Source organism: Podarcis bocagei, assembly GCF_964188305.1.
Source record: "Podarcis bocagei genome assembly, chromosome: 2".
NCBI lineage: Eukaryota > Metazoa > Chordata > Lepidosauria > Squamata > Lacertidae > Podarcis > Podarcis bocagei.
In genome coordinates, this window is record NC_138126.1 from 97,415,025 (window position 1) to 97,477,420 (window position 62,396).

Sequence of the window (62,396 nt, forward strand, 5' to 3'; positions counted from 1 at the left end):
AAAAGGATTAGAGAAATTCATGGGGGATAATGCTATCAGGGGCTGCTAACCCTGATGGCTATATTTCACCTTCACTGGCAGAGGCAGAATGCTTCTGAATACCAGTTGCTGGAAACTGTGGAAGGGGAAGAGTGCTGTTGTGCACAAGTCCTGCTTGCAGGCTTTTCTTGGCATCTGGTTGGTCAATATAAGAACAGGAAGCTGGACTTGGAGGCCGGCTGGCCTAATCCAGAAGGCTCTTTTTATGTTTGCATAAATTCTGAAATTAAAAAATGAGATTGATGCCCTCAGCAGAGGATGGTGTCTTGCCACAAGTGTCAACAGCCTGGTTGCCTTTTGTAAATGGAATGGTGGGGGCGCCATTTTGTCCTTTGCCTCAGGCAGCAAAATGTATTGGGTTGGCTCTGTATACTATGTTGCAATAGCCCAGAACTATGAAATGTTCACAGATGGCATTGGTGTGACATGTGAAGCATGATTCAAAAGATTATATTGTGTTAGACTGATATATGATAATTATCATAGCCACCACATTCGTGGCAAGTTGTGACAGCCTGGCATATATAGATGGCAGAAGGGAGGAAATCTCAAGCCTGGATCTCCCCCTCTGAAAATCCAGGATTTTTGCCAGAGTTATTAGGAGCATAGTGGGCCCCCTTCTGCCCTAGTAGTTCAGCAACTTCTCTGTGTGGCTTGCAAGAGGCCAGCCGTGGGGCAGCTAATTTCCGCTCTTTTCTAACCCTCCTTCTCCTCCTCTTCCAGCTGTGACTTTGTTGCTGGGCTCCTGTCTGGCAAGAATTTGGCTCTTCACCTTTTATCCTCCGGAGTGTTTCTTTAAGAAGGACGAAATATGTGGTGCTTTAATCACTCCCCTCCCTCCTCATGCTTCTCTGGAGTAACAGCCTGGTTTCTTCTCAGGAGATATAATGCTTTGGCCAGAAATGAAAAAACTCCGGCCAGTAGCACAACAGTAGCTCCTGCTTCCCTGTTCCAGTCCTGTCCTCACCCTTTCCCTAGTCAAACACTCTGATGCTTATGGTCAGATAGTAACCAGAAAGTCCCTCCCCAAGGGGCTTAAGAACAAGCAGAGAAAAGAAAAGAATGCAATGTCACAAAAGGAAATGAAGCAGGCATTCCTTGCCTCACAATCTGTGTTCAGGTAAACCTCACCTAGTTGGACACCAGCTAGACAAAAGCACGATACCCAGGAATAAAGAGGTGTGGGTGTAAAACAGGGCCCACACCTCTTAGTTATGTATGTGGAATATATGTGGCTATTCTTATTTTGGCCAGGAAAACACCATTAGGCCATTAGGTTGGTTTGTACATAACCTAGGGTGAATAGTAGGGCTGAGGGCCCATGTTCCTTCCTCTTTCCCCTTATGCAGGGGTGCCATGTCCTAGGGGCCAAACTCTTCCCCCCCCAATATTTTTGTGGGGCGGGGTGGGTCCCCCAATGGCAGCAGCAGCAGCAAGGGGAGCTGTCAGCCATTGAAGCCATACTGGCGCTGCGTTTGGCTCTGCCCCGACACCTCCTGACATTGTATGTGGAGCCACACATGTAAAATTTACCTTTGTGCAGTAAGCTAGTTTCTACACACACCCACACCCACACACACACCTCTTTATCTTCCATCCATGCAAGTGAAAGGCATCATCAGAGATTGGGGACACATTCCAAGGGCACGTTCCAGCCAGGCAAAAACACTCAAGGAGAGTGCAAAGAAGAGATGGAGAGGATTGCTACCTGAGAGAGAGTGTATGAGGTGAAGGGAATCCCATGAGTCAAATCAAGAGGACTGGGGGGTTGCATCTGGCCCCCAGGCCTGCTGTGCATGTTTACACAGAAGGTAGTCCCACTGTGTGCAGTTGGGCTTACTCCCAGGTAAGTGGGCATAGAATCATAGAATTGCAGAGTTGGAAGGGACCACGAGGGCCATCTAGTTCAACCCCCTGCAATGCAGGAATCTTTTTGCCCAACATAGGGTTTGAACCCACGACCCTGAGATTAAGAGTCTCATGCTCTACCAATTGAGCTATTCCAGCCTCCAGCATCTTGTGTGGTGTTAAATAACAGTTAAAAACACAATGGCAAAAAGTGGTGCCAAGTGGAGCTCTCCCTTTCTCATACCTGCATTGGTGGGGGACAATGTTTGACCGGATTGCAGCCAGGGAGGGAAGGGATAACCCCCATTCCTTGTGCCCCTCCACATCTATAACAGAATAAAGAAAAACTAGATGTAGCTGTAAACTACACATTTAATGCAATGTGAGCCTTGGCTCTCATCACTCCACCTCATGATAGGGCCAGTGCTATTCCAGCTGATACCTTTCCTTGCAATTGCTTTCTCACATTGTGTCCCTAAACCAGTTATGGGGAAAGCTGCCTTCTGAACAAACCCCAAAATACATGTACGACATAAAACGGAGTCTGGTTAACTGACACCTCTAGCAAAAAGTTTTTTAGTATAAGCTGGTACACTGCTGAGTGCACAGTATATGAAACAATTGTACAGTGAATAGGATTACTGGCTTATTTCACAGAGGCCTAATCTGGAATAACTTTCCGCTTGTAACATCTCCATCTGAAAGAGTCAATGAACTCCCTGCCAGGTAGTGTATTTCCCCATTCTCCAACACATTTTTGCGGTGTGTGTACTGCTGTTTGCTAAGTGGATTAGGAGTCAGGACATAGTATTTACTTTTATCTGAGTTGCATCAAAAATAGCTTGCCCCCTACCTGAAAGGAATGTCCCAATTAAATTACAAATGGCATATCCTAAGTGTAAGGACTGAAGTTTGATTGATTGGTTGGAACAAACAAAGCATTCAACCCTCACTATTCCCTCTTCAAAACTGGTACATAGGGGACACCTAGTGGAAAAGACATGTTGGTTGAGTACATTAAAAAACGAGCAAACCCCGGTTTTAGCATGTCACTAATTTCTTGTTGCATTTGTAATATCACTAAAGTGGCATTTGTTCCTTCTGTAAGAAGTAACCAAGGCTTACTGGTTGCAAAAGGCTATATGTTGTTACCCATTTGAATGCCTGGCGATTTGTGTCAAACCGCCCCCCCCCCTTATTCAGTGTTTAGAACCTCGATTACAAATAATGCACCCTTGTTTTTTCTCTCTAAGCATCCAAGCATCTTGGCATCTATGCCACAAGAAAACAACCACAGAAGGAGAATTGTCAAGAGGAAGCTTTTTGATGTGTACTGATTTGAACTCCTAAAACAAGAGATCGTGTCTAGGGACTTATTCCCATCTCCATGTGCAGGGATTACAGCGTTCAGTTCTTTTTAATAATAATTGGCTTCATGTGAGTCAGCTATACCTCTGCAGCAAGTTAGGACCCAAATGGTCCTTTAACTGCCATTTTTTATCTAGAGCAGAAGAAACAGCTCACATTGTACAACAGTAATGAATGTCCTTCTGATTTATTGTGGTGTTTTCCATCCAAGAAACGCAACACATGTAAAGGGTATGTGTTTGTAATGTGTACAACGCCCTGTGAGAATCAAACTAATGCAGCAACATCTTTTGCTTTAAAATTGTTTATTTCTATACAACTCCTTAGATTTGAGGACATTTTCACAGGTGACCCAAACAGATTGCCACTGACTGCCGTCTCTGGGCGGCATTAGCTGCCTCTTTTAACATGGAGGAAGCCTGAGAGAGTGATAGGTTCTCAGCGTTCCAACCCCAGCCCCCTTCCGCGCGCGCGCACTTGCGCACTACCGCACCAAGCTCTCAGAACTCCTTTCATCTCTCAAAAGTTCCGCGCGTTCCCCCCACCCCACCCGCACGCGCTCGCGGGGCGGGGCTCCGTTCGGTTCCTGTCAGGTGGCACCTTCGCCCGCCACTCTTAAGATGGCGGCCGCCCCATGCCGGGAGAGGGCGGGGAATGAAGCGGAAGTGCAAGCGGGTAGTGTTGACAGGGAGCTATAGCTATTGAAGCGGCCTTTGCCTGCGGAGTTGCTGAAGGGGGAGAAGCGCCTTGGTGTCAGGATGATTCCGACGGAGGAGGCGTCCGCCCGGAGGAGGGAAATAGAAGAGAAGCTGAAGCAGGTGGGCGGCACCTCACTGTGCATCCCCCCCCAGCATCGTCCTCTCAGCCTCGCCCTCGTTGGGCTGAGGCGTCGGGCCCTGCTCTGCCCCCCCTTTAAAGTCCCCCCCTCCAGCCTTCGGTTCCCCCTGCGTGGTTCACTGCCTTCCTCAGAGACCACAAGCCCAAACCCCTGCCCTTAACCTGGGACTCAGTTCCACTGAGCTCAGGGAGGCTTCTTTCCAAGTAAATACAGGACTGGGTTGTGAGTGATTCCCTAAAACCAAGTGAGGAGTAGGGGGGTGGGAGGGAAAGCCCACTACAAGGTAAGATTGCCACTTGTTTACTGTACCTCCCCTGTAAACTGCCTTTGTGACACCCTGAAATACAACTATTAAAGCTTTTCTTGGTGCTCTAAATGAAGGGAAAATCTTCCCCTGTTAATTGTTTTCTGTGCTTAACGGCACAAATAAGCCTGGCTGTTTTCTTTCTTTGTGTCCTTTACATGTCCCAATAACTGGGTGGCTTCCAATAAATAAAGTCAAGACAGAATCGCAACACTAAGGAACTGATGCAGCACAAAACCAGAAGAAAACGAGTGCAACCGAGTTTGCAGCAGCACCAAATTATTGCAGACATTTAAAGTCCAAGAATACTACAAAGATGTAAAAATCAGTAAACGGTGTTAAGGCTAAGAAGGTTGACAAGCCAATGTTTTCGTGTTGCATGAACGTGCTCCAAAATGTTTAGAGGTAGTCCCAAGATCCAGGAGTACAGCCTTCCCCAGCACCCTTTACAAGAGAGTGTTTCTCTAAAGCTCTGTGGTTCAGAGAGCGTTGTGCCAAATTGGAAATACTTTAAAATATCATGAAAAGGTATATTGGTTAAAGCTGCTTTTTAAAATTTTGTTTAAATTCATACCCAAATCTTTAAAAATTTCATTTACATTAAAACATATAAAAGCAACACCCTGGTACCATTTTCCAAGTCTGCTAAGCATCTAGAAAAGTAGTTCAAGAGCCAGAATAATTGGTTGTGTCTTTCCTCCTCTCTTGCAACGACAGGAAGAAGAAACATTGTCTTTCATTAGAGATAGTTTAGAAAAAAGTGACCAGCTCACAAAAAACATGGTAAGTTTGCATAACATGCATTTTATTTTAAAGTGGAGCATAAATATAATATAGTGCAATCCTATGTGTGTATGTACTGGGAAGTAAGTCCCACTGAATTCAATGGATCTTATTCCCTAGTAAGTGTGCCTTACAGTGCAGTCCTAATACATGTTAACTGAGAAATAAGCTGCATTGAGTTAAATGGAACTTAACTCCCCGGTAAGTGTGCATAAGATTGCAGTGTAAATCTCAGTTTATGTTGTGTTTCACTTGATGGAACTGCAAACTAAAATACAGCAATGCAGGTGGTTATTGTTGAAGGAAATGGACCCCACTGTGTACATGAAATATCTCTGGTTTTGTTTTTTAGGTTTCCATTCTCTCATCTTTTGAAAGCCGTCTGATGAAGCTGGAGAATTCAATAATCCCTGTACATAAGCAGACTGAGAATCTTCAGCGCCTGCAGGAGAACGTTGAGAAGACATTGTTCTGTTTGGATCACGTTATAAGTTATTACCATGTAGCAAAAGACACAGAGAAAATTATAAGGGAAGGGTGAGTTGTGTTTCAGGACCCTCAATATCTTTGTGAGGTCTGTTCTTTTTTTTCAATGTCAGTCTCTTCACCTTTCTTTTACCACCTTGAATAATCTAATTAATTTTAAGAATGGTGGTTGAATTACAGAAGGCAACTGGAGATAGGCATTTTAAGTTATAAGAAACATGGCATCCCCTTTTATTAAGAAAATAAACCTGACAGTAGTTATGAGCAGGCTTTCCCCAGTTGTCCCATTGGTTTTAGAATAATATCTCTGAGGAGGTACATCAGAGACACCCCTTTCAGGTTTCAGGGGATGAAAATTCAAGGCACAACTGTTAAATATCACCTTTCTGGTCCAATATAAATTGTGATCATTTTTAAAGCACTCTGCTGTTTTATGCATGCATTTATTATTGTAGATTTCATCACAGAACCATAGAGTTGGAAGGGACCCTAAGGGGCATCTATCCCAAACCCTTGCATTGCAGGAATCTCAGCTAAAGCATCCGTGGCAGATAACCATCCAACCTCTGCTTAAAAACCTCCAGTGAGGGAGAGTCCACCACCTTCCAAGGGTGTCCGTTCCACTGTAGAGCATTAAACATCAGATGAATTGTTTTATATTATTTAGTGTTGGTTTAAAGCACATAGAGCAGAGCATAAAGAGGGTTAAACTATATAAATAAGATCATTTTGTTAGAGCAGAGTGAAGTGACAGCCTGGTTTTCCCCCCACCGAGGACTTCAGATAGATGCAGTTATTTACCCTTTGCCTAAAAATATCCCTACCACTTGTCTAGGCCAATGTCTCAAAGAAAACTCTTCAACTGAAGCTGGTGACCTGGCACCTAATGACAAATCATAGGTCAAAAGGTTGTTTATTTGGGCTGTAATGTATGCCAGCTATCCTTGTAACTTACATACTTTAATTCCATCAGTGATGGCAGACTTTCCTGTTGGGAAGAAAAATTACAGGATATTATTATTATTATTATTATTATTATTATTATTATTATTATTCTCTGGGAGAAAATGGTAAGCCAGCTTCATAGGGATTTTATGGTAAGCAGTTGCCTCTTCATGTAACTTTGTTGTTGAACCAGATGTATTTTTAATTGCAGCCCTACAGGAAGATTGGAGGAGTATTTGGCCTGCATGGCTAAAATTCAGAAGGCTGTGGAGTATTTCCAAGACAACAATCCTGACAGCCCAGAGCTTAATAGAGTGGTATGTAAAGCAGTTGCACACGGGACTACTGACTACAGATTCATCTCTCTTCAGAGCTCTCCTTGCTTTCTCCGTTTAGGTTTTGCTCCATTTGGAAGCAAATATCAACACATCATAATCTCTCTGAAGATAGTTATCCAGAATGACATATGAGCACACCTACATTTTGTTTTTGAGATTTCCTCAGAGAAGCAGACTCTGCAGAAGCCCCAAACTGTCTGTGTTTAAAAAAGAAACATGCACAAAAATGTTTTGATACAGAAATTTACAAAATAGAAAATGGTGCTCACTTACATGTAATATTTCCCTTCTCCTTTACAGAGCGATTTATGTCAAATATTAAAAATGGATTTTGAGCAGATGATTTTAAAGTGGGGGGAAATACTGTATAGTACTGCTGGGAATCAGAAGTGGGGAATTCAAGCTTTGTGGCCATTGTGAAAACAGGATACTGGGCTAAGATGGGCCATTGGCCTGATCCAGCAAACTTTTTTTGAAAAAGTTCTTATGCCAAATCTCCAGCTTAGGAGGTGAAAGAGCTATCTGGTAGTCCTGCAGGTGTGTCTTCTGAAAGGAAAACAGACATATTTGGATGCAAATGCACTGTGCGGAAGCCGACCAGTGCTGTTTTACCACCTTAAAACCAATAGTTCTTACAGCTAATCTTTTTCATATATGTTATTCCAACCAGAAATTGTTGTTCGAGAAGGGGAAGGAGTCTCTGGAGTCTGAATTTCGTAGCCTTATGGCACGACACTCTAAACCAGTTCCACCAATCCTTATCCTGGATCTCATCACTTTGGATGATGAAATGGAATTGCAGGAAGATGTGACATTAGAACACCTCCCTGAGAGTGTTCTGCAGGACATTGTCCGTATTTCTGGTTGGCTGGTGGAGTATGGGAGGAACCAAGGTAAGTCGTGAAGTGATTAGTTGTCTTTCTTTTTCTTTCTTTCTTTTAAGCTTCAGGCAGTCAGCTAAGACCTCCTTATTTTGCTAAGCTTTCAGTGTGGGTTAAAGGTTGGTCTTGCTGTTTTTATGCTGAATTAATTTTCTTCTCTTCTTGAGTTTATTGTATGTAATTGATCTGAATAGTTTGGACAGCCTTACTGCATTTCGTGCATTTTAAGACATCAGCAGTGGTTGAGGTTACATTCGTCTATAATATTTGAATTAGTTGTGGTCACCTCATTTATGATACATGAACATATTCTGATATTTGTTTCCCCAACTCATCCTGTTAGCTTTGCATATTCCATGCAACTCCCAGGATTCTGCGGGGGAAACCATGACTGTCAGAGTGGTATAAATGTTCTTCAAATGTATGGTGTGGTTTGTTTGAGCCCCAGTTCAGGCATAATGCAAAGCCCAAGGATCATGGCTCCTGCCCATGAGCGAAGTGGAAGTAAACCATGAACCTTGGCTTACCAGGACATGCAAATCAATACCACTGTGTGGCACAAATCTTCAAAGCCCTTATTTTAAAGTGACTAAATTTGCATGTATTATAAAACTTGTCAACCTAATACTAAGATCAATTATGGCTTATGCAGCAAAGGTGCATTTTTAAAAAACCAGTTTGTGTGTAGTAGGCAAAGATGCACAGCTGGACACCCCTGCCCTGGGTCTCATCTCTTGTTTTTCATCTGTAGTTATAATTCTACTGTGTGCACTTGTGCACTGAGCCTGGAATAGGCTCATTTATTTTTTTCCCCCACTTCACTAGTCCACAACCTTCAAAATCCCCTGGGTGTCTGTTTTTTGTCTGCCTTCTGAGCAGAGGATGGTTATTTTTGTGATGATATTGCCAGTAGATGCAGGCTAATATGGAATAGAAAATGAAAACATATCCTTTGCCCTGCATAAAACTCCAGGTGGAACATTTTGTGTGCCAGCTTTTAAAAACAATGCTAAGCATTAAAAAGTGTTCTGGAATTCATTATGCTTCATCTATTCTACACAATCTTGTTGTAATCCTTATAATGACCCTGTTTGATATATTATTATTAACATTATTAACATTATTATTATTATCATCATCATCACTATATTGAGAATGAAAGAATGAGAAAGGGTAGTAGTCTATTGCCTACGCAAATTCAGAAAGGTCAGTTTACTTCTAAGGTGTTCCTGCTTCTATAAAAATTAACTGTCAGCTACTATCCTGAAATTCCTACTGTGAAACTCTAATTGCTCTTTGTGATTATTACAGTAATGTATTATTATAGTACTATGCGTATAGGATGTATACTCTGACTATTAGTTACTACAACCCTAATCTATGAAGCTCTCTTGTAGCCTGAACTAAGCCCTGTGGGCATCAGTTGTATGACATGGTTTTTCTTGTGGTGCAGGATTTAACTGGCTGTTTGAGGAGGAGCATCTGTCTGCAGGAGCCCAGAGAGGAAGCCTAAAGAGGGAGCACAGAACGGGGTCTTACACCAGCATAGCCTCTAGGGAGAGCACTGTAGGGCGAGAATTAGAACACAACCGTAGTAAGTGTAGGAAGCTTAGATTTAGAAAGCATCTGGGAGTGATGTGGAATACAAAACTACTTTCATGTGCACTGAAAAGAATTCTATAGCTTTTTTACAAAGTAACTATGGTCTAAACCACTGAGCCTAGGGCTTGCCAATCAGAAGGTTGGCGGTTCGAATCCCTGCGACGGGATGAGCTCCAGTTGCTCGGTCCCTGCTCCTGCCCACCTAGCAGTTTGAAAGCGCGTCAAAGCGGGAAGGTAAATGGCGTTTCCATGTGCTGCTCTGGTTTGCCAGAAGCGGCTTAGTCATTCTGGCCACATGACCCGGAAGCTGTACGCCGGCTCCCTCAACCAGTAAAGCGAGATGAGCGCCACAACCCCAGAGTCGCCTGCGACTGGACCTAACGGTCAGGGGTCCCTTTATCTTTACCTTTTAACTAGTAGAAGTGGTCTGATTGTACTATAGTAGTAATATGTTGTTGTTTTTTAACATATTGGTGTTAAAATATTTTTATCAACAACTAATGCAATTTTCAAACAAGTTTGCTTTGTTTTTCTTTTTTCAGCAGGATTTTTTTACTAACTTAGTATCTACTGGCTTAGCCACACATTCATATGAATAAACCTTAAGATGCACCAGACATGCATTTTGATGTACTGGTGTACTGAAGTTTATTTCAATTAATACTAAATAAGCAAGTTTTATCTGAACACGGAATATAAAATTTATAATTCAAATTTATGGATTATATTGTTTGAAGATTGGCGTTCGTTTTTCCATTAAGCAAGCAATGCTATCAAATTTTAAAGGAAATTATTTTTGATTCCCTCCCATCACGATAGCTTTGATAATATCAAATGTGGTTTGGAACAAAAAAACTAACTGCTGATGTACACTACTAAGTGCATGTATATTTCTTCCTAGACTTCATGAATGTTTACTATCAGATCCGTTCCAGCCAGTTGGATCGTTCCATCAAAGGACTGAAGGAGCATTTCCGGAAAAATAGCTCTTCCTCGGGGGTCCCATATTCCCCTGCCATTCAGAACAAGAGGAAGGACACACCAACTAAAAAGCCCATCAAAAGACCAGGTTAGTCCGAAGTGTTACATGCCAGTTCCTTGGATTTGTTCTGGAAGCTCCAGGCTTAATAGTCTTGCTTTTTAATCAGTCTGTTCATCTCTTTGTCTTGTGATGTTTGGTTTTTCATTAGGTATTTTCTAGATGTTTCCATTTTGGTTGGATGCCTACGTAAATTTCCAGGTTGCTTAAATAAAAGCTGCATTGTGTTCTTTTCTTTCTTTTTTTAATGAAATGTTTATAAGGAAAGTGATGTATGGAGGACCCAACATTCCCTGGGCCACTTCCAAGACTTTGAGATGCCCATCATATTTCACTGGCCCCAGTAGACATGCTTGCAGATACAGCAAGCATTTTAACACACTCTATGAATCTAGACGGAAGGTTTTTGTACTGTGTTCCTTGAACCATCAGTCTCAGCAAGAGGGCCCAGGTGTCATTGGGGGCAGATGGGCTCTGCTACTGTCATTAGTATGAAAAAGCTAGAGTCTGTTACAATTCCTCCATCGTCACAGGCTGTGCTAGCTGAAGAAAATTGCTTTTTTTGCCAAATATTCATGCACATATTTCTCAAGTGTAGATGCTAGAGTGATTTCCTTCATGGAACTCCCCACTGCCCACTGTTGGTGATGTGGAACCTCAATAAAATTGCAAAATAAAAACCCCTTTGCTGAACTTTCACCCACAGCAAGTACTGTGTGGAGCAAAGGGCTTAATTTTTAAGGGTTCCTTGATTATAGCAGTTGCTGTAAGTATTTAAAAGATTCTCACACCAAGAGTTATTTGAAATCTCCTGAGTGCTGGCTCTTTGTTAAGATTTTCTTGCTATTTGACTGCTCTAGGCTGTTGGTCTTTACATCATGGGCATAGCCAAGGTGGGGTGGCAAGGGGGCAGCTGCCCACCTAGATCAAATAAAACAATAGAAATACTTAATTAACTGACCAGTCACGTTGGTTCTGCCCCCCCCCAACAAAGTCCTGCCCCCCCCAACAAAAATCCTGACTACGCCCATGCTTTACATACAAGTGTAGAGTGTAGCTGTTTTATTGATTAAAAATGATAACTATCTGAAAGAGAAAACAATGTTTAAGGAGGTAGGTATTTATACCAGCTTCATCTTCTGTTTATCCAGATCAGTTCAAAGCATTGCGTAGTGTGTCTGGGGAAAAAGATAATAATTTTACTGGATAAAACTAAGAATTATAAATGTTCTCCCAATCTATAGAAATAATAGACAAGTAGGAGATTTGTAGAACAGTCAGAGATTGAGTTATGAAGCATTACAATAGCATGTTATAATTGTTCTATGTCTTTGTTTTTGTTTTTATAATCCTTATGTGAATGACAGTCCTCATCCCAGGTAAAGTGTGTGTTCTGTGTGTCTCTTTTGCAGCTTGACAGACCTTAACTAAACATCTATGTGCTAAGATGCCATTGCAGACCTATTACTAGTGCTAGCAAAGTCTGTGCTTGGGTTTTTTCAAGGGGATATTTGCCTATGGAGGGGCATAGTTACAATGCCCTGGAGTTCTTCCTGAAAGCTGACTGTGCTAAGAGAGAAGCTGAGGAGGTTTGGGGTCAGATTTTTAAATTAAAGCCAGGTCCACTGTCCATGTGTACATATACATTGACTAGACTATCAGACATTTTACCTCTCAGTAAGATGTAAGCAAATGTTAATTTACTGAGAGCAATATATCACTTACTGCCAATGATGTTTTTGTTTTTCCAACCCTGAGACTAAAACTGCTGTTTTGTCTGAGACATACCACTTTATCTGGTATGTAAGGCAGTAGATGCAGTGAAGTCATTCTTGTCTGACTGCCTTTGATATTTTCAAACCAGTGGATTGGTACAGTTGTGTGAAGTGTAGGGACAATTCAGTGGACCACACGAGACTAATTAACATCCTTAAATAATTTTGTCATGTGTGCTAACCATTTGCCTACAGCACCTATAATGCCAAACTGAATGAAACACGTATTTGTGACATTCTGGATGTGCTCTGTCTGCTAGCTTTCTCAGTTGGTGATCAACTAGAAACCTGGAAAATGATCAATCCCAACTAACTGTGTGTGTTTGAAACAGACCTGCAGAGAAGCAAATCTTAAAACATAATGACAGATAATTGTGCTATATAATTATTTGACAGATACTGAATCACTCAGTTTTATTCCCCAAAACTATTCAGCTTTCAAGGGCAGCTCTTCACGTGACATTCTAATGTCTCTGTCAAAATTGTCGCTCTTGGTTTCTTTTGTCGGAATGTAATCATCCCTTATTTTGTCTCTTATCTGTCTTGAATGATGGGCAAAGAAGCAACTGTTCCATTTTCTGTGCTGCTGCTTGAAAAAATCATGTTCACTCCACCACCCCCAGCCAATGTTTAGCTTCTAGTTAGTGTTCCATGGCTCTAATGGAAGGGTATCTCTGTACTACATGCCTATTTTAATCCCATACATTGAATGAGTTAAAACCTTGCCCCTCCCTCCTGAAAAAAGAGAAAAGTCTCATGGAGCAGGTATCATGAGCTGGGAGAATATGTGCTACGAAAGTGTTATATTCATGGATGTAAATGATAGAGCCCCACCAAAGTGTAACTGAACTTGAGGAGAGCTTGTCTTCTCAATATATGGATGTCAACCCTTTTATGCTGTTGCTCCCCGCCACCCGCCCCAATATCTCTACATCATTCCAGACAAAATCTTACAGTATTCAAGGCTAGTTTGTAATGCAAAGAAATTACAAGGTGGCATGCTCAGTGATTCCTTGGGACTTCTTAAATGGATCACTAATTTATCGACTTAGAAGAGATGCCATCATGATGTTTAGACATATTTTTGCTTCATAACAAAGCTGATAGTTTGGTCCTAAGCAAAGTGAGGGGTGGGTTTCTGCTGTGGAGTGACTTTTAATAAAAGTCTTTGAAGCCATTGCACTAACAGAATTATTTATGTTGAAAAGATGTCTCTTCATGGGAAAAGGACCTAAAGTTCCCTCACCACTTGGCTACAAGTAACCTAGATGTCTCCAAGTCCGTCCTCCCCCCATACAAGAACCACTGGGTTACTGACTTCCCGAATGCTTGCAAGGAGATAATGCTTTGAGGACAGCTGTGTAAGCTTAGAAGTAACAGCCTGTTTCTCCTCTCTCTGCTTGATCACTGCCTGTACCTTGAATGTGATGCCTTCATTAGTAACCGCCATGCTGTCCCACTTGGTTCAAAAGTGCCTAATCGGGAGAAATAAACCTAGAACAAAAGCAGTTGGTTTCCAATAGAATCCATCAAGGCCTAATTAGGATGCTAAGTACTCTGTTCTTCAGTAGCACTGATTTAATACCCAGAAGCACTTGGTGTGTCTGGAGGTAAATATGGCTAATTGTTCTTATGCAAATCAGAGGAAGACAGTGAGCCAAGGTCCCTTATCTGTAGAGTATGGAAGACTTAACTTTGTAGTTTTGCATAGGGAATAGCTCATACTGATGCTTGCTGAATACATAGTAGCTAGAGTCATATTTACATTCCCAACAAAAATAAGAGTGCTAATTTCAATTATGCACCAGCTCTTCAGAGCCTAGTGATGTTTTGCATAATCAGTGGTAAGGCTCAAAAAATGTAGCATGGGTAACCTAATTCTAGGAATTCAGGAAGCATGGGTCAATTGCACAGTTCAAAAAGCTTAAGAATGGCTTCATACTTTTGCAGGGAAAAGGGATTTTTAAGGTTCAATATTTATTAAATTTACACCCCACTTTTCCTCCCACAGGAGCTCCGGGTGGCCTGTGCCTCATTTAGCAATACTTGCTGACTGCTAGCATTGCTTTCAGACACAAGGCATGTAAAAATTAGGCATGTGCACACCCGTTTATGAACTTGTACTGCTCCACTTTAATAATACAGAATTTGAGCAAAATTTAAAATTTGTTGTTCTTTGCGAGCACTTGGAAGTTAACTTGATCTGGCTTTCTTAATGCAATGATTGGTCTCATGATTTATTGCAAAAGCATTATCTTAATTGGAACTGTCCCTTGTAAATGAAGTTCAGTGTTTACAGCATTGTTGCAAGTTCGCTAATATAGAGTGTGATGATTGCAAGCCATTTGTGGTTTTCTAAAATGTTTTAAAATATACTCTATAGGTTTAGTCAATAAACCTCAGTGCAGATTCTGCAGTATTAATGTTCTTGCTGTTAACCAGAGTTTTAAATATCTGGCAGGTGGAGAACAGCTTACTGTACCTTCGGCCCTGCTGTCGTTATCCTACCATATGATGGTATTTGATAAATAATGCAACTATAATATTGTCACAATGACAACTTTTGAGGAGAGATTTCTGCTGCCTTAGTTCTTTCCCTGAATACAATTCCACACATTCAAAGCTAAACTTGCCTTCTTTGATGTATACTGCATTTGTATGCCCACAAAGTTTTAGGCAAATTGTTAAGTCACATATTCTCTTGTTTCAGAAAAGTGCATTCCATTGATACAAGGTGTGCTTAGCATAAATAGAAACGCAAAGGCTTGCAGCAGTGGCAAGGGTACTTCTTTCACCATTATTTCGTTACAGCACATAAAGTGCAATTGTACCATGATATCTGCTCTAAGTGGGGTACACAGTATTTGCAGTATTTTTAATCAGCAATAGGGCATATAATATCGCATCTCCATGAGATTATGGGTGCTGGGCTTGGCTTGTTTGTGTGTGCATTGTAAGCAAAAGTGAAAGGTCTTCTCAGTGATGTATGACATAGTTTATCCATTTTTACCATCATTGGAAAGGTTATAAAGCACTTTATACCTTTCCAGATTTGTTTTTTCTGCGTCTGTGTCTAGAGTGTTGTTTGTCTGATGTCGAAAGCATTGCTTGCACTCTGGGTGTATATGTACCAGGGAGGGCGGGGGTTATGCCTATCTGCGCTCTTGATTCTGTTGGTATGTTTTGTTGCATGTTCACTAATACATTCTCATGTAAAACTGAGGTTTGTTTGTGGACTGACATTTTAATGCTTTCTCTTGTGCTTTTTTCAGTGTTTCTTAGTTGCAGCATCCTGCTTCAGCTACAGTTTAATGCTTTCTTCGATTTTTTTTGTTGTACAAAAACGTTCAATTTTTGTGATGTATTTCATTTGCATTTATTCAGAAGTAGAGTCCTAGGGGCTGGGGAGGGGCACAGCTTGACTTTTTGACCTTTCATTTTGCAGCTAGGTAAGGGGGCTGGAGCAGGTCTGAGCTGTGCTGTTAGCTTCTGCCTTCTATTTTCTACAGCTCTCATGGATGCTTACCCTGTTCTGTAAAGACTTAGCTTTCTCTTTACTTTAGCTTTACTTTTTGTCTGTCCATGGTGAGAATGCTCAGAATAACACACAGTCTGTAACTACTTTTGTGGCCAGCTGTTCCTGCGCACAAGGCCGTGGGTATGCCTTATGTGGCCATTGGGGGCAGGCATTCCCTGTGGAATGTGGTACCTGCTGTGAAGCCTTGGGGTGTTTGGCTGTCATTTGTGACTTACATTTGTGCTGCTTCTGCCAGACTGGTAGGGGATTGGGAAAAAATTTCCAGGATTCAGGATATGGTGGTCTCTAGCACAGAGTTATGTGCCTCTCTGTGCATCTCCCTACCAGTTATCCTCGATGTTCTTCCCTCATTTCATAATAGCAGAAAAATATCCGAAATCTTCTGCTCCCACATGCAGTATTGGAAACTGTGTGAATTGATTTGGTTTTACTTCAGGCATTAAGTGCAATGTGGTTGATGCAAACAAAAGACAAAACAAAACCACAATATTTTTGTGTGGCATGGTCTTTCTTGTTTGTAAATGGTAGCCTTGTGGGAAAATGGCAGACCATGCTTGTGCTCACAGACCTCATGGGAGGTGCTCTAACCTGATGCAATCCAACTGATGCAAGCAGTTGCTGCTCACATTATTATTATTAAATTATATTTAAGAGCAGCAGCAATCCGTTATTAGTTTTAAAATTCTTAATGTCAGAGCAGCTGACAAGGTAATAAAAACAATAAAGCCATCACAAAAATTAATAAAAACAAAACAGATAGAAAGGATAAAACAATTAAAGCAAAATAAGTCATCCAAGACTATGAATTAACAGAAACAACAGAAATTGAGGATTAACCCTCAACAGAGCAACAGAGTCCTCAGCTTTCCCACAAAAGCTTCCCTGAAAAGCCACATATAGATGGGATGGTGATTTAAAATTAAAGAAGGGACAAGGCTATCTTCCACAGTTTAGGCCCTGACCCTTGTATACACCTGCTTAACCTTAGCTGGTTGGGAAACTCAAGCAGGACCTCTGACTATGAGAGTGCACAGGGCTCTGCGTGGAACTCACACTGCAAAGAAATGGTCCTCCTCTTGTGGTGCTCATGCAGCATCTGTAATAAGTGAAGCCATTTAGGGCTTTATCCACTAGTACTAGTACCTTGAATTGGGTCTGGTGGCACACGGTCCCATCAGGCTGCCCAACTTGCCAACCTAGCAGCTGCATTCTCCACTAACTGCAGCTTCTGGACCTTTTTCAAGGCAAGCACCACATAGAGTTCTTCAGTCTCCCTAAGGGGATTGGTGGCAGTATTAAAGGGCACATAACTGGGCATTCCTGAGTCTGTGTATGTGTATATGCAGAGCATTCTCACTGTTGGTCTGCACTGCCATTCTAGGTTTGGTTGGCAAGGCACTGGTGGAGGGTTGCTTTGTGTTTTGTTTCTCTCTCATTCATTTCCAAGGTCTCTTTGTCTCTCCTCTCTTGTGGCTCTGGTGACAGGCACGATCCGTAAGGCTCAGAATCTTCTGAAACAGTATTCTCAGCAATGTCTAGATGGGAAAAAGGGGGCCTCTAACCTCATTCCTATGGAAGGTAATCACTTCTCTCACTTTTCACTCTTGAAGGGGGGCGTCTAACTTGGGTATTGGCCTTTCTTCCGCCTTCAAGGCTTCTGTTAGTCTTTAGCCCCACTGCCCTATACAGTGAGGTTGCTCAATAAATATCCTGGCTTCTTTGCGACACAAAAACTACACAAAGAGCAAAGAGACCAATACAAAAAGATAGGGCAGCAGATAACTCTTTGCAATGCTCTAAAGAGTTGCAGGCCACATAAATTTAGAGAGGTCCAATCTGTGATGCAGTTTGACTGGCTAACAGAAGTTCTGTTGTAGCTTGGTGTGACCTTTTCTCTCCATGATCTATCCTTGTTCACTTCATCTGGAAAGGTAGCAGCCCTTTCAACCTTGATCAAATTGGAATCGTTACTTCAAAGTATAATGCCTTGCTGTCTCTAAATGAATTTTAGGGACTACATTTAGAAACAAAGGCAGAATAACGGTGGTGCTTGCTTTTAACTATGAACCATGCATTATGCCATATTCTTGATCATGTTTGAAACTGCTACTACTGCTATGGTATTGGAAAAGGGGGCCGTAGACCAGGTTGCCAGGAAAACACTTGTAAATGTCTGAGACAAGCAAATAAAACCTGAAGAGACAAGCACTGTGATGGCCTGGATAAACCACTCCTTCTGTTAATGCCCGCTGACATCTCGCTAGGTCATGAGCATGATTTACGAGTTAAACACCTTTCCGACACCCTGAGTGACAAGCATGGGCCAGCTGCTGGTAAGTACCATATTAAAATTTAAGCTGGCTAATTTAATACTTTTATTTTTAGTGTTTCTTGAGGTATTCTCTTAGGACAGTTCCAGGTGAATTTCCTCTCCCACCCCAAATCGGAGTATCTGACTTTTTCAAGCCGCACCGGATTGTGCTGATCTCTGCCAGTCTGAAAGACAACATGGGCACAAGAAGGGTTGACATGGATGGATCCATCCAAAAGAGTGGCCGCAGCACAAAGCTCCTATACTAGCTGGCACCTCTTTCCTTTAGCATTCTTCTGCACAACCCCCTAATACAGTTTAATCTTATAGTGCTAAGCCACTCATATGAGAGATGACTGTCTGGGCTGTTCTTTCCCATTTATTCAAGATTTCAGTTCAGTAGAACTCGTCCCTGGTATTTTTATGCATAATTATCTCTGCTGTGCAAGTTCTCCAAACATCCATCTTCAACTGAATGGTGGGTGGGTGGGTGGGTGGGTGGGTGGGTGTATCTCCTCAGTGGACATAAAACTGAGCAGATTATATGATGTCAGAGTGCCAGTAGCAAGATATAAGAAGAAATGGAATAAGATAACATTGGCTAATGTCTTCAAAACCCCTATTTTAATAGTATTTGCGAGCATTTCTTTTTAAACCTGAGTTGCAACTTTCCTCAGAAATGTAGAATACCTTCACATGCTCTGGTGATAGGTGTGTATAATGGCAAAATAGATGTGTCAGCTTCTCCCCACATCATAGCAGACATCATGGCACAAGGGTTTTGTAATATATTGGATACCTATTCCATTATTCAAGACAGAAGAATTGGCTTCCGGGGGTAGATCTTGTAGAAATAATGGGGGAAAGAAGCCAATAGGAAAAGCCAGTAGCATCGTGGGGAGAGGCACTGTTCCAAGAAGAGAGACGTGGAATATGTTCCTGGCCCACCGAGGGCCTTACTCTGCTATTTTTGGCATCAAGAACTTATTGACATTATTTATTCATTTAAAAGCATTTTTGTCTCACTCTCAGCTGAAAGACAGATTATTCTAGCATGTTGGAGGTATACTGATGTCTTGTGGCATTAGGGTTTTTAAAAGGCATTACCCTAGTTTTATCAGCTAAAGTATTTTTTTTTTATGTTCCTGTACTTTGTTGGGCATAAATGTTTTAGGAATGGAATGTGCTACTAAATCAAGGCAAGGCAAGCCCTTCCTTTTGTATCAATGATGCTGTCGCAAATAGGATAGATCCTTTGTAGGATGGAATTCTTTAGGAGAAATTCTGTTTCACAAAGGCACATGTCAATCAACACTAGAGACTGTTGTACAAATTTAAGGTGCTTTTAAGGTGTGAGTGAATGTGTTGAATCATTCACATTTGGGCTCCCCTTAAATGCTTGCGCTTAGCTGCTTAAAACATTGTATCCTGTCAAGAAGAACATGAAATATTCACCTCCCACCCCAGATGCACCCTGTGGGCTGGCATGTAACAAAATTTGGGTTATTTGTATAGTTTGAAGTCAGTGGTGCTAGACACAAACTGCTCCACTATAAATGAAAATATATGCTAATATTATCAGGTTGCCACAGGAAACTGACATCTTCTACGCTTGTGCAATCCCTACAGGGAGAGATGACATGTTGGACATGGAGATTGATGCTTACATCCACTGTGTTAGCGCCTTCATCAAACTGGCCCAAAGCGAGTATCAGCTACTGACAGAAATCATCCCAGAACACCATCAGAAGAAGACATTTGACTCCCTCATCCAGGTCTCCTTGAAACTTAACGTGGTTCCTTCCTTTCGCTCTTGTGGAAAAAGCCCATTTCTCCAATTCACCCAGGATTTGTTTTGCTGTAGGAGTCTTTAGACAACCTGATGATAGAGGGGGACAACATTGTCTCTGCAGCCCGAAAGGCCATCATACGTCATGATTACTCAGCTGTGCTGACTATCTTCCCCATCCTAAGGCACTTGAAGCAGACGAAGCCAGAATTTGATCAGGTTTTGCAGGTAACTGCCTATCAGTAAAACTCACTACAGTATTGCAAAGCAAGGTCATGTACAATCGGGATGCAGGATCCAGTTATTCATAGCAGGATCAGGACTCCAGACAGGATTTTGTAACAGTTGAGAACTGTGGTAGGGTGAAGGCCAATTCACAACACAGATGTCTCTTCTCCTTTGGGAATTGCACTAGCTGCCTGTATGCAGCCCAGGACCCAAATATTTAAAGGAACACACCTCCCAATTTATGGTAGCCCATGCTGTGTGATCAGAGGGCAGAGGCCCTGCTTGTGGTTCCACCTATGAATGAGGTACATTCAGTAACGGCACAAAACAGGGCCCTATCTGCTGTAGCTCCTCCTGACTGTGAAACTCAACTGTCCCCCTCATTGGTGACGTTCTGATCCCAGCTTAAGGAGTTTTTTTCATGCATGCATTTGAGAGATAGAAGCGTGGGCCACATAGACAGATATTAGACTTGTTCCCTCTTTCAAGAGCCGGAAGAGCCATAACTCTGCAGTAGAGCATCTCCTTTGCAGGTTCAATCCCTAGCCTCTCCAGGTATGGTAGGGAAAGACTCCTGCCTGAAACCCTGGAGAGTGGATGCCAATCAGTGCAGACTATCCTGAACTAGATTGGCCAACTGACTTGGTAGAAAGCAGATTCTTATGTTCCGATGAACACACACAAGGCCTGGCAGTGTGTTCTGCAGGGAAGCTTGAGTTTTACCTGCTGCTAACAAAGCTTGTGATTGTTTTCTTAGCACCAACAAAATTGTGAGTGATACACTCTGTGTTCAGTAGATGATAGTAGCTGCCCCCCCCCCCCGCAGTTGTCTCATGTGCTGTGCTGGATATTTCAGGGCACTGCAGCCAGCACTAAGAACAAACTGCCCAGCCTCATAACCTCAATGGAAACCACAGGAGCCAAGGCTCTGGAAGATTTCGCAGACAACATCAAGGTAATGGCTGCCTTTCTGCTGTTTATCTATTTAGTAATCCACAGTAGTGCAGGAGATCCATGCAAATGTTCCATTAATTATGTTTAGGTGTACTGTAAAATCTTGGAAGTTATAATGGGGGGGGGGGAGCGACTTCCCTTCCTGGAATTTAAAATGTGCATTTATAACTAACTTGATTTTGATGTAGTCTCTTTAACAGGCAGCATTGACAATCAAATGAGGGGAGTCCACATAAAGTTTTGTAAATGTTCACAGATCTTTTAGCAGAGAGAGGGAGAGAGAAGTGGTTATGGAGGGATCAAATATAATGACAATGGCGTCTGCTTAAAATCTATTTTTGTCCACGCATCTTTTTTACAGTGACCAGTAGATGGTGCCCTTGACCCGTAGGGCTGTAGAAGTAGTTAGGTGGTTCAGGAAATATAACTGCATAATAACAAGAATGGGGTAGTTCTATGGAGTGCACATTTTTATCCATCTTATCAAATATTCATTGGGTTTTTTTCCTCCCTAGAACAATCCAGACAAGGAGTACAACATGCCAAAAGATGGGACAGTTCATGAACTCACCAGCAATGTATGTGAAGCAATTCAGAATGTTCCTTGGTAAAACCAGCTCCGTGACTTCATCCTTGTTTTCTGTTTTTCTTTGTTGGATAAGGGTAATATTCTTGTTGAACCAGGAGAAATGGCATATTTGAACCCTGGGCTTCCATAACTGACAGTGTCTGGGGTTAAAGGAAATTGATTGATACTAGGCTGAGCTCATCTGTGTGATGCCCATAGCTGCATGGCACCCTTCAGACCTTCCCCTGACATCTGCGAAGCCTCAGAGCCCCTGCCCACTGACTCCTTTTTCATGATCTTCCTGAGATAATGTGTGCTCAAACCTTGGAGCACTTTTCAGGCACAGAAAGGGTGTGCATTACAGTCTGGCAGGCAATTTGGAGCCTCGCAATCGGGTGACCTGGTATAAATAGTAGGTGCCTTACACTCTGCCCTTGCCAGCTCATCAGAGGAGTGCCTTCTGCTTGCTGTGCTTCAGACTCCAGATTCCAGCTTCAAAAATAAAATGTCCTTGAGATCTCTGGGCTGGCTGATGCATCCTATGAGTGGCCAGTGTCAGCCACAACTCTCACCTATTACCACCAGGTCTCATCTTCAAGCAATGACCTCCCTTTCCCTTTGCTTGCAACCTCCATGATCTTTGAAATTAATTACCATAGATTATGCATTCTTCCAGGATAATTATAGGTTTTCATAAGAATGCCTCCCTGTTTCTTTTTCTTCACAAAGTGGAGAATAACAAATTGATTTTTTAAAAAAAACACACACGTATTCCTTCTTTTTACAGGCCATTCTCTTTCTGCAGCAGTTGCTGGATTTTCAAGAAACTGCAGGTGCCATGCTAGCATCCCAAGGTACTCACACACAGCTCCCTGGATGCAAGAAACAACTTCCTTGCACTAATAATTTCCTTTGCTTGCCTTGCAGTAAAACCTCCTTAACAAGGGTACAGTTTACGCCTCACCTCATCGCCCGTCTAGCTTTATCTGGCACAGCAAAAAAACAAAAACAACCCGCAGCCATCTAAGAAGTTATAAGGGATTCTAAGAGAGATGCCTCTGGTTTTTCACATTAGTTTGTTAGTCTTCTGCTAGTCCTATAATCCTTGAAGCCTGCAGACAAGGGTGAATTTTGAGATAGCTTTTCATCTCCTAAGATAGGTAGCTTTCAGTGAGAATCATGTTGGAGTATTGTTATTGCCACATGAACAAGTTGTTAACTGGTTTTGTGGCTAAGTCATAATAATATGGAATAGTCATAGGTTTCTGGGTCAGTCTCTGTTGGTGGAAGACAGTGTAAACTTTTGAAATTCAGAGAGTTGTTGCTTTTGGCAGAATTAGAAGCTAAGACCCTGGTTTTTAATATGTGTACTTAATATGTCATATCTGAAACCCAGGGTATATAAAACTGTAGTTGACAATAATTTAGCAAGATATGTTTTTGCCTCAGCATTATGCAATGTTTATGTTCCTAGGCATATATAGGTTATGCAGTGGTGTATCACTATAAGCCAATTAAATCTCCTCTGTGGTTGTTTTTGTTTGAAAAAGAGGTGAGGCCATTTTAAAGATTATAACGTTTAAAGGGGACACAAGTTTGTCCAGTGAGGTCCATGCTAAGGAGGTTTAACTAAGCAAACTGCACCTTGCATGTGCTGTCCATCATCTGTCCTTTAACAGGTGCCTGTATAATACTCAAAACAGGATCCATTTCTGTGGCTGACTCACCAAAATCCCTTCCGCGTGCTCCTTTGCCTGCTTAAATTGGTAATGGGCAAAGACAGTTGTGGAGCCAACTCTTTCATAGGCCAAAGGAGTGGCAGTTTATTACCAGTAGAGATAGCTGCAATTCCTTTTTGTGTCTTTTTGATCAGGAAAACATAACAGTGACTGAGATTATAGCAGCTGCCCAAGCACTAAACAGCTTTGAACATGTAAAGGGGTTTTTTAAAGTCCTAATGGTTAGCAGAATGTGTCTTTGCTAACCTGGCCAATTATTAGGTTTGGGGCTTAATTGCAAGATTTCTTTTGCAGGGTCTGATTGCTTATATTGTCATTGTCATAAAGCAAAATGTAGTAGATAAAGAGCTGGGGATTTTGTTGCTAATTCGAGACCCAGTCAAAGGCTAACCTTGACTGCACAAATCTATGTAAAAGAGCCACAGTGACCTTCATTTTTCAAGGAAGTTTAAAAGTTTCATGAGTGGGTGCCTGTGATCTCAAGTAGTTGCTTCTTTGGGCCAGGTGCCACCTCCTCAGGATTCAGAATGCATATTTATATTGTGTTTTGAGTCCTGTCAGGTAAGGGAAAGGGGCAGATAAATGATTTGCAGGGAAACCATTATGCGCACACCCCCAGCAAAAAAAACACCCTTATGGATCTAATTACAGTTATTCAGCTTCTCTCATCAAAGAAAATGAGTTAGGGGACAAGAGCTGTACTATAATGGCAGGTTCAGGCATAATTATAAACAGTGGCTTATTATTACTTGCATGAGCCTTTGGTTCATGCACTTACGGCTTTCCTCCTCTGGCGCAGACACAACTAGAAGACTGGGAGCTTTCTGTGCCAATTTCAATTAATCACAGTCTAGTATTGTATTCAAACCCTAAGCTGTAGATTATCTTAACAATGGTTAGTTAAAACAAACCAGCTTCATAAATTATGATCTGAAGTTGGTTTGTTTCAGCTAATCAAAGCTAAAGCTAATCACTGTTTGTCTGCAATTAGTTTGAAATGGAAGTAAACTTCTAAACTCTTCTTCCTAGCTATGCCAGGCATGAGGAGGAGCACACAACCCAGAGGCTTGCTGCAGCTCATTCCTGTAACAATAAGACATGCTTTTTTATTGCACCCAAATAAGGTGATGGATAACAACCCCTTCCGCAAATGATTAGCATTTTCCCCACAGACTTGAGTGCAATTTTCAATTAACCTTTTATTAGTATGCAAGTTGTGACATTCTTCACCTGTAAAGACATGTAGTGAATCTAGGTTGCAAGCCTATGCGTGCTTGTTTGAGAGCAAGCCCTTCTGAAACAGTGAGACTGAAATGAGACCAGGGAGATGTAGGTTCAAATCCCCACTGAGCCATGATAACCTTGGAATTGTGTAGGGAAAGAAAGCAGAAGCCACTATCTGTGCCCACTAAAACTCAATAGAGGCCTTCCTTCCTTCCTTTTTGAGCCTACAGCTGCTGTTGACACATTATTGTGATTGCAGTTTTTGAAAAATCTATGCCCACCAAGGCTGGAAACCCCGGTTTTCAATGGAAGCTGAGATTTTTTGGGAAGCCCTTCTGCATGGTGCGCTGAATATAAGCAGCCTTGGCCATAAGTGGTCTCCTTAGAAGGAATGGCATATAAGCCGCCTACTAGAAACAGAGGTTTCCTCAGTTTCCTGTCACATCCATGCTCTAAAAAGGAGTGGCTCCTGCCTGCTGAACCCATGTAATGCTCTGTGTTGGTATCTTCTGCTTGGTTCTTGAAAGTATGGTTGTCTCTAACGTGTCTTTTTGCACTTTGCATTTCTTCCTTTCTCTTTTTTTCTTCCTATCCTTTTTATCTCTACTCTGCCTTAAATTTTATAGTTCTTGGGGACACATACAATATTCCTTTAGATCCCAGAGGTAAGCAGCAGGTGGTACTTGTACTACCCACATGCATACATAATACTACCTCTCTTTTTTGCACCTGGTTACATATTTCTGCTTGTCTTTAATTGTACCCGATAAAAAACATGTCTTGTTTCATTTATCAGAAAATGTCAGAATGCAGAGGTGGTTCTCCACCCCACCCCCAAAAAGCTTATAACTTGTATGTGGATGCAGCAGCTCATTTTCAAGGAGGCTCAATGTCTGTAAAGCGGTAAATAGCTCTCTGTGGTTCTTGATGGTGGTAACAGACCACTCACTTTTGATCTAAGGAGTGTGTCTATAACTCTTAATAGGCAAGCTATGAAAACACACATACACACTGATGCCCCAACAGCTAGTAGGGATGCGGGTGGTGCTGTGGTCTAAACCATTGAGCCTCTTGGGCTAGCCAATCGGGAGGTCAGCGGTTCGAATTCCTGCGATGGAGTGAGCTGCTGTTGCTCTGTCCCAGCTCCTGTCAACCAAGCAGTTCGAAAGCATGCCAGTGCAAGTAGATAAATAGGTACCACTGTGGCAGGAAGGTAAAAAAAACATTTCTGTGTGCTCTGGTTTATGTCATGGTGTTCTGTTGTGCCAGAAGCGGTTTAGTCGTGCTGGCCACATGACCTGAAAAGCTGTCTGTGGACAAACACTGGCTCCCTCAGCCTGAAAGCGAGATGAGCGCTGCAACCCCATAGTTGCCTTTGACTGGACTTAACCATCCAGGGGTCCTTTACCTTTACCTTTTTCCTGCCCCAACAGCTGTTTTTTCTTAAGACAATCAACTCCAGGAGACTGGGATTTGAAGCTGGAAAGCCCACTTTACTCCAAACTGAATGACACCCCCCCATTGTTTTGCTTCTCATTATGTACCTTCCCTTGCAAACACACAGCTGGGGCAACATGAGATGGGGAAAGGGAGCATCTAGGCAGGGGAAAGTAGCAATGGGAGAATGGTGACCTGGGAAAGGGTTAATTGCCCTTCCTGTATTTCTCTCTTCAATAACCTCCTTCAAGCTATTTTTGAACTGGCAATTAAGACTTTGTTACAGTGGTACCTCGGGTTAAGTACTTAATTCGTTCCGGAGTCTGTTCTTAACCTGAAACTATTCTTAACCTGAAGCACCACTTTAGCTAATGGGGACTCCTGCTGCCGCCGGAGCACGATTTCTGTTCTCATCCTGAAGCAAAGTTCTTAAACCGAGGTACTATTTCTGGGTTAGCGGAGTCTGTAACCTGAAGCGTATGTAACCCAAGGTACCACTGTATATATATTTGCATACAACACACAGGCTCAGTTTCCACATAGCAGTAACCCAAATCATGGCTTAGTGTGAACATGCAGCTTCCCAGAGAGGAGAGGAGGTTGTAGCCACTACATTCCTCTCCTGGTCCTGCTGCTGCCATACTTTCTGGGGGAATCAACATGAAGTGTTGGTAAAATCCAGGCATGCTCAAGGTAAGCCTCTTGGAGGAAAGGTGCCTGTTTCCCTCCCCCAGGAGCAGGTAACACACAGTGTACCTGCCCTTGTGCAGCAATAAGCAAACAGGGCCTGTGAAGGGGCACTTCACCTGTTGCCAACTTCTCCCTTGAGAAATAGCAGCATAAGGTGTTAGCCAATATCAGGTGAGCCACTTCAGCTGGAAGAACATGTTCTACATAGAATGAGCCCTTGTAGGCCACACCACTAGCACCTGCCTATAACTACAAAGCCTGGGAGTTGCTTGCAGGCCAAAGACTTGCACGAGTGCAGTGAAACAGGCTCAGCCCTAGACCCACCATTGGCAAAATTCTTGTCCCCTTCTTCTGTTGGCCTTGGAACATCACCAAGAAATCATATGTGGTTTCAGTATCAATTGGCTCTGCCAGTATGAAAAGTTCACATACACTTCAAATAAAGTTGAGCCAGCTGACAGCTTCTCATCAAACTAAACACAGTTTCAGAAACAAGTACAGCACTGCTTAAAAGTAAGTTGGTCATATTCACAACAATCCCACAGAATATACACTGCTAAGGTTCCAATGAAAATCATGTTTGGGTTCATACAAGCAAAACCTTTTGATAACCTGCCTTGTTTATATAACAGAAAGCTTGGCTATTTCCTTCTAACCTATAAAGTGTCACCCAAATCTTGCTGAAGTCAAACAATTGCTTGCATTAATATGAAATGTTAGCACAGTTTTTGTGGTTTACCAAAACAATGTTTTGTTTTTATCCTAAAGGGAATATCTGAGACAAACAGATTTTCGGGGGTGGGGGGTGGGAATGTTTATAACCAGTATCTTTTCTCTGTAACGGCCTTCACTATATCTGAACTTAATAAGATTATGGTAAAGTAATTCATAAGGTAGTATAAGCCTAAGGTGACAAAGGTTCGGACTGAATGTAGCTCTAGTCTCCATTGCATAAAATGAGCAGGGGTAAATTTAGACCAGCCTTCCCAGCCTTGTGCCTTCAGATGTTTTGTTTTGTTTTTAAATTTTTTATTAGTTTTACAATTTTTTATACACAATACAAACAAATAAAAAGACAAACAATGTGCCTTCAGATGTTTTGGACTAGCATCCCCAGTCAGCATGGCTAGGGGTTTTGGGATTTGTAGTCCAAAACCATCTGGAGGGTACTAGGTTAGAGTGAAACTGATCTAGTCCAGAGTTGAAGCAAAGCTGCTGTTTCCATCTCATAGTACACCCAAGATTAGTTTTAGCTGAATTTATAGAAGTAGAACGTTGCTTGAGTAGGAGACAAAGTATATATAAAGAAATATACTAATTGATTTAATGTTTGCTGCCTTTCAGAGACCAGCTCTTCAGCCAGTAGCTACAGTTCTGAATTCAGTAGACGGCTGCTCAGCACCTACATCTGTAAGTAACTCTTCACCACTTTGCTACCTTCTTCCTTCTCACAGCCTCCAAACTATGGCTATCATTGGCCCATTTGAATTTAAAACGTGGTGCTGAGTCCTGGCAATCCCTACATTCAGCTGAGGCTGAGACTGATGCCAACCAGTTGTGCAGGAAGGATTCACCCCTCCCCCTTTACCTGCAGCCATGATGGGCTGCAATTGCTGCTCCTGACAAAACAGTAAGCAGTCTATGAAATGTAGATTAGTTCCCTGTTTCAAGGAAAATGAAATATAAAAGATGGCATTTTAAAAATGTGTTATGTTTTTTGTTAATTAAGGCTGCATTCAAACTGTTGCACCTTTCTGTAGATATCTTACAGGTTTATGTAGGTTCCAGTATATGCCGTTGGTGTATTAAGAGTGCACCTTTATAACACATTGCCAAGCAAGTGGGTACATTGTGATAAATAGCAAGGGCACTGCTGCAATCTTGCACAACAAATACGATTTAAAAACAAAAAAATCTTGGACTTTTTTCCGTAAGAAAAATTATGAGAATGATGGCAGTGGATAGTTCAGAATAATAAACATCCTATAAACTGTGTGCAAATTTTGTATATATATTTTTAAAAAAGGATTAGGATGACTGCTAAATATATACTTCATCTGCAAGTGGCCCCAGTGTTGGTTATCTCACGCTGGATGCCAGGATCTTCAAAGAAGCATCTTCACTGAGACTTTATGTTATATAGATTGGTTAGAATTTAGCCAGCCAGCTAAGTGGCATAGGTAATCTACTTAAGATCTTTACAGTGGTCTTCTTGTCTCCTACTCATGCATCTTTTCTGTTAAGGCAAAGTGCTGGGCAACTTGCAACTAAACCTTCTCAGTAAATCCAAGGTTTATGAGGAATCTTTAAGTGCCATCTTCCTGCTTAACAACTACAATTACATCCTGAAGTCCCTTGAAAAGTAAGTACTTGGATATTGTTTATGTACGTGCTGGAAGACTGGAATTTCTGCCACTATAATTGAATTTGTGCTTATGAGGTTTTTTCGTTAACTCTCTGGCAGAGCACATTTTGTACTCCAGTTTTTCTGCTTCACTCATGCTTTGCTCCCCTTCAGAAAGGGCCCTTTGATGTCTGTCATTCCTACTGTAAGCAATGTCTTGCACAAAGGAATGGAAAATAAAAGCAGCCAAAAGGGCTGTGATTGCATGAGGCTCTTTTATCTTGTCAGCTGAAAGGCTCTTGTTCTGGAGAGCGCTTCCCAATAAGTCCAAGAAATAATTTACTGCTGGTTGCTTTGCATGACTCAAGAGCAGCTACTCAGACAAATAACAATTAATGTAAGCCCTTTGCAGTTTTACATTCCTGCAGATGATCTTGTCCACTACTCAGTACTCAAGCATTTATATATCTAAATATTTCTACCTGACTATGCATACAATAATACAATTAAGTTGGTAGTTATCCAGATTATGGTGTACCAACAGGTGTCACAAAGCACACTGCCATCAGGGAGGACCATAGTATGTTTGGTCAGACAAAGCCTGTTGGCACATAGAAAGTGAGGAATTCCAGTCATTATAGGGGGAAAGAGAAAATTGCAGCTGGTCTGTCCTTGTAATTATGGTGGTGAAATCTTTATAACCACTAGCCTAGCAATCAGCTTTGTCAGAGTATGACAGCGGATGGCACTGTGGTCTAAATCACTGAGCCTCTTGGGCTTGCCAATCGGGAGATTGGCAGTTCAAGTCCGTGCGATGGGGTTAGCTCCCATTGTTCTGTCCCAACTCCTACCAACCTAGCAGTTAGAAAGCATACCAGTGCAAGTAGATGAATAGTTACCACTGCAGCGGGAAGGTAAACGGCATCTCCATGCTCTCTGGCTTCCATCATGGTGCTCTGTTGCACCAGAAGCGATTTAGTCATACTGGCTGCATGACCTGGAAAGCTTTCTGCAGACAAATGCCATCTCACTCGGCCTGAAAAGCGAGATGAGCGCCGCACCCCATAGTCACCTTTGGCTGGACTTAACCATCCAGGGGTCCTTTACCTTTTTACCTTTGTCAGAGTGCCTAATGTTCCTAAGCTTCAGAGCCTTATATTTCAATTTTGAAATGTGAAAACAACACCTATTAGTTCTACATCCCCAACAGCTGCTCTTCATCCCTAGTGCCTCTCTTACCATGTGCTCCAATAGCCCTTGTTGCTATTACTTCACTTTCATCTTAAAATTGCAACTGATGGAGGCTACTCCCACCACCCAGACAAGTGCTCCTTTTCCATCTCCCAGCACCACCACCTCTTAGATTGCTTTGATCCCCAGGGTTTGGAGGACGAAGGGTTAAGGTATGTCTGTTGAGAGTCTAGTGCACAAGCATGCGTATTCTGGCTTGTTAACTTCTGGTTCTGCTCATTTCCCCCAAGACCTGACTAAAAGCTGTAACTTCACAGGCCTGGCCTCCTGTGAAAGGAAGGGCAGTATAGAGATGTGATATATAAATAAATAACATTTTACATGCACCCAGAGCTTGCAGGCAAACCTATCCATAAAACACAGCGCAGAGAAAGGACCTTAGCAATTTAACATCAGTCTATGGCTATGCTACCCCATCCTGTATCCCATCTTTGCTGCTAGTGCTCTGCAGAAGAATGGGGGGGGGGAGGGAAGTGTTTTGGGGTTTGATCCTGAGCAACAGCTGCCTATTATTGAAATGCTGGGTGGAAATGAATGATACAATGCTGGGTTTAATTGGTTTTCAAGATAAGACTTCTCTAATGTGCTTGCCATTGGTGGCTATATTTTTTATTCTGCTCAGAGCCTTTGCTTTTCTCCCTAACCTGGAGGAGGGGGATAATTATAATTACAATAGTATTATTTGTACCCTGCCTATCTGACTGGGTTGCCCCAGCCACTCTGGGTGGCTTCCAACATATATGAAAACGTAACAAAACATCACACATTTAAAAAGTTTCCCTGTATAAGGAATTCCTTAGACCTTATACTGTCTTCAGAAAAGCTCAGGAAGCAGTGCATTATCTTGGTGCTTTCCAAGCCTTCCCAAAGTCAGGGCATGATCTGAGAGACTCCATGCCCAGATCTAGGCTTGGAAGAAGGAGGAGGGGAGTCTTTCTGTCCTTGTTCTGAGGCTTGAAATACAGTGAGACGGATTGTTGCTTTCCAGTCATTTATTAGTCACAGAATGTCAGCTATAATCTCAAAGCTTGCGCAGGAAGGAGTGAGTACTTACCCCCATAGTTGCGCTGAGCCTCTGGTGTGTCTGGAGCATCTCCTGAAGCTCAATGTGATGCCACAGTCAAAACTCCTTCCCCCATGGGGCAGTGATGAACCCACATTTTGGCTAGCTATCAAGGCTAGCCAACATATGTGGGGCCCTGTTTCAACTTAAAACTACAGGTGGACTAAGCAGCTGTTTTGAAAAACTTGAAACTCTATCCTCAGAAAAGTACTGATCTTGTCCTTGTTCTTCCTCCTAGGTCTGAGCTAATCCAGTTGGTGGCTGTGACGCAGAAGAATGCGAAAAAATCTTATAGAGAACACATTGAGCAGCAAATCACTGCATACCAGCGCAGGTCAGAAGAATGTGGCTGCTCCTTTCCCATTAGAGTCAGGAGGACCTCAATACTATAAATAGCCTATAATCATTGTCTATGTGAAGAGGCCTTTCAGTAGAACATTATGAAGTTGGAGAAGGCAATGTCCTTCTTGGAAATGTTATTCAAGTAAAAATAATTGGCATAGATCGCAGTTCTGACTCAGCAACAAATTTCATTCCCACAGCTTGCATGCAGTAGGGTACATTGCTCTTTCCAGTATTTGCCAAAGGTTAGTTTTGCCGATGAGATAGGAAACCAACATGTGAATGGATGGCACTTAGATATGCTTAATTGAAAAGGTGCTGGGTATCTATACATATGCAGATTGATAAGCAGCTCAGAGGCTGCCTTTCCATATAAAATAGGTATTCAGGAGGTGAGGAGTTGAGCTGAACTGAAAGCTTCATTTTTATAAGGAACAACTTAGGTGTGCTGACATGCTAGTCCTGAGATCCAGACATCAGCTAGTACCACAAGCCTTCCTGTCCCAAGTTGTAGTAGACTTCAAGGAACTGATTTGGCAAAAGCCAGCCTTGATCCTAATACCCCGTCTCTGGCCTTTTAAAAATTATTTTTATATACAGCTTCACACTTCAGCAGAATGTTCCCAAGCTGTGCCTACCTACTCTGTATCTGATATCATTATATGATGTGTGGGGCACATAAAGACATGAATCCCTGTTGCAAGAGGGTTTTCCAGGTGCTGCTGATCATTGGTGCCTGCCAACTTCCTGTACCTTTGCCCGAAGGGTTTGATTTCCCTGGAGGTTTTTAAGCAGAAGTTGGATGGCCATTGGTCATGGATGCTTTAGCTGAGATTCCTACATGGCAGGGGGTTGGACTAAATGACCCTTGGGTCCCTCCCAACTCTTAAGATTCTATGATTTCAGACTGCCAAGGCAAAGCAAAATGCTCCATCTGATGTCATGGTGATGCTCACTTGTCAGAATGGCCTACAGGTGCTGGAGGTGCTGGATGCAGCCCACTGGTCAGATCTATTTTCGTACCCCTGGAGCAGCCTAACAAATATTATTATTCTTACTTAATTTCTGTATCACTTAATGCCCAAATAACACAAGCTGCTTAAAAGCACGTATTCTTCTGAGCCCTGGATGTACAGACAGATCCATGTTTGAAGCCAAACATGCTGTGATAAAGGTCTAGACCCCCTATTTGGATCCTCTATATATTGGAACATATATAGCACATGCATTTGTAATTTGTCACTTATTTTATTCATTTGTTTGTGTGGCCATCACACCCACGTTGCTTACCCTTCTTTATGTCTATTTCAGCTGGTTGAAAGTAACTGACTCTTTCTTGGACAGAAACTTGCCTGTCGTCCAACCTGGAGTCAAGGTGAGAACACTTCAGAAGTAGCTTTCTGTGTTGGAAAGTTAGGATGTATATTACACACACACACACACACACACACACACACACACACACACACACACCTATATAAGAGTTTGTTGTGGAAATCACATTAGAGCCAAACTGTTCATGGTATTGAATGTGTTTAGTATTCCCTCCCAAGACTCTTATCAGCTTTGTGAGGAAGGCCAATTTTGGCAGGACTGTGTCATCCAGGAAAAGAAGCCACCCCTCCAAATTTGTGATGATCCAGATCTTGTCCCATCACCAAAGACTTTTAAAAAATCAATGGCACATGAAATGCTTATATGCACTTTGCATTAAAAGCCAGCTAGAAAAAGGAAGTCCTTGCTAACTGCCTACGGATCTCTCATGAGAGGATATTTCACAGGCACCGCCACAGAGAACACCTTGTCTCTCATACATTGTTTCCTGATCTTACCAGTAGACAGGACAGAGAGCAGGGCTAGCAAGATCAATCCTAAAGGCCAGACAGGTTCATATGGGTGCAAGTGGTTTCTCAGGTAATCTGGTCCTAAACTGCCTAAGGCTTTCAAGGTCAAATTCAGCACTGTAAATCAATCCCAGAAAAATAAATGGGCAAAAGCACAGGTTGATATAAGATCAGAGTTACCCTCTCCAGATAATCGGGCACTAGCGTTTTGCATTAATGAAGTTACTATTTTCCAAGGCAGCACCACATAGAGAGCATTGCAGTGAAAGTAACCTGGGCATGGATAACTGACCCTAGTTCTTTGAGTGTGGTGGTTGCCAGAGGGAAATATTGCCTGCTTTGTGCTGGGAAAACCTTTAGATCCCTGTCTATAGTGCTCAAACAGAAGTGTGGGGAGCAGCTTTATTCACATGCCATTACGCTATAGCAAAAGCAGAAATACTCATTGAGTAGTAACTGAGTGCATGTCTGTAAGGCCTGTATAAGACTCCTATGAATGTATAGGGCCCAGCATCAAGCCAATTAATCAAGAAGCATTGGAATATCAGCCCTGGAACAAATTAGTCTGAGAAGAAGAAATAACCAGAAGAGCTCTTTTTCTCAATCTCCCACAGCTCAAAGACAAAGAGAGACAGGCCATCAAGGATCGCTTTAAGGTAATTGGCGATCGGAGCCTAGACAGATGTTCTTGTTCTTGGCTTTGCACCCATTGTGTTAACTTTTCCAACTGCTCTACAGAACCAAATGCATGCTTAACATTATCTTCTCTCTGGGAAAGGGTTTTAATGATTGTCTGGAGGAGCTGTGTAAAATCCAGAAGGCTTGGGCCATCCCTGACACAGAACAGAGGGACAAAATCCGGAAGACCCAGAAAAATATTGTGCTAGAGACCTATTCTGCCTTACTAAGCAGGTAATTATTTGACCCACAAAGATGTCTTTGTTCAGAGAGTTTTGACAGGCTTTGAAAGTTGTGTTCCTGTTTTGAAAGCTATCATTGTCTGTGATGGGTTTATAGATATGTGCAGAATTAGCCCCTCCCCCGGTGTCTGAGGGCCCCCAAGTTATTAGTATGCATTGAGAGGATACCTTTGAAACGTGACTATGAATTGCCATTGTTGAATTTAGTATTTTAGTTTGTTGCCTTTTTTTCACTCTTCACTTCTCCTACACCCCCAATTGAAATAAATGGATTCTGACCATAAGGGTGGAGGTTGCCAACCTGTCACCTGTGAAGGCCCACATTGGCACACCTGAACAGGAACAATTGACTCTAAGCTTTCTTTTGGGGGGGGTAGGTCTTTAGCTCTTCTAGAAAGAAATTTATGAAGCATAATGTACAAGCAACTTTCTAAGCTGGGGATCTAAGCAGAAGGACGGGTATAATACGTCTTCTGGCTCTATAGCAGCCCAGAGCACTTGTTGGAGTTGCAAAGGCTCGCCCACTTCAAACACCAATGGGCTGTGAAGTTAACTCCTTTCCTCATTTTTGGAAGAAAGGATTTGCCTAGGCAGTTGTGATGGGAGAAAGATGGTGAGGAGGGTTAGGATAGTTGCCACCCCTTTGTGGGTTTTTGTCTGTACCAGCAGCTGGCTACATTTGATTGTAGGTGGATCAAGAAGGCAGCATTTTGTGCACCAAATGTATGTAGTTGTAGCTCAGCCTGCAGCACATTAAACTCCCAGCACTGGGAATAAACACAGCAATTCTTTTTCTCTTCAGCCTTGCTGTATAACAGATCTTCGACCGCTTGTACCAATTGTATAACTTCACTGGAATTGAATGGATTGGGGGAATTCAACATAATGCAATGTTGATTGTTCTGTCAGTACAAGTGGAGGTTTTGCCACCTTTGCCCCCTGAGCCACTCTCAAGGGGCACATGGGAGAGGAAGATGGAAAGCCCCATTGCACCAGCAAATGTTCTTGCACAGTTCATTAGTGGGACTAGTTAGTTGAATCCTGCCCACTGCATGTTGTTCTGGCATCTGGTGAAGAAGGGGAGGGGAATTGAGGAGTGAGAAATCCTGTCCATGCTTGTCACACCTTTTTCTCCCCCTTGCTTTTCCCTTGGCAGGTATGGCAATGTACCCTTTACCAAGAACCCTGAGAAATACATTAAATACAGGGTGGAGCAGGTGGGAGAGATGATTGAGAAACTGTTCGACACATCAGCATGACCTCTCTGCCTGTATGTCTCAGTACTTTCTCAGCCCAGTATGATGGCCCTGAGTTATGCTTGTATTTATCAAATTTATAAATTCCTAAGAACATGATTTATGGGTTGTCTCTTACTTCTTACAAGATCATTGGTTGAAATCTTGCTTGGTGGGTAGGTGTTCCTAGGATACTAGTAATATGTATAGAATTCTCTTTTCTGCACAGGGCTAAATCCTTCTGTATAGTGTGCACACAAGTGCAACCTATAGTTTAAGGATGAGCTAGTTTCTCCTTCAGAGGCACTGCCCTGGCCATTCCTATGTAAGCTTAAAACCCACCTCTCTCTAGTTTTCCTTTTTTATTTTATTTTTTTTAGTTTCAACAGGAGTACAAGGAACATACAAACACCAACAAACAGTTATCCATAAACAAAAAAATCTACTTGTAGATGGCACTTGGGACAGCTGCATGGTGCTATAAGTGGAAAGATGCTGCCACTCACAAAATACAGCAAAGCCTCAATTTATTAAAAATGTCTACAGAGATGGTCAGACCGAAATGGGAGCTAATTGCCTGGAGGTCACCTGGTACAGCCAGCCTAATAAAGAAAAATCAAGAAAGGCCATCAAGTATCGGCAGTCTTACCCAGCTTAATCAAGCCCTTTCAGATTCCGCTCTGTTGAGTTATTCTGGCTCAGTTTATTTCTTTTTTTTTTTAATCTAGAGGTTCTTGCCCTCTTTCCTTGTATGCCCTGTTGAAATGTGTGAGAAGTTATTCCCGAAAAGAAAGGAGGAAATCACTTGTTGATTACTACCAGTGGATATGTAAATGGTAGATAAGTATCCTGAAAGGCCAATAATTGGCAAGAAAATAGGGTAATGGATGCAATTGTAAAGTAATCTCTTCCATGCCTGGTTCAGCATTTATAAGTGAGCCAGAAAGTTCAGTGAAGATTTTCCTGACATGAGGTCATGTGCTGACAGTGTATCTTGGTCTCTTTTTTCATTCCCTTCTCCTCTAGGGACAAGTAAGACTTGGATGTATTTATTTAAAATTTTTCTAAGCTGCTCTTCCTCTGATGGATTCCAGGACAGTGTACAAAGAGATATTAGCATAAAAGCAACACTTGTAACATCTTTCATAATAACTTAGCAATGGGGAGGCAATCAGAGACTAAAGAAACTAAAAGCAGATTGAGGCAGCTTAATGCTTTCAAATGCCAACACCACATTTTATCCTGAACCTGGCAGCATTATACTCTGGGCATTGTACTACTTTGGGGAGGGCATTCCAGAGTTGGAGAGCAGAAAGGCATTTTGTGCTGGCTTGGCACAGAACATATGTAGCCATATGCAGACATGCGTTAAGATGTATCTGATAGTATATTTACTTGTACTGCTCGAAAGGTATTGAATTGCACTGTTAGCCATTTGGGGATCTCTACATCATAGAATTGTAGAGTTAGAAGGGACCCAAGAACTATCTCTATGGATTTCCACTTCAATTAGAGCTCTTAGCTTCAAGGTGTAATTTTTCAATGGTAGATTCAAGAGCATCACCCCTTTCAAAAACCTTCCTTGCAGTGCAGTCACTCCAGAGTGCCTGAAGATTTGAAATAATGTTACATTGTTGGTTATCTTAATGGCACTCAGTAAAGAGCTGAAAAGGTCTCATAGCTATTCCCTGCAGTTTTTGAGTGTTTTTCAGTGGTGATGGTAATGCATCTTCCAAAGATAACCTGCAGATATAGTGGATTGTTACTTTTCAACTACTGGATCACAATGTTCTCCTTCTAAAAGAATTGCAGTCCAGGCAATTGATTTCTCTAAATTGCAGTAAGAGCACAGATTGCATCAACACTTGAGGCATTTTTAACAGGGGTCTGATTTTTCTACTTAAAGTTGAAACAGTCCTAAAACTTTAAGTAGGAAAATCAGACCCCTGTTAAAAATGCCTCAAGTGCTGATGCAATTGGTGCTCTTACTGCAGTTTAGAGAAATCAATTGCCTGGATTACAATTCTAGCTTTATCTTAGAGTAATTATTATCTAGCCGTATTGAGCTAGAAACAAACTTGTGGGAAAGAATGAGGAAGAGTGCCATATTCTCAAAGCATTGCTAGGAAGTATGGATGATCTGCTTGTACTCATTGTAGACTTCCACAATTCCCATGACACAACCAACTTTTCTCACCTAACCAAGATACAGAAAAGTTAGGACAAGAAATAGAAAGCTGCTTGAGCTATTTAACACTTAATTTAACAGCTCCTGTGTGATCCCATTGCTGCCTCTGTCTTCAATATTACAGTGGTGCCCCACAAGACGAATGCATCGCAAGACGGAAAACTCGCTAGACGAAAGAGTTTTCCGTTTTGGAGGTGCTTCGCAAAACGAATCTCCTATGGGCTTGCTTCGCAAGACGAAAATGTCTTGCGAGTTCCTGCGGGTTTTTTCCCTTTCCCCCCCTTTTTCTAAGCCGCTTATCAGCTGATCCGATAAGCCGCTAATAGCGCTAAGCCGTCAATGGGCTTGCTTCGCAAGACGAAAAAACCGCTAGACGAAGAGAATCACAGAACGGATTCTTTTCGTCTTGCGAGGCACCACTGTATTAAAAACTCAACATTTGTTTCTTAATGGTAGGTTACCCCCCCCTCCACTATTTGGTTTTCTTACTAGCGACCTCTACCTTTTATTCACATTTGCATGTCTGCTTCTTGCAAGACTCTGATTTGACTTTGTTAGGCCCGTTCATATGGCACATGCTCACTGCTTGAGTCATGTGTTGTTGAATACTCACAGCTGAAGATATGAACAGACTCCACTGAAATGCACTGTGCCTGAGGGTGCAAGCAGGTTCTGTTTGAGTGCTTGATCTCTGGTCCCATTCACACATGCAATTTGTAGCAAGGGCAGCACACGCAGCAAGTGGTGAATGTGTATTTGTGAGCCAGATAACTTGGATTTGGTACAGTTCCGGTTTTCCACCTGCATGTGCCTTGCACCTTTACTCTTCTCTCAGTATTTGTTCTAGCTAGTTCCTGAGTCATGTCTTTTTGGGCAGGTGAACTAAGACTGAATGTTATTCCCTTAATCCATCTGGTTGTTTTATCATAGCAGCAATGAAAGGCATCACCTGTACTCCTTTTCTTTTTGTGCATTAGTAATTCTACACTGTCCTTTTATTGGAAAATGCAGATCTGAGGGAAAGAGGAATAGTACACACAAAGATTAATCTAGGTGTAATTGGAGAGCCACATTTCAGTAACTGTACGATGCTGGTAGCAGCAATACACTACCAGATAGGTGAGTGAAAACTACCTGGGCTTTCTAGGAGCAGGGTAGCCCTGGCTACTGCTCTGTTTTTGTTTATGTGCAATATTTATCGATTGCAGGTGAATGAATTTCCCCTTCCTATATTTCCCTCCTGCAGACCTGCACACACCCCTAAACCTGCTCCAAACAGTGCCACCACAACTCTCCAAAGCATATTTGGTGGACAGGCAAGGGGTTGCAGGAAAGAAGTGAAGAAAAGGAAGCCCTGTTGTGTGAGCGGAAGTCTGTTGCAAAAGTGGGCAGACACAACTGGGTGTCACTCATTCTTTCTATTGATAAAATGATTGACAATAATTCAAAAATGCAAATAAACTTAACCTATACACAATAGAAAAATAGTACCACAAAACAAAAATACATAATATCTCCACTAAGCCCCAGATGTTCAACAAAATGAAAAGGTTTTCACCTGCCCACAAAATAATATCAGGGTAAAGCATCTACTGTACTGGAGAACATTTGCTCTGCAACATACATGAACTGGGAAAACTCTCCACATTTTTTAGGGAGAAGCAATCATTTGTGTCACATCTAAAATACAATTTTCAATGTATTCTTCCTTTTAAAAATTTAATCAGTTCTGAGAAATGCATCTCCTGGAAGACTGCTGAATGCACTCCATTTTCCATAAATCTTTAGATCAAAGCAAATTATGCAGATAGAGGATTGGCAAATATGCATAACTTCAACTCAGTACAAAGCAAGGCTTTAACGCAGCTTTAAGGGTGGCACCATTATTTTTGTTCCCATTTGATTCCATCTAAGTAGTCTTCTCCTGGAGGCTTCCCTGATTCGCATTTCCAAAAGAGCCAGAGTGCGGAAAACAGGAGATGAAACACAACAACCAGTCCAAAGTAGATGAAGAAGAAGAGCCTGTCCACATGGGCAGAAGCTTGTTTGAGATGCGATGACTCTTCAGTTGTCCCACAGTCTGCAAGGTAAAGGAGAAAGACGAGCTGAATGAACACTCAGCTTGCAAGCTTCATATGACCAAAGCACTTGAGGGGGAATTCAAGTGATCTGTTATGCAAACCCTTTCGGGTGATTGCCGCAGAAAACAAAATAAGCAGAACCCGAGATGCTGTTGAAAGGTACATTTGAAGTATTACCGATGGACTTTGGGAAAATAAACAGCTGGTAATTGATGAATTTGAATTCAAACCCCTTTGATATATTTAATACATTCATAGTTCTAGTGTAGATCCAAACCCCTTTCCTAAGCATTGGTGTTTGTTTGGGCCCAGATTCTGCAACAAATGAATTTTGCCTCTGATCAGAATTCAGAAAATGATTGGGCTTGTTAAATTCTGAATAAAGGCGGTCTTGTACTTTAAGTAGGTTCTATTCTTTGCAGGATAGATACTTGCTTGGCAAGAGGGAGGACAAAACTGGGACAGAGTTCCCCTGCCTTAAGGCTTCAAGGGTGTGTTGTTGAGGCTCTCATGTTGCTGCAGCTGTCCATCTATTGATATTCAGAACCACCTTTCTGTTGCAACACCATAGCAGAGTTTGGGAGAGAGTGGGGTGGCCCTGCTAGCAATTAATTACACTTCTGATTCTTTTCAATCATTCTTTGGCACTACACCATCTTCCTGCCACAAAGCCTTCGGTGGATCCAGAGGCTTGCCTGCATCAGGATGTTGTATTGTTAAGACCAGCTTTTCCCAGCCTGGTGCAATACTGGCTGGATCTGATGGTAGTTGAGTTCCCCATGTTTGGTAAAGGCTATTGCACACTGAAATGTGGCTTGCTACCAGTCACCTTGCTTGGGGAATGTCATTCTGTTTTATTTCTCGTTAGCACCTACCGCTTTTCCCAGGATCTTTTGTATGTGCAGGATTATTGCTTTGGTCTTTAGGTAACATAGTGGTAGCCTTTGCCTTTCCCCACTGACATCCACAATTCAGCCAGAGATTTCTGTTGTCAGTAACCAACTTTGTTACCAAAACAGTCTCAATTGTGCTAAGGAATAGTAACACCAGGAGACTGATGTAGTAATAACCTGGAGTTTAGAAAAAAGAGGAAATTAATTGCACAGCTGTTGAGCAAATCACTGGATAATAGTTCTAAACAATTGACTTCAAAAAATTGTTTAGCATAGCTGTAGAATGCCAAAGGGAAACTAGCAGACATGGACTGAAAAACTCAAAATAAGCATGCGCATAATTTCCAGTGAAACCATCATTTTTACAAAACATTATTTTTACGTCGATTGCCAGAAAGGCGGGCTGGAGCTGCCTGCTTGGCCTTGATGTTTGGTCTTTGTGACCACTCTTTTGACGACATTACATTCCTTAGTGATAATGTGCTGCAAAGTAAGGAATTTTTATAGTAGTGTGAGCTGAGGCTTAACCAAGAGGTTTCAACCAGGATGAAGAAAACAAGGCAGAGCTAAAAGATTGAGCAGAGGAAAAGCATGAAGTGATTTCAAAAGATGAGGGAAAGGTTTTTGCACTGTATTGCAAAGGGCAAGAGAACCAGGCACAGGGAACAAAAAAGTGACAAGTTTGAAGAGGCACACGATGAAGGCAGTCCTTATAGTGTTATTCATTGCAGGAACAGGAGCAATAAAGAATAGCGTTTCGGAGGGAATTGGCAAGTGTTTTGGCAGTATCAGAAAATGATGGAAGTTGAGCAATAAGTGGAATCGAGTTCCACCTGTACTGACAATTGCTTACTTGCACCACTCATTCCTACCATCCATCAGCCTAAACAAGAGAGGGGGAACCTGTGCTCCCCCAGCTGTTGCTTTACAACTCCCATCTCCCTGACCATTGGCCATTCAAAGAGGAGGCTGCTGGGAGTTGGAGCCTAACAACATCTGGAGGGCCAGAAGTTCCCCATCCCTGGCCCATGTGTATGCCAGACATGTTGTTAAACACATCATTCTCATGTCGCCACCCCACCCCATTGTAGGAATAGCTAAGGCCTGAATCTCACTCACACAGGCCCACTTAAAAAAAAATATTTTGTAAAAGAGGACACTGATTATGTGTTTAGCATCAGGGGCAGGCAGACTTTTAGTTTTGCACATTGTATTCTATTAGAATGTCAGGATCTACAAACCAGTGCCTGTTTCAAAATGGTGTGTGCTTAGAATTAAATAATTCTGAGCCCAGGAATTTGCTTCTAAGTTCCAGAACTGAACAGAACTCCTGGTTCTTCAGTACAAAAATCCATACTCAGTTACCTTAAACTTTCTTCATTTCAGCAATATCATTTAGGATGGGTAGTGGGGGAGTCATAGAACAGAATAATATAATTATAGTGTTGGAAGGGACCCCATGGGTCATCAAGTCTGATCTCCTGCAATGCCTGAATCTCAGCTTAAGTATTGGTGACATTTTGTTGCTATTATTCTTAAACAATAGTGAGTCAGACTCCTGGTCAATACACCACAAATCACCCAAAGATTCATCAGTAGAACAGATCGACCTTCTGCCTATCTCTATTAATATGATATTTAGTTTGGCCATGTGCATGCATGTGGAAAAGAAAGAAACCTTCAATTTGCAGTCTTGTAACAGCCATTAAAACTGGACTGGGAAGGAGCATATGAGTCATGGCTCATGACTCATCCTAACAAATGTCTCTTATTCATCAACAAAGTCAACCATGTTTGAAAAGCAAGGGATGTGTGTGTGGGTGTGTGTGGGTGTCCCTGCCCATGTAAGCAGCCTTCTCTTTTGCTCCTCTCCTGCCCTGACTCCATACAAATCCAGAGTTGTGATGAGGCACTACAAATCCTTCCACAAGGGCTGCACAATGACAGCCTTACAATTTTATGCATATAGGAAGACACGCCCACACCCACCCACCTCCCTCCCTCCCTTTCTGTAAGCAGCTATGCAGTGTATAAAATGGTGAATAGAATGATATTGCCGTTTGATGTAAGAACCATTTGATTAACCTTAATTAAGAGAATTTAGGCTCTTGTTCCACAGCACTCTAGCTCATTCCTGTGCGCCTCAGTGCACAACAAAGGATATTCTGAGTTAGGGTGAAGAAATGTGTGCTGGGAGGGGAGCTCTCAACTAAACCGGTGCATTGTTTTTCTTATTCACAAGAAGTGCTTGGGGAAGCACTGCACAGTAGGAAGAACACTTAGCCGCTCACCAAAATGACCTCCCTCTGGCAAGCTCTCCTTCCCACCTCTGTGACCTATAGTTCACTATACTCTGTCTTGATGCTGTCTTCCTTTTAAAAATAAAAATAAATAAAAGTCTGCCTATTTCTCTAAAGAAACCCAGGGCTCATCCGCACTTACCTTTTAGCCCTGCACTTTCTAGGCACAATTCCAAACTTTAAAGCACCATGTCTGAGCATTATTTATTTATTTTGCCCCAGCACTTTCCTTGTGAAAACCTGCTCTTTAATGCTGAATCAGAACAAACGGGTTTCTCATGGATTGCCATTTGCTGGGATTCAGCTTTTAAGAGTGGGTTTTTGTGCTCAGACACCGTGCTTTAAAAGCACAGGCCTGTGCCTAGAAATGCAGCCTGACAGGAAGTATGGATGAGCTCTCAAGGTGACTTACAAAAACAAAACAACCCCTGACACACTAAAATTTAACAATATCCAGTCCCTCTAACAAATTCCAGCAGCTAAAACACAGAACTTATCCAGCAAAAATTAACTAAAGGCACTTTGACAGGAAAGACTATTGTAAGTACAGTGGTACCTCAGGTTAAGAACTTAATTCGTTCTGGAGGTCTGTTCTTAACCTGAAACCGTTCTTAACCTGAAGTACCACTTTAGCTAATGGGACCTCCTGCTGCCGCTGTGCCGCCGCTGCATGATTTCTGTTCTCATCCTGAAGCAAAGTTCTTAACCTGAGGTACTATTTCTGGGTTAGCGGAGTCTGTAACCTGAAGCGTATGTAACCCAAGGTACCACTGTAAAGAAATAAAGAGTAGTACTATTTCAGTGTGATAGGGAAGTTTACCATGAAGTCCGCCACCTCAAGACTGATCATGACTGGCTTCTCTAAGAGAAACCTGAGGAGTCTTCAGTTCGCCAGTGCTCTTCCCCTGTCCCTGGCAATCTCCCTGAAGCCATGCCCCCTCCTCAGGTGACCAGGAGGGCTCAATCCTCATGCTCATTGCCATGTGCTGGGCAAGGGAGTGCACCCTCTCCTCCCCACATGCCACAGAGGGGATGGAAATCAAGTTCTCCTGGCTTTTCACCTAAGGAGAGGGAAAGGCCTAATCCTGCTACTCGGCCTGCTGAAAAAGAGACAGCGTTTGTCCATTGCATCTCTGCTGATCTCCAATAAGCTGCTGGGGGCAGCTTTTATGTCCATTGTGGTACATCAGCTTTGGGGGGGGGGGAGTTAACCCCCCACTCACTGCACTCCATAACGTGTGTTTCTCCCTCTAATTGGTTACCAACATTACAGGGAATTGCGCCACAGGCTACCATTTTGGGCTACAGCCCCATGTGGCTTGTAATACGATTCCGCCTGCAGTTTTGCTACTTAATTTTTCCTGGCCTGTTCAACTTACTGAGCAATGGGTTGCAGGAAGAAGAGCCTGGCAAGGAGCCAATGAGTGAGGAGTGGAACACCAGGTAAGCCAACAGCAAGGTGATCATGTATGCCAGCCTGTCTTTGAGTGGGATAAGGAAGCCACAGAGATCAGCTACCACGAGTGCCAGGCTTGGCACAATTACAGAGAGGACGATTCGCATTCCTGTGTTTTCTAACTTCACCTAGAAAAGAGGTTGGGGTTTGTGGTTGAAAGGAATGAGCATTTGAGCCTTTCAGCATTTCGCAAAACATCGGCATTGGTTGGCAAAGTGGCTGGATAAGTTGTATTTATTTATTTATTTAATCAACCTCCCTCTAATAAGTAAATACCAAAAGAAGAACACAAGCTTTGGCACTTTCCACTAATAATAATAATAATAATAATAATTTTTTATTTATACCCCGCCCTCCCCAGCCAAGGCCGGGCTCAGAGCGGCTTACAAGCAATAATAAAAACAAGATGAGTGATTACAACTTAAAAACAAAAATAAAATACAACATTAAAATAATGGAACATTAAAATATTAAAATGGAGCCTCATTGCAGGAGAAGGAAAAGAAAAAAGAAAAAGGGGGCGGAGGGAATCAAATTGGCTCCAATCCACAGGCCAGGCGGAACAACTCTGTCTTACAGGCCCTGCGGAAAGAGATCAGATCCTGCAGGGCCCTGGTCTCATGAGACAGAGCGTTCCACCAAGTTGGGGCCAGTGCTGAAAAGGCCCTGGCTCTGGTTGAAGCCAATCTAACTTCCTTAGGGCCTGGGACCACTAGGGTGTTGTTATTTATGGACCTTGAGGCTCTCCGTGGGGCATACCAGGCGAGGCGGTCCCGTAGGTACGAGGGTCCTAGGCCGTGAAGGGCTTTAAAGGTCAAAAGCAGCACCTTAAATCTGACCCTGTACTCCACCGGGAGCCAGTGCAGCTTGAAAAGCACTGGATGAATATGCTCCCATGGCAGAGACGCTGTGAGGAGCCTCGCTGCAGCATTCTGTACCCGCTGGAGTTTCTGGGACAGCTTCAAGGGCAGCCCCGCGTAGAGCGAGTTACAGTAGTCAAGCCTGGAGATGACTGTCGCATGGATCACTGTGGCCAGGTCGGGGCGGGAAAGGTAAGGGACCAACTGCTTGATGCGGCGAAGGTGGAAAAATGTCGCCTTGGCTGTTGCTGTGACTTGCGCCTCCATGGAAAGGGAGGCGTCAAGGATTACACCCAAACTCTTAACGGAAAGCAATGGCACTAATTGGGCCCCCGCAAGAGAAGGGAGTTGGTCCCTCATCCCCATGCTATCCCGACCTAGCCATAGGACCTCTGTCTTCGAAGGATTTAGTTTCAATCGGCTCCCACAAAACCATCCAGCCACAGCTTCCAAGCATCTGGTCAGTGTGTAAGGGGCCGAGTTGGTGTGGCCATCCATCAGTAGATAGAGCTGAGTGTCATCAGCATATTGATGACAGCCCAGCCCAAAGCTCCGGATAATCTGGGCAAGGGGGCGCATAAAGATGTTAAAAAGCATTGGGGAGAGAATTGCGCCCTGCGGCACTCCACACACCAAGGAGTGGCGTGACGACATTTCCCTCCCTAGTGCCACCCTCTGTCCCCGACCAGAGATAAATGAGCACAACCAGTTACGGGCTATGCCCTGTATCCCCACGTCTGCAAGGCGATGGTCCAGAAGATCATGATCGACCATGTCAAAGGCTGCTGACAAATCTAAAAGGATCAGCAGTCCTGACCCGCCTCGATCCAGTTGTCTACGGATATCATCTGTTAGGGCAACCAGAGCCGTCTCCGTCCCAAAACCAGGACGGAAACCGGACTGAAATGGATCTAATGCCGATGTTTCCTCCAGAAACCTACCAAGCTGTTCAGCAACCGCTCTCTCAATTACCTTACCCAGGTATGGAAGATTTGAAACTGGGCGGTAATTGGATAGGTCTAAGGGATCTAATGAAGCTTTCTTTAAGAGTGGACGCACCACTGCTTCCTTCAGTTCCCCTGGGAATGTCCCCGTGTCAAGGGACAAATTGATAATTTCAACCAGGGGGGTCCGCGCAACATCTGGACACTCCCTAATCAGCCAAGACGGGCACGGATCAAGGAGGCAGGTGGTGGGCCTACCAACTTGGAGGAATCTATCCACATCAGTAGGGAGTATCCGATCGAAATGGTCCAACACTGGACCTGAAGTCAGTCGAGGGGCCTCCAGTTCAGTCACTGTATCTAAATTGGCAGGGAGGTCACGGCGGAGCAACAGGACTTTCTCCGCAAAAAAGCTCGCGAATGCCTCACAGCTGTGGGTCGAATTTGTGCTTAAATTTGGTTGTCCTCCTAAGGACGTTATTGACCTAATTATTCTAAAAAGTTGTGCCGGGCGAGAGCTAGCGGATGCAATAGAAGCTGCAAAGTAAGATTTCTTAGCAGCTTTCATAGCCATCTCATAGGCTTTCATAAGCGTCCTATAAGATGTTCTTGAGGCTCCGTCACGAGTCCGTCGCCATACTCGCTCTAGCCGTCTGAGATCCCGCTTCATTTTCCGGAGCTCCTCAGTAAACTAAGGGGCCCGGTTTCGACGGGGTCGCAGAGGGCGCTTAGGCGCGATCTCATCAATGGCTGCCAAGAGCCGGTTATTCCAGTCCTCAACAAGGTCATCTAATGAGTCGCCAGGAGGAGCAGGGTTCCGCAAGGCTTGTCGGAATCTATCAGGATCCATCAGTTTTCGCGGACGAGCCCAAATAGGCTCGCCACCCGAGCCGGGGAGGAGCGGGAAGTCAATCTTGGCTTTTAAAGCGTAGTGATCAGACCATGGCACTTTCACAGCGGGGAGCATGATCACATCTATGCCAGCCCCAAAGATCAGATCCAGCGTGTGGCCTGCTTGATGAGTGGGGCCCAAAACAAACTGGGAGAGCCCTAGTGTTGCCATGGAAGTCACTAGGTCTAGAGCCTGTGAGGAGGGAGCGGCATCGGCATGGACGTTGAAGTCTCCCAAAACCAGTAGGTTTGGGAACTCCAAGGCCCAGCCCGCCACCACCTCCAGCAGATCTGACAGGGTGGCTGCAGATGTGCTGGGTGGTCGGTACACCAGCCAGACAGCCAAGCTCTCCTTGGTGCCCCACACGAGACCAACACATTCAATGCCGGAGATTGCCGGTGATGGCAGAGCTCTGAAAGAGCAATCCTCCCGGAATAACAACGCTACTCCTCCCCCCCGACCTACAGTCCGCGATTGATGGAGGACAGAGAAACCTGGGGGTGTTATCTCATGTAGGGAGACTACTTCGCCTTCCCGTACCCAGGTCTCCGTCACGCAAGCCAGGTCAATCCCCTGCGAGACAAAAAAGTCACGCATGGTGGCAGTTTTGTTGCCTATGGACCTGGCATTGCACAGCACCAATGACGGAGGTGTGTAATCCTTGTTCTCCCTACCCTCATCCCTTGATTCCACTACTGTCATCTAATGTGGAATTGGCGAAGTCAAGCAACGTTTTAAAAGCCGCTTGCCTAAGTTGGTCATTCATGCCCTTCTGGCCATTAATGTAGAAAGAAGCAGTCATCTAAAAGCGGACGTTCGCAAAAAGGTGCACTGAATCTTCTTAAGTGAACATTTTTGTCATTAAAAGCAGACTTTGAACCCCCTCCCTGTGAACTTTTTCTAGACCAGGGGTGGGGAACCTGCAACTCACCAGACGCTGCTCAAATACAAATCCCATCATCCTTGACCATTGACCAAGGTGGCTTGGGCTGATGGGAGTTTAAGTCCAACAACACCTGGAGGGCTTCATGCTCTCCATCCCTGATCTAGTCCTACCTTACAAGGTTGCTGTCAGGATTACAAAAAAATGTACGCGGAGTGCTCTCAACCCTCTGAAATGCTACAATAAAAACCATGTTGCAGCAGCAAACTAAAGATGCTCCTTAAATCTGGGGTGTGGAACCTGTGTCTCTCCAGGTGTCAGTGGACTAAAAACCCCATCATCTCTGACCACGGATTGGCCTTGCTGTCTGAGGCTGATGGGAGTTGGAGTCCAATAGCACAGGTTCCCTGCTGCAAGCACAGTTCACGTTTCCAAGAAGAGCATTCCCTGCAGCTCCTCTCCCAAGCAGTTTGCTCTGTCTCACTTGCCTTCTTTGCTTTCGCCAGCAGGGCTGAAGGCACATGGTGCAGGGAGGTCCTGCATTGTGACATTCCCCACGCACCCCAATCAGATGAGAGGGCAAGACCCAGCAAAGAAGCCCCTTGCATGCCTTCTCCGAGTTATAGTCCAATTTCATCTCCTTACCATAACTACAAAGCAAGGCTGTGGCAAATTCTTCAGGCTGCTGACTTTCACATCCGTGACAAGGTATTCACGCTTTAAATTCAGAATCTGGTTTTGAATGGAGACGTTGAATTCCAGCTCATTGACTTGAAAGAGTTAAACACACACACATATTCAATGGAAGTATAAGAGAGATTTTAGGAGTCCAATCGATCATCTATGCTCCCTTCAATAGAAGGAGTTGCATCTAAGTTGGAAAGAGCCCCAAGGACCATAAAGTCAGGCTACCCCAAGACATGTTCCCCTTAAGGCAAACCTCACGTGGGCATACCCTCCAACATTTCTCTGATGAAAATAGGGACGTCCCATTCCATAATGATAATTTTACTATTTATACCCCACACATCTTATTGGGTTGCCCCAGCACTCTGGCCAGCTTCCAACCAGCATAAAAACGTAATAAAACATTAAACATTTTATTTTAAAAACTTCCCTATACAGTGGTACCTCAGGTTAAGTACTTAATTTGTTCCAGAGGTCCATTCTTAATCTGAAACTGTTCTTAACCTGAAGCACCACTTTAGCTAATGGGGCCTCCCGCTGCTGCCATGCCGCCGGAGCACAATTTCTGTTCTCATCCAGAAGCAAAGTTCTTAACCTGAGGTACTATTTCTGGGTTAGCGGAGTCTGTAACCTGAAGCGTCTGTAACTCAAGGAACCACTGTACAGGATTGCCTTTAGATAGCTCAGGTGTCAGATAATTCCATACCCTCCAACATTTCTCCAATGAAAATAGGGACATCCTCAGGAAAAGTGGGATATTCCGGGATCAAATCAGAAACCAGGACGGCTTCTCTAAATCAAGGAGCTCCCTGGAAAATAGGGACACTTGGAGGGTTGGAATACGGAACTCTTATTTGACGTGGTAATTGCCGGTACAGGCGCATAATGGCTGTGGCAGGTGAAGGGCAGGCCACAAGAATGACACAGGAGACTGGTATTGGGTTCAATTAGGCCACAGCTTTATTGATTCCAGGAAAGAGTAGGTTTGGCTAAGGCATTGGGTATGTATCCTGCATCAGGCAGCCTGCCTGCTGCCTGATAGGAACCTGGTGGGGTCAAACTTGTGCTAGGGAGTCGCTCCCCAACATGGATTGGATGCCACGACTCCACATGGGCAGCCATTGAGAGAGGTGTAGTGACCCTTTGGTCCCTCAGTGGACTCCTGGACACAGTCACCCCACCTGAACTGAGCGGGGGTGGGGTGGGGGACAGACAGGCAACGTGTCCTTTCTCCTCAAGGATTCCTTCACTTTTAGTAACTACTTCCTAAAGTAGATCACTTCCTTTCAGGCTTCCTTCCTGCTACTTCTCCTAGCTCAGTCAGAATGAACATGGGCTTCTGTTGACTTCTCGGCTCCATCTTGTAACAACTATACCTAGAATAGGTTTGTTTGCCATGAGTAATCAAACTTTTTTATTTGCCCTTTCAACCAGCAGTCTTGCCAGGTTATTTCCTTCTGCACTATATTTACCAGATTCTGACATTTGCATTGCCCAGCATAAGCAGGCACCTCACTTACCCGTGTTGGCTAGAGAGGAGAAGCTCAGAGTGCAGCGAGTGCTGTCTCGTGGGTAGTATAAGAGATCAAAGTTGCAGTTGCTGTCGATGCGCAGAGAGAGCGCAAACTCCACTTTCCCATCACTGTGAAGCACTACGGGAGGCGACTCTGTTTTCCATACCACTTCAAACCTTCAGTAAGCAAAAGGAGCTGTAAGATAAGGGGGACAGCAGAGGAGAGTCCTCAGACTTTCCTTGCTCGCTGTGACATGTTTTGACATGTAGAATGGCATCTACTAGGAACTCGCCCACAAGGTGAGTGTTTGGGTCACCTGGGCAGGTGGATAAGAAAAATGAGCAGGGGTGGTGGTACAGGAAGAGCTGAGTGAAGGGAGGCAACCACTCTGTAGCTCAGCTTCCTATGAAAAGGTCAGCTTTGTGTTACTAGACCAGTTCCTCACTCAAGGTTTAATGTCCTGTTTTCACACATCGTAATATGAAGATACACAATGCTGTATGAAAATGGGGAGGAATGAAATCCAGAAAAGGAATTTATGCTTAGCTAAAGTTTCCCATCCGCCGGTATGTTACACTCTTCTGTGTTTGTGGAGAATTACTCCTATCAGTTGGTGCATTGGCCAAGAGAGAGATGGTACGGCGCCTTGTCAGATTATTCCGTGTGCAAGGCTATATAGGTTTCTGCTTTCAAGGAGATGGGTGCTTTACAAAAGGAGTGGACAAATTCATGGCAGGTGGGTACATTTCAAAGGAGCATACTTCTGGGGACCTGATGCCACAGGTTGCAGGTGGGAAGCAATGGGATGGTTGTCATCATCTGGCCCTATATGCAACATCCCAGGGACTTTGGGTCTGGTACGGTGTTGGATGCTGTTCTCACATTTTCCTATTCCTTTCCACATTCCCTCTTTCACTGATGAGGACTCTGGGCCCCTCTAGATGTTGCTGGACTCCAGTTCCCAGCATTCCAGAATAGTAGTCATGCTGGCTGGGGCTGATGGGAGCTGCAGTCCAACCATGCCTGGAGGAGGGCTTCAGGGTCTCTACCCCTGTCCTGTACCTTTTTCAGGGTCAGAGACTGGAGAAACCCTTGGGACATATGTGGAATGGTACATTTTTCAAGGCTACTTACGATTCTTGAACTGTGAGGGAAGGAGTCCACACTGAACCCCAGGGCACAGTGATGGTGGTGAAGGGGAACTCTGTCTCATTCCAGGCCAGCTGTTCAGCATACCATGACTGAGGATTTCAGTGAAAGGAAACGTTAATCTTGACTGTATCCTCCTCCCCACTCACCCACCCTTTCAAATCTAAAATCTGCTTCACTCACCAACTGTATCACTTCAGCATCCCATGGACATGATCAAGCTAATGATTTGACCAGGAAGTGTGAGCAGACAATGTGGAGAGTGGAGACGGCCTTCAGGACCGCTCTATCTCCTATTACTTCCCAGTTCTTTGATAAGAAAGACTAAGCATTACCTGATAAAGCACGAGGACAGATGAGATAGTGTATTGCATGATGTCCTGGTGGATAAAGAATTCAAAGTCAAACACACACAAATACATGCACACACACACACACACACACACTAAAGTTCATAGAAGAATATTCAAGAAAACACGGCTCCAAAAAGTCTGCTTTTTATGTTGGCCAAAAAAACTGTTGTCACTTCCATATAACAGCTCTAGCTTGGGAGACATCTATACTCAGTTTCATCATCATCATCATCATCATCATCATCATCATCATCATACTGCCCTATAGGTAACGTAAAGGTAAAGGACCCCTGGACGGTTAAGTCCAGTCAAAGGTGACTATGGGGTTGTGGCGCTTTTCTCACTTTCAGGCTGAGAGAGCTGGCGTTGGGGACTTCCGGGTTGGCGCCATCGCCGAATGGCGGACTCCCTCCGAGCTCCGGAGGGAGTCTGCTCGGCAGGGGCTGGGTCCTACCGCGCCGGCGACGCGGGGACCCTTAAAAACCACGGGCACGGAGCCCGTGGACATGGGGACTCGGCTGGTACCGTTAGCGCCCTCCCGACTCGTGAAGGAGCCTTTTTAAAGGCTACGGATCGGGTGCCGGGGAGCGGCGTGGTGCTGTGAGTCTATCGCTTCCCCTGCCGAGCGCAGCCGCATGCCATTCGTCGGAGAGCGCTGGCTTCTTCCATTGAAAATTCGGCTATTTAACAACAACCCGTGAGTAATTGGGTAACCGGGTATAAAAGGAGAAAAAAAGGAATTTTTTTCGGATTCGGCACGAGCGGGGGGGGATCTAAAAAGGAAGTCAGTCCCCTCCCTGATTGTAAACATGCTAAAACAAGGACTGAGAAACCAAGATCGATTTAGAAGCTTATTGCTGACAAAAAATATCAATTCCACGATGGGATATTACAAGAATTGTGCTGGAGGAGAAAAGTCGAGGGTGAGAGGGAAAAGGCAACCCCCCTCTGGGAACCGGGGCGATTCGGAGAATCTGGCGGAGAGAGATGGAGAATTTGACAGCTGTCAAAGTAGCTGTCAAATCTTGAGAACATAAAGAGGACTTTGTTATAAGTATTTTGCTGGTAAATTTTGCTACAATTGGACATAAATATGGATACAAAATGTCGGGGGGGAAAAGAAACAACAACTTGACTTTTGGATTAGAGGATACAAAGTTACTGCAACCCCCCTAGAGGGGCTTTGGGACATTACAAGTGGCGTATGTGGAAAACTACTCTGGGATGGGTACAGGACTTATCTCCTGGGAAAGCAGCTGAACTGAAATATTGTTTTGTCTACAGAGGTGACAACACAATAGAATTTTTCTATTGAAGCAAGGTAGGAACTGGACGTAAGTTTTTGTTCCTGAATAACAAACCTCTGTAGAGATACTAGATTTTGGAATAAGAATGGTTTTGCAGCTGAACAAGATAGAAACCTGAGAAAGTAAGAAATAAAAGAGCAAAGGACCAACTACGCCACGGAAAGAACAATGGGAGGAGCAACTATGACCAAAGGAAATTAAAGGCCTCTATTAGACTGGATTTTTGAAGTTAAACAGCATCAAAACAAGCAAATTTAAAGAAAACCGGCAAGATGGATTGAGGAAAATTTGGCTGTGGACTTGAGACCTCCAGGCCGACAACATACAGACTGATGGACATGCGGAATCTAAACCAGGGAAGGGAGGGGGAACTCTAGAATCCAAAGGCTATGTAACCAACTTTGTGGATCTTCTTCTATCTTTTATCTTTTATCTTTCTATATAACTTTGGTATTTTGATTTAATATGTTTTGGGGAAAAAGGGGGAATTCGTGGAAGGAAACGGGGTAGATCTTGGGGGGGGAAAACTTTTCTTTTCTATTTTGTTAAAGATGAGGAGTGATGTTAAGATTGTAATTTAAATTGGCTAATAGGCACAACATATTAGGTTTAAATTGGGAATGAGAACTTGTGGAACCAACTTAGGGAAAGGGGAATACAGTCGGGAGGGGAAGGAGGGAGTCCCAGAAAGAAGGTTATGAAAATAAGGGTTTAAAATTGGTCTTTCTGTTTCTTTTCTTTATCTTTTCCGTTTTTTCTATTCTGTCATTATTGGAAATTTTAATAAATATGATTAAAAAAAAAGAGAGAGAGAGAGAGAGCCGGCGTTGGTCCACAGACAGCTTTCCGGCTCATGTGGTCAGCATGACTAAACCATTTCTGGCGCAACAAAACACTGTGGTGGAAACCAGAGCACACAGAAACGTTGTTTACCTTCCCACCACAGTGGTACCTATTTATCTACTTGCACTGGCATGCTTTTGAACTGCTAGGTTGGCAGGAGCTGGGACCGAGCAAAGGGAGCTCACCCTGTGGCGGGGATTCGAACAGCCAACCTTCCGATCGGCAAGCCCAAGAGGCTCGTGGTTTAGACCACAGCGCCACCAGCATCCCCTTACCCATATACTCTATACCCCTTACCCTATACCCATGGGTCTCAGGGTGGTTTGAACATACATTATTTTGAACATGAACATTATATTAGTATAATCCTTGTTTGCAGACAGAATGTCAATTTGTAAGCATGGTACAGTCATACCTCAGGTTTAAGTTGCTTCAGGTTGAGCGTTTTCGGGTTGCGCTCCGCGGCACAGAAGCGACGAATCACGACCCGCGCATGTGCAGACATGGGTTGTGTTCACTTCAGGATGCGAACGGGGCTCCGGAACAGATCCCGTTACATCCAGAGGTACCACTGTATAAGTTGTTATACCTACCACATGAAGCACGTTAGACATCTCTATCTTGACATCCACCACAAGGGGGCCGTTTCCATTTCTGGGCATCAGGGATGGGGAATATGTATTCAGCAGTGACTCTAATAACTTCACTTCCAAGGAGTTGATAGATTCTTGCCAAGTCATCTGAGGCAAGGCTGCTAAAAGCAAAATACACAAGTACTCTGTTTCAGAGCTGTTCATATAATACAGTCCATCTCAAACCAAACATTAATTCTTTAATGTTGGAAATACGGAGGATATTTGCAGCAAATTATTCCACTCACAACTATTAGGCAACAGAACTATTTTGTTCTGCGAGGGCTATTCATATATGTATTTGTAGGATTTCTTTCTTTCTTTCTTTCTTTCTTTCTTTCTTTCTTTCTTTCTTATCAATTTAATTTTTACAATTAAAACAATTTACAATTAGCCAAATACAAAATACCATGTAGGATTTCTTATTCACGTTTTACCATAATGCCCCAGGGCTGTTTATAAAGCTCAAACGCAAACTGAATCAAATTTCTCCCTCATCCTTAGTGTTACATGAGGTATATGTGCTTTTAAAAATTCATTTGAACAATCCTTCCTGACAGCAAGAGCTGTTCGACAGTGGAATTTGCTGCCAAGGAGTGTGGTGGAGTCTCCTTCTTTGGAGGTCTTTAAGCAGAGGCTTGACAACCATATGTCAGGAGTGCTCTGATGGTGTTTCCTGCTTGGCAGGGGGTTGGACTCGATGGCCCTTGTGGTCTCTTCCAACTCTATGATTCTATGATTCTAGGTCCCTCCCTCCCTCTTCTACCCATTGAAAGGATAAATGATGATTCCCTATATATGTACGAGTTTAGGTGCATATTTGCCATTTCCTCACATTTTATTTTGCTTGCATATAGGAAAAGCTGTTTCCTAGAACATTGCTTTTGCCCTTCTCTGTGGGTTTTTTTTTTTTAATAAAGCTTTACCCTCTAACAATCCAAAATTGCTTCTGCATTACATTAGTGGGACCAAGAGCAGGCACCTATCGGTTAGACTATATGGGTTGCATCCAACGTTGTAATAAGTGAATGTTCCATCAGAGTAAGGATTTCTGCTTCTCCTCCTCTCCTTCCCCCACCTGCCCCCTAAATCTGTTCTACGGCTTTCCTCCAATCATCTGAAGCCAATTTGGGGAGGGTGGGCTGGGGAGAAAGCCCTGTTGTGCAAGTGGAAATCCTTGTGCTGGTGGGACACAGTAACTGAATACAGTGGTACCTCAGGTTACATACACTTCAGGTTACAGTCTCCGCTAACCCAGAAATAGTACCTCAGGTTAAGAACTTTGCTTCAGGATAAGAACAGAAATCGTGCTCCGGCGGTGCGGTGGCAGCGGGAGGCCCCATTAGCTAAAGTGGTGCTTCAGGTTAAGAACAGTTTCAGGTAAAGAACGGACCTCTGGAACGAATTAAGTACTTAACCCGAGGTACCACTGTACTGCCCCAAGTGCATACAGCGTTAAAAAAAAAGGAAGTTCCTCTTACCTAGCACCAAGAGGAAGAGATTCAGGCAGATCCTTGTCACCGTCATCTTTTTTTCAGGTCCTGCAATATGAAAGCATGGCAGCAGGCTCTAATGCAAGGTAAATTCGACACCAATTCATAGCACAGAGAGCCAAAACGACCATTTGTCACACAAGGTTGGTGGCACAGCTAGAGCATGAAGCTGCCAGTGAAAAGGAGATGGAAATTTCAATTCTGCTAGTTCTGAACTCTGAAGTGGCTTCCAGGTGTGTAGGACTGCCTAACAATACTTTCATGGGAATTCTCACATTACAAAGCATGTAATCTTACAAAAATATGTATCTCTCTCTGTTCTCCACTGAGTGAGGGCTACATGAGCATCTCCACTCACGGCTTTCTGGAAGTTATCATCTCTAGGTATTGGCTTCTGCCTTATCTTCCCAGGCTGTAGGGCAGTCAAACAATACTTATTATTCTGTAACCACATGAACACAGGACAAGAGATTCAACAAAATCTACATGCCTCTGGACCCCCCACAGGATAATTTGCAATCAACACGCACTTATTCATCATACCTGCAGAAGATGCCACACTGTTCACATCAGACATGAGGTAAGGGCTGCCCTGAGCATCACAGAACCAGTTTTTATATAGGCCATTTACTACGATATCTCTTTTGGGGGATGGATTGTAATGTCAGCCTGCCATGCTTCAATTCATGAACAACAAAGCTCTGCAACCCTCTAGTTTTCTTTCTACCAACAGCTGCCCTTTGGGAGATAATTTCCTGGGCTTTCATTGCATTCCCAGCAACAACAACAGTCCATTGTGAAACAACACAATGGAAATGTGTGTGTGTGTAGAAGGGTGTAAATTGCCATAAAGAGAAGTATGAATTAGTTCTCTGCATCACTAACCAAACAAAACCAACACCTTGTTTATTATGTGCTTAGATGCTGGTGTGTGTTCTCTTTCATTTCATTCTGTCTACCAACCAACTACATTTGGGGAAATGAAATATAGGGTTTATCTCAGTATTTATTTCCAGCCAATGAAGATTTAAACATGGACTCACTTCTTTGCAAATAACTGCTATTAGAATACATTTTTAAATATTTCACAGAAAGAGGGACAACTCAAGTTTGAAGCGACTACGCAATCAAAATAAGTGGTGCGTTATTTTTTAAATTAGTAACCGCTTTTCAAAAGTTCAAAGCTGTGAAATAAATCATACAAGGATAAAAACCACTCTAAAACAAAACAATTACAAGTAAAATAAAATAAAATCTAGCCACCAATTTGGTTGCTCAAAGCACATAGTGTGTCTTGCTAGCCTATTCTACCTCTTACAACAACCTTCTAAGGTAGGCCACTATTACTATCTCCTTATTGCAGATGCGGGACTGAGGCTGAGAGCTAGCAATCTACTTGAGGGCCCCTACTGAGTTCGTGGCAGAAGTAAGATGCGAAGCAAGGACTTTCCTGATTGCTAAGCCTCTAAAGCATGAACCCCATGCACACACTTCCCTGGGGGTAAGGTCACCGTAGAGCAATTCTGCACCAAACTTGCACAGAAGGACTGCTGCCAGCCCCTCTGCCACACTAGTTCTGTATGCAGGACAAATCTCTCCAACCCTTGCCTTGTGACAGCCAAACGCAAGCCGAGAGAGAGCATTTTGCAAAGAGTTGGTTCAAACCCGACACTAACAAATGAATGAGCAGCGGGCTAACACTCATGATGCAGAACAAAAGTCAAAGGTACAGGGTCCTTGTCCCACACAGCAGGCACAGAGCTGCCAGGAAATAAATAATTGGCAAAGCAATTCTGTTGCGTGAGGCAGAGCTCTGGGAGAAAATGGATTTCTGGGGTTCTTCAAGTCCTCCATTAACCAGCTCTAAACAACTGAAAGCTAAAAGGACTCCTATATACATCCTAAAATCCCATTATACGTCTCACTCTCAGGGCACTCACTGTATGCAGCTGCACAAAAATAAAACGATTATCTTTTATGAGACTATTGCCAGTTTGTATAAGAGCAGGCAGGTAAGGGCAGCGATATGATTGCTGCTACTGATGCTGTTTATTTTATTTTCAACCCTCCCCCAAAAGTAGCTATTTTGTTGGGGGGTGTTAATATTTTATTTCAACGTTTGCATTATTTTATAATGGTTTAGCAACGCGGCTCCTTTCTAATTCTCTCACCCGTTTAATAACACAATATAATGTCGTCGTCATTATACTTCCTTATTACAAACAAAAAGAAACAACCCTTGTTCAAAACTTTGCCTTTTAAGAAGGTTCAATGGGCAGGTAAACTGTTCCTGAGCCAAGTTGGCATTCAAACCTTGTTGGAAATATCTGATAAAGAATGGGTGGTGAATTCTCTCCCCCACCCTTTCTTGTGTAGGAGGGAGAGCTGTCTCAGTTGGTTTGTGTTAAGTTGTGGGTGAACATATCAGACAACACAGCGATTCTTCAAACAGCTCTTGTTTATTCACAGGCCAGGACAGAACTGAACTGAAGGGCTCAGTCAGCCTGCTAATATAGAGCTCCAGTACCACGTTACTGTAACAACTTTCTAAAACTATCCAATCACTGAACGTCACTTTCGATCCTTCATTTGCATAACTATCTACAGTATCCCCCTGCTGGCCCAGGGTGAGAACTTCAGTACATAACAGTTTGCAACCTGTGAGCCAGAGAGTATGGCTGCAGCTAAAGTTGCAGCTCCCCCCATCCTGACCAACTTTGTCCCCTTTCCTCAATCTGCTGTGGAGCAACACAGGAATGCTGCTTCCCCCATCACATCCTCGGCTGTCACTGTTGTGGAGTGCTGAGCCATTTGTGCTTGTGCCTATGAACAATTGCGGAAATAGTCTGTCTCAAGCAGACATATTCACATCCGCTAACAGTAGGGATAGAAGCTCCTTGAACATTTCCCAAGAAGATAGGCAGGGGTCACCTTGGACGGGTTTTAAACTGGGGTATCTCAAGTCGGTCCAGTATTAAATGAAACATGACATAAAAAGGAATCCCAGTGGTATTGAAAGGACACTGTTCATAGATATGAAGAACTAGAAAGTCGCTGTTCAGGGCTTGGATGACCCACCTCTCTCCCCACCTGAACTGATCTAATGAATGTATCCCACATTCTACCAATTTCTTAAAAAAAAAAAAAGTTGACTCTCTATCTTTAAATCTGGATTACCCCATAAGTTAATTTGGCATGAGCATATGGGTTGAATTGTAACTGTCATAGAGCTTGTTTTTGCCCCTGGTTTGGATTAAACTAAGGCAGCCTTCTCTGAAATTTCTTTTCATCTGACACATTCATTATTTGCTCAGTTCTTGTTAGCTACTTATTCTCTTTCTGTGATTCACGACACGTCTTTCCCATCCTCCACAATTATTTTGTGTTCTGAGCAGGTAGAGATGGAATAGCTCCCAGACCTGGAGATAGATGGTTTGTTTGGATAGCACCGTTTTACCTCTGTTTTTCTCCACAATCCTCTCCCTCCCACCCCACCCCACCCCACCCTCTACAATGATCTGTGAGTGCACACATGCAGGTTCAAGTACCTAGCGGGTCCCCCCCCTTCTTTTTTTTCTGAAAGGGCTGGGCAGTTCATGTTCCTGGCAGCCCATCTGGCATGAGTCCATTGGCCAAAGAAGGGAAGCTTTTAGCATTTTGTCCAAACAATAGCATTACTGGAATCCTTTCACTTGAGGGGAAATCAATTTCCTTCTGGATGTATGTTTAATTGCGCTTTTTTTGTCTGAAATCAATCAGGACACAGAGACTGTTTAGATTAAGAGCCAGCCATAACGCTTCAAAATCATACACCCACTTGAGCGCTGCCGGGCTTTTATGCATGAAGCACTAGCAAACAATGTATTGCCGTTCAGAGGAGAAGAAATGTGATGACCTTTTAATTAACACTGTTTATTCCCAGCACAGCAGTGCATAGATACAGGACAGGTTCAGATTAGTTCTGCCTGTTCAGTTCAGTAAACTCTTGCAGGGGAAAAAGAACCTGGGTCAATAAATGTGCCCCATTTACAGGACACCTCTTGTTCAAAAGCAGCCTTAGCTGTTACAGAATACTGCACACCGTTGTCCTTTTCCCAACAAAACTGTCCTTTCCCACAGAATATTGCGGGGCCACACACCACAACTTTAGAGCAGCCTGACTGTCAACTGCATTTCCACAGCTTGTTGGACCTGCAGTCAACCATTCTTTGACATCTCTGCTTTGAAGAAGGGGCTTGTGTAGATGAACTAACACATTTAATACACAAGCGTCCAATATCCAGTGCTGCAACTCCACTGGCCCCATGAATTTCTGTGCACGCAGTAGAGCTTCTTCTTCCTCTACTGTTCCCCCCCCCCAGTCCCCTGGACACCCTCAAAGTCAGCTCTGGAGAGTTGCAGAACACTCTGGAACAGGTGTGTGTGTGTGTGTGTGTGTGTGTGTGTGTGTAGAAATAGAAGTCCTCTTGTACTAGCACAGCCCTGCTTGCGCTGCCCAGGATACGACCCATGCTCTTTACCAGAGCTTTTCTTTCAGCCCTGAAGTCACCAGAACTCAGTTACAGCACCTCTCAGTTGGGCACCACTGCCATTCTAAGAGAACAAGGGAGGTGTTCATGGTGAGTTTCCAGCACCTCTTTTCCTAGAAAAATAGCACTGCTCCACCCCTCTCCCCCTTTTCTTCCTAATGTCTCAACAAATGAAACTGAGTTGTAAAAATGTTACATGGAAAAAATACGAGAGAGAGACTTTACACATACTTCTGTAAATCAAGAAAATCTTTAATAAAAATACAATTAAAAAATAGCACTGCTCTTGACTAACCCTGTTCCCTAATAATACTGTCTTCATATCCAAAACATATATTTGAAATCTTCAATTTGTAAGTTTGTAAGTTAACGCTGCAAGAGTTACTGCTCCTTGAAGCAACACTGTCACCCTCATGGCAGATGGAGATGCCTTGAAACTTACATGTAATAACATTGCATTTACCATATTTTATATTGCAAGCCTAAACTTCCTCTGCCAAGAGGATCAGCCTTTGAGCAGAGTGATGCCCAGGGGTCAACAATCTTTCCACAGGGGGCCGGTCTACTGTCCCTCAGACCTCGTGGCGGGCCAGACTATATTTTGAAAAATACCGTATTTTGCGCCCCATAGGATGCTCCGGCACATAGGACGCACCTAGTTTTTTTGGGGGGAAATAAAGAAAAAAAAATTTATTTCCCCACCAGGTGCGCACCGACCCCTCTCGCTCTCCAGGCTTCAGTGAAAGCCTGCATTCGCCCCATAGGACGCACACACATTTCCCCTTCATTTTTGGAGGGGGAAAAGTGCGTCCTATAGGGCGAAAAATACGGTATATATGAATGAATTCCTATGCCCCACAAATAACCCAGAAAGGCATTTTACATAAAAGCACACATTCTACTCATGTAAAAACTCCAGGCGGGCCCCACAAATAACCCAGAGATGCATTTTAAATAAAAGGATACATTCTACTCATGTAAAAACATGCTGATTCCCAGACCATCCGCAGGCCAGATTTAGAAGGTGATTGGGCTGCATCCGGCCCCCGGGCCTTAGTTTGCCTACCTATGGACTAAACGGATGGCACCAAGCAGATCTGACTGGCACAATACAGCTCATGATGAACGCCCTACCTCGGAGCAAGAAATGTATGCAATCCCAGTGCTGTGCTCTGTGTTCAAGGTATAAGTCTGCCCGTTATACTCTAAGCCATTGGGGAAGGCTCTGTAAAGTGGCAACAAGTCTTAGCTCTCCGTTGCTTTTAATTGGCCATTAAGCAGCAGAAAGAGCACTGGTGGCAGGTCACTGAGCTGCATTATGGTTTTTGAGGCACCTGGTGCCTGTTGTTCCTCTTGCTTCACACCATTAGGTAAGGCTGTTTGTGCTAGAAAGATGCTTAGTCTTGCAGAACACACCCATTTCCCTTGAAAGATGGAGATGTGGAAGAGGCAGAGAAGCGTCGTGGTTTCCCCAGGCTCAGCTGTTACATTCTCTGAGTGCCTGACAACGCTATACTTTGGATTCATAATCAGTTATTTGTCTGAAGCTGATCTCTGTGTGAAGCAGAGTCTCCAAGGGCATAGCTACACTCACCCAGCTAGGGAACAGCCCAGAGCTGCTGTTGTGTGGTGGCCAAAGGGCCTCAAGGGAACAGGGCTCAACTTGCAG

At 43.3% G+C, this 62,396-nt stretch overlaps 2 protein-coding genes across 18 annotated transcripts; one reads left to right on the forward strand and one right to left on the reverse strand.

Annotated features, from left to right (window-relative positions):
- The first annotated feature begins 3,840 nt into the window (after positions 1 to 3,840).
- On the forward strand, positions 3,841 to 35,843 carry EXOC7 (exocyst complex component 7). 17 transcript variants are annotated; one of them, XM_081185362.1, is made up of 23 exons: positions 3,841 to 4,073; positions 5,115 to 5,180; positions 5,533 to 5,717; positions 6,823 to 6,928; positions 7,620 to 7,842; positions 9,284 to 9,424; positions 10,334 to 10,501; positions 11,839 to 11,850; positions 17,270 to 17,362; positions 18,049 to 18,117; positions 19,725 to 19,870; positions 19,960 to 20,112; positions 20,969 to 21,067; positions 21,582 to 21,644; positions 22,422 to 22,488; positions 25,224 to 25,262; positions 28,069 to 28,134; positions 28,969 to 29,086; positions 31,621 to 31,716; positions 33,036 to 33,099; positions 34,183 to 34,224; positions 34,347 to 34,480; positions 35,645 to 35,843. In XM_081185362.1, the coding sequence occupies exons 1-23, from the start codon at positions 4,014 to 4,016 to the stop codon at positions 35,745 to 35,747; spliced, it is 2,313 nt and encodes a 770-aa protein (XP_081041488.1). In that variant the 5' UTR covers positions 3,841 to 4,013; the 3' UTR covers positions 35,748 to 35,843. The 17 variants fall into 17 exon arrangements, with proteins under 17 accessions (XP_081041488.1, XP_081041497.1, XP_081041498.1 ...); XM_081185371.1 differs by lacking the exon at positions 11,839 to 11,850; XM_081185372.1 differs by lacking the exon at positions 25,224 to 25,262 and having other exon boundaries at positions 3,842 to 4,073.
- A 2,506-nt stretch (positions 35,844 to 38,349) lies between these two features.
- ZACN (zinc activated ion channel) lies at positions 38,350 to 56,969 on the reverse strand. The gene is made up of 10 exons (XM_081185411.1): positions 56,742 to 56,969; positions 56,187 to 56,246; positions 54,667 to 54,827; positions 51,906 to 51,950; positions 51,556 to 51,662; positions 50,428 to 50,597; positions 48,866 to 48,990; positions 44,565 to 44,769; positions 40,868 to 41,062; positions 38,350 to 39,991 (listed from the first exon to the last, which is right to left on the reverse strand). The coding sequence occupies exons 1-10, from the start codon at positions 56,773 to 56,775 to the stop codon at positions 39,795 to 39,797; spliced, it is 1,299 nt and encodes a 432-aa protein (XP_081041537.1). The 5' UTR covers positions 56,776 to 56,969; the 3' UTR covers positions 38,350 to 39,794.
- Positions 56,970 to 62,396: the final 5,427 nt, after the last annotated feature.

Coding starts and splice junctions, on each gene's coding strand:
- EXOC7 (XM_081185362.1), top strand. CDS start 4,014: ATGATTCCGACGGAGGAGGCGTCCGCCCGGAGGAGGGAAATAGAAGAG. Junction 4,074..5,114: donor TAGAAGAGAAGCTGAAGCAG/GTGGGCGGCACC, acceptor TTGCAACGACAG/GAAGAAGAAACATTGTCTTT. Junction 33,100..34,182: donor TCGTCCAACCTGGAGTCAAG/GTGAGAACACTT, acceptor AATCTCCCACAG/CTCAAAGACAAAGAGAGACA.
- ZACN (XM_081185411.1), bottom strand. CDS start 56,775: ATGTCTGATGTGAACAGTGTGGCATCTTCTGCAG. Junction 44,770..48,865: donor AGCCTTGCTTTGTAGTTATG/GTAAGGAGATGA, acceptor CCTCTTTTCTAG/GTGAAGTTAGAAAACACAGG. Junction 41,063..44,564: donor TTCCTGCAACCCATTGCTCA/GTAAGTTGAACA, acceptor TCTAAACTCCAG/GTTATTACTACATCAGTCTC.